The 68,528-nt window shown below is 52.5% G+C and overlaps 3 protein-coding genes across 14 annotated transcripts in view; 1 reads left to right on the top strand and 2 right to left on the bottom strand.

The window, feature by feature from the left end:
* Nucleotides 1–3,844: 3,844 nt before the first annotated feature.
* Nucleotides 3,845–14,858, bottom strand: Rhpn1 (rhophilin Rho GTPase binding protein 1). Of its 4 annotated transcripts, none has more exons than XM_052748037.1 (15): nucleotides 14,577–14,858; nucleotides 10,722–10,837; nucleotides 9,494–9,622; nucleotides 9,300–9,375; nucleotides 8,501–8,578; nucleotides 8,012–8,136; nucleotides 7,758–7,924; nucleotides 7,373–7,566; nucleotides 6,797–6,953; nucleotides 6,608–6,718; nucleotides 5,880–6,074; nucleotides 5,225–5,301; nucleotides 4,926–5,072; nucleotides 4,678–4,839; nucleotides 3,845–4,232 (listed from the first exon to the last, which is right to left on the bottom strand). In XM_052748037.1, the coding sequence occupies exons 1-15, from the start codon at nucleotides 14,628–14,630 to the stop codon at nucleotides 4,059–4,061; spliced, it is 1,962 nt and encodes a 653-aa protein (XP_052603997.1). In that variant the 5' UTR covers nucleotides 14,631–14,858; the 3' UTR covers nucleotides 3,845–4,058. The 4 variants fall into 4 exon arrangements, with proteins under 4 accessions (XP_052603997.1, XP_052603995.1, XP_052603996.1 ...); XM_052748035.1 differs by having other exon boundaries at nucleotides 14,572–14,856; XM_052748036.1 differs by having other exon boundaries at nucleotides 6,608–6,715; nucleotides 14,572–14,855.
* A 24,565-nt stretch (nucleotides 14,859–39,423) lies between these two features.
* On the top strand, nucleotides 39,424–60,550 carry Top1mt (DNA topoisomerase I mitochondrial). 5 transcript variants are annotated; one of them, XM_052748034.1, is made up of 15 exons: nucleotides 39,424–39,467; nucleotides 39,977–40,038; nucleotides 41,876–41,988; nucleotides 43,828–43,949; nucleotides 46,119–46,241; nucleotides 47,204–47,391; nucleotides 48,101–48,245; nucleotides 48,553–48,696; nucleotides 48,995–49,180; nucleotides 50,324–50,392; nucleotides 50,773–50,887; nucleotides 52,346–52,473; nucleotides 53,069–53,163; nucleotides 59,759–59,905; nucleotides 60,369–60,550. In XM_052748034.1, the coding sequence occupies exons 4-15, from the start codon at nucleotides 43,884–43,886 to the stop codon at nucleotides 60,469–60,471; spliced, it is 1,509 nt and encodes a 502-aa protein (XP_052603994.1). In that variant the 5' UTR covers nucleotides 39,424–39,467; nucleotides 39,977–40,038; nucleotides 41,876–41,988; nucleotides 43,828–43,883; the 3' UTR covers nucleotides 60,472–60,550. The 5 variants fall into 5 exon arrangements, with proteins under 5 accessions (XP_052603994.1, XP_052603990.1, XP_052603989.1 ...); XM_052748030.1 differs by lacking the exon at nucleotides 39,424–39,467 and having other exon boundaries at nucleotides 39,490–40,038; nucleotides 47,207–47,391; XM_052748029.1 differs by lacking the exon at nucleotides 39,424–39,467 and having other exon boundaries at nucleotides 39,492–40,038.
* A 6,986-nt stretch (nucleotides 60,551–67,536) lies between these two features.
* The window catches only part of Gli4 (GLI family zinc finger 4), a 5,751-nt gene continuing 4,759 nt past the window's right edge, over nucleotides 67,537–68,528 (bottom strand). For all 5 annotated transcript variants that reach the window (XM_052748022.1, XM_052748024.1, XM_052748023.1 and 2 more), the window contains one exon: nucleotides 67,537–68,528. This exon is cut by the window's right edge and continues 392 nt beyond it. In XM_052748022.1, coding sequence (XP_052603982.1) covers nucleotides 68,016–68,528 — 513 coding nt within the window. In that variant the 3' untranslated portion in view covers nucleotides 67,537–68,015.

The raw sequence follows: 68,528 nt of genomic DNA, 5'->3' as shown, positions 1-68,528 counted from the left end.
GAACATGGATTGGGGATGAGATGCTGGGCTCTGGCCTACCTCCCCCCACCCCTCCTCAGAGCTGAGGAGGAACTTCAGGAAGGTAGTCTGAGTGACCCGTAGGGGTACCGTGGTCCAGAGGACCTTATCCAGAGCCAGAGTAGAGCCCTTGGTGGCCTGGCCAGTATCGTCTACTCTCTGAACAGGGTCCAGGACCTCTCTACCCCTGAGGGAGCCAGGTCCTGGGTCCCCAGTGTCCTCCAGAAGTATTGTTGCCTCACCCCGCAGAGATGTAGGTCTGTGTTCCTGGTGGAAAATCATGGCAGGCCACTGTATAGTGGCTGCTGTTTGACCATGGCTTTCTAGAGGGCTAATGGTGGCTTTCTAACCAGGCTAGTGTGATCTGGAGTGATCCTTTGAGGCTAGTGACAGGTCTTCACTCTCTCTTCCCTGTTCTGAGAAACTGAGGCACACACCACTAAACCTCTCTAACTCTGTCCCTTGTACTGGCTTGGCCATCATGTCCCCTCACCTGGGCTACAGCTCTAAGTGGCCCAAGCTCCGGCCATGCCCCTACATCTGTCCTACACCACTGAGTTGCCCAGACAGACACCTCACTAAGCCCCCTACTATGGGCTTCTGACTCAGATGCCCCCCACCAGGCAGGCCAAATGTCTGGCTTGCATCTTCGCCCCCTTCCTCAGACATCCCACCCACGTAGTCTATGTTTACTCAAGAACGACAGCAGTCCAGGGACCCATTTCTCCTGTCCCTTGCTCTCACGCCTGCAGCTGATCTCACAAATCCTTGGCCGTTGGGAACAATGGACAAAATAAAATACTGATGGGCATGGGGGAGGGCGTGGTAGGGGGAGGTTCTGGGCTGGGCCTCAGACCCAAAGCACACATGCAAAAAAAAAGGAAGGGGCCCGGAAGGCAGTAGCCCCGAAGGTCCTGAGGCTGAGGCGGAGAAAGATAGCAGGGTCCTTCCACCTGACCATCTTCACTTCGACTATCCATCACCAACCCCGCCCCCCCCATTCCACACGCACCCTGCCCTCACTCTACCCCCCCGCCCCCACTGCCTCTTCTGTGCCTCTCCCTCTCCCACATTAATCTCCAGGCCTCTCACTGCTGATTCAAGCAAAACAGAGTTTGCCTTTTCCCCCCTCTCGGCAGTTTTTTGTTGGCAAAGCAGAACGGCATCGCGGCATACACATGTCTCAGCCTCCTGCCCAGGGAGCCGCTCTGAGAATGAAGCGCCCCTCCACGCTGTGTGCTGCCTTGGGTTGTACACATGGTGCGTGAGCACAGACACCCCGTTTCTATCAGCCTTGTGTTCTCCCCACTGGCCGTAGACCCTGGGTCTGCGTAGGTCCGTGAGGGGACAGGGAGGTCCCTGTTCTTCCCTCTTAGGCAGCACATGTGTGTGACATATGTCGTATCTTCTTCAGGTATTCAGGGCCCTCACTGACCAGCTGGCCCGGTCCCTGTTCATGGCCCGAGGGTCCACCCGTGATCCACAGTAGTAAGCATTATGTGGCTGAGGCAGAAGGGGGCCTGCAGTTCAGAGCAGGGGTGTGGCCAAGCAAAAGCTGCCCAAGGAAGGGACATGGATGGACCCTGAAGGCTGGGAAGATGCCAGATAGGTAGGAAGGTTCGGAGAACAGTGTGGGGCAGGGTGGTGGGAAGAAACACGCCAGGGTAAATGGGTCAGAACCAGGCTTGCTCACATTCCTGGTGGGGGTGTCCATCAGCTGGCCCATAGGCCCATTAGCTACCGTGTGCTGTTAAGATTAGGGCCAGTCGCCGGGCGGTGGTGGCGCACGCCTTTAATCCCAGCACTCGGGAGGCAGAGCCAGGCGGATCTCTGTGAGTTCGAGGCCAGCCTGGGCTACCAAGTGAGTCCCAGGAAAGGCGCAAAGCTACACAGAAAAACCCTGTCTCGAAAAACCAAAAAAAAAAAAAAAAAAAAAAAAAAAAAAGATTAGGGCCAGTACCCTCCAGCATGCGTGGCCTCTCTGCCTGGCTCCCACAGTGCTGTTTTGTGTCACACACACCTGTTTTCCTGTGTAAAATAGTTCATGCAGAGGGCTAGGTAGGGCTTCCGTTACCACGCAGTCCTACCCCGCACAGAACTCTAGATCCAGGGAACCATGGTCCCAGGAGCTCTCCCACCATGGCGGCTGGGCCTCAGCCAGGGACTTCTATCCTGCCCAGGGACGGTGTGTCCCAGGCACTCGTCTCACCCTGGCAGAATGCAAGGATGACCCACTCAGATACAGTGACGCAGAGCTGTGCCTGACTCCATCTGAGAGGAGTCGCCATAGCACAGGAACAGCCTTCAGAGAGACCCCTAAAGCGGTGACTTCGGGGCAGGAGACTTATGACTTACGGTAGAGGGCTCAGTTAGCCAGGGCCCAGGAACAAAGGCCTGGGCATGGTGAGGTCAGCAGAAGTGGGAGGCAGGCTGTGGTAGCCTAGAGCCACTGTGTAGGTGGAGGCAGCTCCTTCTCTCCTCATCCTGACGGACCATTCAAGGGGTGTGTGTGTGTGTGTGTGTGTGTGTGTGTGTGTGTGTGTGTGTGTACTTGCATGCATGCTTGAGGTAGGGGGTGGGGCATGGGGGGTCTCACCTTCACTATCCTCCCCAAGGGCTGCCCACCCTGTCATCTCTGATTATCAGGTAATGGCCTCCTTGACACACAGTTTTATTAATAAAATTAACAAGTGCTGAGGAGCCTGAGTGACCTTGGCCATTCTGCTGCGTTGGGGATTGTCCCAAGAGGGCAGGTGAATGAGGAGAGGCACAGCTGGATCCCCCGGGAGCCTCTGCTACTTCAGAAGGAAGTTGTACTTGGGTCTTCCAGACTCACAATGCTTACGCCCTACCTTCGCCTGCGCTGGACCTTGATGCTGATGTCTGCAGGGGGTGATGTGCAGCAGAACCCTGGACTATGTAGCCAGACCTGGAGCATAGGATCGGGTACTCTCACCTGGGAGCCCCACAGGAAAGGTTGGATGATGAAAGGCTGTGGGTTGCTGACTACGGAGCCGGCTGCCTCTCCTTCCTGGGCTTTCCTCAGATTCATGGGGGTTGGAAATGCTGCAGCCTTCTAGGGCGGCATGAGTGGGCAACAGCTGCCCCCTGGTGGTCCCAGGGAACAAGTTCCCCATCTGTTTATTTATTTATTTTTTTGCCTTGTCTTTTCTAGTTCTGGGGATTGAACCCAGGACTTCACGCACGCTGGGCAGTGCTCTACCACTAAGATACAGGCAGCCTTTCTGTTTCCATCCTGAACCTTCCAGGGCCTTTGAGGGAGAGCATCTTCATGGCTTCACCATACATAGTTTAGGACTGCTTCCCACACGGCGTTCCCATCCTGTCCCTTTGGAGTCCAGGTCCTGAGCCCACCCTTCTAAGGGACTTGCCAGGGCCTGCACGAGAGCAGGTGGAATTGGGCAGCAGGGTGGCCAGAAGACGTGTTTCCCGGGCAGAAGGTGGGACTCTGAAAGCTGGGGCACTATAAGGGGGCTGCAGATGAAATGCTTTCGCTGGGACCTTACACAGACAGAGACTGACCAGCAGGGAAGGGGAGGTCAGTGTGAGGTGACCAGAAGGGCCACTACACATCAGGCAGAACCTTGCTATTCAGGGTAGGGCCCTGAGGGTACGTGCCCGGAGCCGCTGGACTTGAGGATAGAGCCATGCAGCAGAAGAGGCCATAGGGCATGGCAGGGGCCAAGAGGCCTGCTTCAGGAGTACAGCGCCATCCCTGCTGCCCTCCACAGAGGGGTAGCTGTATGAGCACTGTGTCTGGAGTGGACTGGGACATATCCCTGGTGTGGATAAAGTGGCCACGGTCTCAGCACTGGGCTCAGACTTATCTCATCTGACTGGCATTTTTAATAGACATCTCTAGCTCTAAGCAAGGTGGGGGCAGCCTGAGGGCGCCCCAGAGCAGAGGACAGAATGCACTAGGTACACCTGGCTAGCTGGAGCTGGTCACAGCTGGAGATGTACATAGGAAGATGGCCTCCACTGCCACCCTGGGTACACAGGGGTACAGAGTGTCCAGCTCAGGGACAGGTGACACAGTTCCTGTTGGTGCAGGGGTCAGGGTGGCTCCCAGTCTTGCTTTGTTTGGTCTTACGGCTCCAGCCAAGGATGGGCCAGGGGCGGGCCCGTGCAGGCATTGGTGTCTCAAAACCACACTCCCTCTGGCTCCACAGCAGGGCTGGTCGTCGCGGTCCCTACAGCCAGGACAGAGAGAGACGTGGTCAGCCATCACTGCCTGCCCTATCTGTGGCCACCCTGGTTAGAGGTTAGAGCCCTTTAGGAGTGATGGGTGCGTTAGGGACATGTTGGGGGCATCTGGAGTGACCGTAGGAGGCTGCTAGCCATCTGAACCTGGAATGGCCTTGCTGAATGGATGTGACCTCTGGAATAGATTGGTTTAGAAGCCTCTAGTCTGGGGACAAAATCCCACTGATGTGGGCTGGGGGCTTCATTTGGAGCAGGACAGTAACCACACTATAGAGGCACCATCACCCGTGGACATTGCCCAGGAAGCCACCTCCACTGAAAGCCACCTGCCCACCTTCTCTCTGAGGCCTCTTGAACACCCAAGAGGAAGACCAGGGCTGGGGGGGGGGCGGGCTGGGGGTTTGGGGATCTTCTCCCAGGCCAAGGGTTCACCGTGCTACGTGGCTCAGGGCTGGGCAGCATGGACACGACCTGCAGGCTCACGCCTTCCTCGCCCACGCCCCTCAGCTGCGCCACCACCTCCACGTGTTTCCACCGCTTGCAAGGCCGCCCGTTCACGGACACGATATAGTCACCCTCCTTCAGGCCAGCGGACTGCGGAGAACGTGGGTCGGTGAGGTGGTGGCAAGTACACTTTGATAGTATAGGATCTCAACATCGGGAGGCTAGAGGACCTTTACCTCGGCCTGACCCCCAGGAGCAACAGCAGCAATGAGGACGGGCGAGTCTCCCCGCAGTGTGAAACCAAAGCCGCCCTCTCCCGGAGTCATGTGCACCGGCCCTACCAACCTCCACCGATTCTTGGTTGAGAACACGGACAGGGGGCCCTGGAAGGAGGCAAGTGGCAGAGGCCTGGCTGAGTGCCAGTCAGTGAGCCCTGACCTGTCTGGCACCTCCGTCTTAGCCCATGTACCCTGGAGCAGAAACAGGTGAGACGCCAAAGGGGAGAGGGACAGGGAGGGGGAACTGGCCTGCTCACCAGCCGATGGAAGAAGTCCGTCACCTTCATCTGGGACAGGCTAGGCACTCTCACCTCTGGGGCTTGGTGGGTCTTGGCTGACAGGGCAGGAGGGAAAAGACAATTGGGACCGAACCCCAGACTCTTGGCCCTCCCAGAACCAGAGCTCCACCAGTGGGGCTTGGCTCAGTTCAGAGAGGAGTGTGTGGCCCTCGACTGCACGTGGGACTCTCCTGGGTCCTCAAAACCTAGCTGTTCCTACCGACAGCCAGGGCTATACTAGTTCCCTGAATATATGATAGATGTAGAGGCTTCTAGGAATCCAGCTGGAAGCCCCAGCTGTCACCGCGCCTCTGTCCCCTCTTGCCTTTCGAGAATCAAGTCGGGGAGGCACTGGCGGGGGATGCTGGCCTGATATCCTCCCAGGGCTCCACTCCTCAGCCCAGCCTGCCTCCCCACCCACCCAAAGAAGGGTTCCCTATGCAACCCAGGCTGTCCTTCAACTCTGTCCTCCTGACTCAGCCTCCCTAGTGCTGGGCTGGGATGACAGGCATGTGCTCCCACACCTGGCTTGCTGACTGCCTCTCAGCGGCAGCTGCAGGGGCTCAGCCTCACCTTTTGACCGACACACTCATCCCAAAGCCCCACCCCCACCTGCCCACCCCCGGCTGCTCACGCAGGATGTCGGGGGCCTCGACAGCCTCGAAGAAGTCATCCTCACGCTCGAGCTCTGAGTACTTGGCCAGCGAGCGCCTCAGTGCCTGAGTCACCACGACCTGCAGCAGGTCCACCGTCCGCAGGACCCGGCACAGAGTGTGAAGTCGCAGCGCCTCCTCCTGGCCCAGGATGGCACGCTTCAGGTGGGCCTTGGCTGTGCACAGGCATAGCACCGTCTCACACACACACACACACACACACACACACACACACACACACACACACACCATATATGCATGCATGCATGCCCTATCAACTGGCCCTTTCAGTCTGGGCACGCATGCATGCACGCACGCACGCGCACACACACACACACACACACACACACACACACACACACGCACACACGCACTCACGCACGCACGCACGCACACCCCACACATGAATGCACGGGTGCCCTGCCAACTGGTCCTTCTAGGCTGGGTCCCAGACCCTCTGTCTCAGTATGTATCAGGAAGGGGAACGGGCCACAGCGTCAGACAGTGTTGACCAGATTAGGAAAGTTCTGCCAAGCCAAACAGTACAGCAAGGGAAGAGCTGTCCCCACCCATGTACCCACCTGCCCAGCACTCCCAAGAGCTCTGCTCTCAGCAGTTTCCACCAACCCAGGGATGTCAGTCGCCGAGCGACTATGGGGGCACCCTGCCACATTTGACCCAGGGCCCTGCCCTGTCTGTGATGCCTCACCAAGCTTCCTGCGCTCTTCGGGGTGCTGTGGCAGCGTGGGACCTTGGGGCTCACAGGTAGTTGAGAGCTGGAAGACATGCTCCGGCCTTGAGAGTTGGTCCTTGTCTGCTGCTGGGGGGTCAGAGAGGCCATGAGCCTGAGCAGGGGGCCTCTGTGGGCGCACACAGGCGTGTGGGGCGGCACACTCACAGGAGCCTTCGCAGAGGGCCATGGCTGCGTGGTAGTGGGCCAGGGCGCAGAAGTGCTCAGCCTTGACGTGTGCCAGGTTGGTCCAGGAGGCGGGCAGGTAGTCTCGGACAGGTGGCTGGGCCATGGCCCGGTGCACAAGCCCATACTCAGCTGCCACCTGCCAACAGGCATGCGGGTGCAAATGGAGCCTCTGCCTTTCTCCAGGCCCACAGAGCTCAAGGGACAAGGCCAGTTAACCCCTAGAAGACAGCCTAAGTTTCCTGCCTATTCACCCAAGGCTCCACCTACTCTGCCCCACATTCTGGCAGCCTCTCCCTAGATTCCAAGCTGAGCCAGACCTGGGCATCCAGGGCTTTGGTTCCTGTTCTCAGGACCTCAAGAACCAGGGCAGTCACTGGCCTTAGCGAATGACATGGAGCCCTAGATTGCGGGTGCCTTGTCTGTGGCTGCCCATTCTTGCCTGACTTGGCTCCAAACCCACTCTGCTCCTGTCCCACGGAGCCCTGCTCTCCACTCTTGAGTGGCCACAGCTCGGCCAGCTTGTCGAGGCTCCTGGGCAGGGCTCCTTGGCCTTACCTGGGCAGCTTCCTGGGCCAGCTGCAGCTGAGCTGGGCAGGTGTCAGGTGTGTCTGAGGCTGTCAGCAAAAGGCCCCTGAAGATGCACTCCTGTGCCTGCGCCACCATGAGCTGCTCCAGCATGGAGAGAGATGCGGCGCTCATGTCTGGGCTCGGTGCGTGGGAGAAGTTCTCCCTCAGGAGTCTGAAGGCCCCTGAGGATGGACAGAGTGCTCACACGGGCAGGGGGAGTCCCCATGCCCACCAGAACTACCTTTTGGAACTTCCCACTGGAGGACTTATGTGCTAAGTCTCTCTTACACAGGGAGGCCATGTCCACCAACCCTATTTCCTGCCCCGGAGAGATGGGCACAATACCCCTCCTACTGCGGTCTACAGCCCTCACCAGCAGCCCTCTGGAAAGCCTCAGTGGCATGGCTGGTGCCCTCGGTGCAGGAGCAGTCCTGCCGCGCTCCGATCTGCGTGTGGAGTGCCCCAATGTTAAACAGTACACTGCCCTTCTCGAAGGCCAGAGCCCGCTGCTGTGCTGGGACCCCCGTGAGCGAGTCGTACCTGTGGCGTGGTGTGTCAGGGTGGGTACGGTTCCCATAACAACCGGCCTCCCAGCCCGGGGCCTCCGCCTCTGTTGCTAGCCCCTACCAGTGGAAGAGAAGCCTTGGGCTCCTGGCAGGGCTGAAGAAACGTGCATCCAGGAAACAGAGCTGACTGTAGTAGGCTGCCAGCAGATCCAGGCCCACCTCATCCCTGCTGGGAGTCCTCGTGGCCTGCAAGGGAGAATCCAGCTGGGCCCAGTCCCAAGATCCACCGCTCACGATGCCACCCTCAAAACTCCCTGGAACACTTAACCCCCCAGGGAATTTGAGGGCAGCCTGGCACAAGAGGCCAAGTAGGGCCCTGAGGAGGGCACAGGCAGTATCACGGCCCAGACCAACAGAGCATAGCCAGAACAGAGTCACCTGTTAGTCCAGGTCCTTTCATGAACACTAGCTATTCCTGTCTCCCAGGTTTCCTCCCAGCATGTGGGGACTCCATGTGAACCTCTATACTGAGATCCATCCTTCTATGACTTGGCTCCCTCTTCGGCCTCTGGAGCAATAAGGGGGGGGGGGGGGGTAGCAGCCCGCCCACCTGCCGTAGGTCCTCTAGTTCCTGGATCTCTGTCTCATAGGAGGCACCGTCCTCTCCAAAGTGCTCCGAGATCAGCTCCTGATGGAAGAACAGGTATGGCCCTTGGGGCACTCCATGCCTGGCGGCCTGCTCTGGGGAATGGATGGACCAGGGGAGAGCAGGCTGACTGTGAACTTGGGGCCAAGGAGAAGGGCTGAGGACCCAGGGGCTGGGACAGTGGTGGATGCTGACGTTCTGGTCCCCAAGCTCTGGGTTCCAAAGACAAGTGGGCCAGGGTTCTCGTGGTGCCACTTTCACATTTTCTTTCATCTGTAACCTTGGAGACTCAGACAGTGAGTCATAAGGTCATGTCATTTTCCCATGGGGCCCTACAGGCCCTGGAAGAAGGGACACGGACTAGCACTAAGGGGCATGGACTAGGTCTGAACCCTCTCCAGGTCACTCGGGAGTCAGTTGTTCTCAAAAACAGGTACCAGATGGGTGACATCCTTGAGCCAGGGGACCCTCTACAGGGGATTCTGGTCCCTGATGGTCATACTAGGGTCCCCAGAAGGATGAGGCCCCTTCATAGCTACTCTGGCGGCAGGACCCCAATCCAAACTTTCATCTAACCCTTAGCCCAGGCTGGGATCAGAAGAATCAGACAGCAGGAGGGCAGTTCCTTGGGTGGCAGCCCTTCCTCCCCCTGTGCCTCTGCTTCCTCATCTGTTCAATGGGATAACTCGATCAGGAAGCATCTAACCCCCCGCTCAGCCCACTTCAGGGCCGTGTCCCTCAAAGTTCACAGGCCAGCACTTACCTTCAGGGGTGTGGCCCAGTCCAACTCCTTGGTTTCCTTCAGGCCCAGGGGGATCATGGGAATGGTAACATGTTCACTGGAACCAGAAACATGAGCTGTAGACCTATTTATTACCCATCGCGGCCTGGAGTCCCATCCTGAGGCTCCCCCCACCCAGGCGCCCCCTCCACACGTATGTGCATGGCGTCTCACACCCCTCCGGCTGGTCCACATCCACGCTGCTGCTCAGCTCTGCCAGTTCCTCTTTCAGCAATTGCAGATTGGAGTTGACATAGCTCAGCTCCAAGGCGACCGTCTCTCGGACCCAGGTGTTGCTGGTGGCTCTGGGAGAGGCCAGGGGAGGTGAGGAGACCCATGCCTGAGGCAGATCCAGTGACCCAGACCCAGAGCGGCTCTCCTGCTTCGCCCTAGCTTCAGAGCCCATCCAAAGGAGTGAGTGCTGCAGGGCTAGTCCCCACTGCTGGAGTCAGGGTGGCAACACGGAGGTGCTCTCTTCTTCTTTTTTAAAGAATTTATTATGGGCTGGAGAGATGGCTCAGTGGTTAAGAGCACTGACTGCTCTTCCAGAGGTCCTGAGTTCAATTCCCAGCAACCACATGGTGGCTCACAACCATCTATAATGAGATCTGGTGCCATCTTCTGGCACTGCAGGGACACATGCAGGCAGAACACTGTACATATAATAAAAAAAATGTGACTCTTAAAAAAATTATTTATTTCTATTTTATGTGCATTGGTGTTTTGCCTGCATTGATGTCTGTGTGAGGATGTCAGGTCCCCTGGAACTGGAGTTACAGATGGTTGTGAGCTGCCTTGTGGCTGCTGGGAATTGAACCCGGGTCCTACTGGAAGAGCAATCAGTGCTCTTAACCACTGAGCCATCCCCCTATCCCCCCTTCCTCTTCTATGATGCCTCCTCTTACAGCTCACCCTCCAAAGCCATTGTGATTCCAACACAAGTTCCCTAGACTATGGGCACAGCCAGCCCTCTTGTGTCTGTATTGGGCCCCAACACAGGGATCAGGGGGTCTCTGAGGACAGGGAAGAGGAGGATATTGAGGGGGTATGAGCCTGGGGCTCTCCTGCAGAGTACACAGAGTGGTTCCTGTGCTTGGAGGAAGCCGAGTCAGAAGATCATTTGCAAGGTCCCCAACCCTGGAGTGCTCGGCCACCTACCACACACAGCTTCTTCTGAGCAGTCTCCGAGGCTCGTTAGATACTGCTGGGCCTCTTAAAGGGGCTTGTGGTCCTCTGGCCAGGCACATAGGGGGAGGCCCAGAGGTGGGAATGGGCCTGGTTTGTCTGTGAGGGTCTAGGCTGAATGGTGAACTATGTAGTCGTGGCCATCTGCCCATCTGTCCCTCTTCTGACTGATGGCAGGATCACTACCTGGTCCAGGGCCAGGCAGGGCCAGGTGCTCACCTGTAGAGGTTTTCCGCACCCGTCCGCATCCGCAGCTCCTTGCTGATCTGCTGGTGGAGCCGAGCCCTGTGGCTCTGCAGCTGGCTGGGCTGGTTCTCATTCAAGGAGTCACAGCCCTGTGGGGAGGATGGTGGTGGTTATGCCCACAGAGTCCCCACCAGCATAGCCGCTGCCAACCTCAGGAGACCTCAGCCTGTCCTTGGGAAAGGAAGTGGTCACTGTGGGCCAGATCCTGAGCTGGTGTCACAGGGAGGGGCTGGGCAGGCCTGCCTGGGAACATGGGTGAGATGCTTCCCCACAATGCTTCACAGATGCCATAGACTCAGCCTCATCCCAGCCATCCAATTGGCCCCATACATCAAGAGGCTTTCCCATACAACCCACACTCCTAATACTGAATACTCCACGGCCCCACAGTTTAAAATATGGTGTGGTGGAGCTCTGGACATAGCTCTAGGAGGAGATGCCTCATTGGCTGAGTGCCCATACTGCTCTTGTAGAGAACCCAAGTTTGGTTCCTAGCACCCACATCAGGTGGCTCACAACTGTCCGTAATTCTACCTCTGGGGGGCAGGATCCAACACCTCTGGCCTCTGAGGATACCTGCATTCATATGCAAATAACCTCACACAGACAGGTACACACATAATTAAAAATAAAATCTCTTAAAAATTAAAATATGTGGGGCTGGAGAGATGGCTCAGAGGTTAAGAGCACTGGCTGTTCTTCCAGAGGTCCTGAGTTCAATTCCCAGCAACCACATGATGGTTTATAACCATCTGTAATGAAATCTGGTGCCCTCTTTTGGCCTGCAGGGATGCAGGCAGAACACTGTATGCATAATAAATAAATTTTTTTAAAAAAAAATTAAAATATGTTGTAAATCTCCATCAGGAAGCCCTTTCTGATCGCCCCTGCTAGAACCAGCTTCATATGCTCTGGGGACTCACCAGCTCATCTATACAAGTGGTACAATCTGTCTTGGAGGTCTGGCTACCTTTCCAAAGAGCTACTACCAAAGCCCAGGACGAGTTCCTTTTAAAAGGGCCTGGCCTGGGCTCTGCCCACAGGGTTTTTGAAGTAGTGTAATCACAGGCACTAAGAACATGGTCACTAGACAGTTATGGGCCACGAGCCTGGGCTGCTCAGGCAGTGGGTGCCTGGTCTGTGATATACACACTAGGCATTGGGTTCCACTGTCCCTCTGCCAGCCCCAGGGGGATGAAAGCTCCTCCTGGGTAATGTGAGAGGAGGCTTGAGTTATCTGTGACATCCTCTCTTTCCAGCCACAGGCTCGGCAGCCATGACCTAGCGGCTTCCTCCCAGGGACTGTCAAGGAGTGGGGATCAGTGGTGCTGTACACAGCCTGAAGTCCTCCAAGTCATGCAGGGTTCTCACCCTGTCTGGGTTAACCCACCAGCCTAAGACTTGGTGGTGCAGATTCTGCAGAAGGCTCCTGCCCTGGGAAACATCCTCACTAGTGGTCACTGGCCCTCTAACAGATGGGGGAGGAGGTCACAGACACTCAAAGGCTCTAGTCCGAATGACACAGAGTGTGTGTGTGTGTGTGTGTGTGTGTGTGTGTGTGTGTGTGTGTGTGTAAACCCTGGCAGTGCCGATACTGGCCATGCATTCAAAGCATGGCTTACTCTCATGCAAGAGCGGTTTTGGCACCCTGTATGGCTTTAAGCAAGGTTTACACGTCGGCATGGATGGAGCTCCTGGAGGCCATCGCCTTGACTGGAGCCCCAGCCTTCCTACAGAGCCAGCTTTGCAAGAGAGGCTCGTGTCGCTGATGAGCGCCCACAGAAGTGGCACTTGGGCTCACTCTGAAAGAAGGAAGCCATTAAGTCATCCTTGAGTGACCACGGATAGGGAACTCACTCTCTGGGAAGCCGGTACAGGACAGCATAGGAGCAGAGCAGGTAACCGGGCTAGACCCATACTGTACCGCCTCCTTCTCAGGGCCCATCCCTATCCGTGCAGGAAGGACACTGAGGCCCCAGTAGTCTCCTCTCTTCAAACCACTAAGAAAACGACAAATGTCTTCTTCCCAAGAGCCTATTACAAGACTCCAGAGTTCTAGGTTCTGGTGAGCAGCTAGGACTGGAAACATGCTGGGTAGAAGGCCTCAGCTCAGTGATGGCCTAGGCTCCACTCCCCTCCCCGACCTCGTGGGGAGTTGCAGCAGGCAGCCTCTCTGGGCTCTCTAGGCACTAAACCCAGGCCCTGGGGCCTGTTCTTGGCCTTCTTAACCTTGGTTCCCGCAAGGAGGCCAAACCAGTCTACTAACCAGTGTTGGCAGAGGGCAAGATAAGCAAGCCAGAGACAAATCTATAGGGCTGGATGGATTCTGGAAGCTGATGGCCCACACCCAGTTTTCCACACTGGGCCGAGGGAAGCGCCCAGCAGGGAGGGCACAGATGCTAAGCGCCATCTCTCTCCTGATGCAGTCTCCCCACCCTCTGGAAACAAAAGCCATCTAACCATAGATGACCTCCATGATAGCAATACCTGCCTAACTCTGGGAGAGCTTACCATCACCTTTGACACCCCAATAGCAGTGACCCCACCAGAACAGGACTTGGCCATGTCCATAGAGGAAACGGATGGGATCAGAGGAACAAGACCTCCCACCCAGTGGCCTGAACTGGGCTGTCCCCCAGGATCAGCAGAAGGGAGGGGACAGTTATCCCCAGACAGGCCTGGGAATAGAAAGAAGGAACAGAGTAGCCCCGAGTCTTCCCAGGCTCCCCCTATTGAGTTAGCTCTTTGGGGGAGTCCCATACTCTTGACAGGGTGGCAGCCCAATGCAACATGTACTTCCTCCAAAGGACACCTGCAAGGCGTGGCCACCCTGTGAAGAAGAGATCGAGGAGTTCATAGTGCAAGCTGCCTCTGTCTCCCTCCCTCCCTCTCTCCCTCCCTCTTCTTCTCCCCTATCCACCCCCTCTCTCTAATGCCAGCTAGTCACTGTGGCAGGAGGCATGCCAGGTAGGAGGGAGCCCTTGAGAGATCGGTCCAAGTCTGGGTGCCCTCCCTCCCCGCCCCCTCCTCTAGGAGACCTGAGCCACACACACACAAAAGCTGGATAGAACGAGCCAGCAGCAGCATGCAGTCTGACACCAGGAAGGAGGGCAAAGTGCCCCCGGCAGACACCTGGGAATAGTGACAGGAGCCTCTGCTTAGCAGCTCACCCCCGAGAGATGAGCAGAGTACCCCAGAACCTGCACAAACACTAAGAAACCCCAACACTGTCCCCTAGGAAATACCCAGACTGAGGCCACAGACTGAGGTCAACCTAATACCCACTAGGCAAAGGATGAACAGGTCTCCATTCTACCTCTATTTACCCCGGGATTCCTGGAAGCCCAGGCACCCTCATCCCCAGAGTCAGGGATTTTGGAGGAGGTGTATGTGCTGGAAAGTGTCCAAAGGACATAAAGTCCAGAAGGTCTGCCGTCTGCTGCTACAAGCTAACATCTAATGGACACCCGCTTCCACAGCCGTGTATGCAGAGGGCACTGCTAGGAAAGGAGGCTACCCAGGTGTCAGAAAAAAACACCTGCTTGGTGGTGGAGGTGAGAGAGTGGGGGCTAGCACCGATCAGAACCAATTTCTTGGTTCTGAGAACCAAGGGGACCTCCTAGCTTCAAAGAAACTATCCAAGCCTTGGCTGCGCCACTGGGATTCCCACCGGGCAGGAATACAGGCTCCGGCCTCTCGTTGGGGGCTCAGTTTCCCCATCTGGCTTTCAAGGAAGCAGGTCCCAGGAAGGAAAGGCCGCAAAGGCCGCGCCACACAGCGCGGGGCAGAAGGCTGGGAACCCACACCCCTTCTCAGCCCCCACCTTACGGATGCTGCTGTCGTCCTGCAGCCGGGCGCTGTCCACACCGGCGCCCGGGTCATCTGGCCTCTCCTCGAGGATCATCGCCGCCCGCCTGGACGCTGACCCTGAGAGGTCGCGAGCAGCAGGTCCCTCACGCTCCTGGGAAGACCAGCCGCGCTGCCCGAACTGTCCGGTCCTGGAGGGTCCGACTGACCGGCGCTGCAGGGCGCGGGCCCCGCCAGCAAAACTTGACTCCGTCCAATCAGAGGTGACAACTGCTCCGATCGACAGCAAGGACTGCTAACCAGAGTGAGAGAGAGGAGGGCTCCTGGGAAGGGATCTGGTAACCCTTAGCAACCAGGGCCGCTCGCCGAACACGGTACGCATGCGCCACGCTGGCTGCTGGGCGTGCGGGAAAGTTAGGCGAAAGACTTGCAGAGCTGGGGGCGGCGACGGGGCGCGGCCGCGGTCCCTGCTGGGACTTCGGGACTTTATCTCGTCACCCCGGCAACGGGACCCTCCAGGACTGTTCCAAAAATGTTTACAATGGGGTTTTTAAACGGTTTGTTAGAGACAAGTGCTTGTGCTGATTCCTGAACAATGCCTGCTTTCTTCCCCGCACTGCGGAGCAGAGCGCTGCTACCGTCCCCTTGCTTCCAGAACCGCCCCCAGAACCCTCGCCTCCCGGACCTGGTTATGCATTTGCTTCCAGAGCATGCATCCTCATCGACCTGCTTGTAGTTACAGAACCTGCTTACCTCCTGGACCTCCTGTTTTGAGAATTGGACTTTTTCCAGAACCCGAGCTCCTTACAGGGCTTGCCCTGAATGAAGCTCTCTCTTCTCAGATTCCGTGTGGGCTGGCTCACAGTGGATGAACTGAGAACACATCCTGGGAGTGAGCGGCCAGCCCTTTGTCAAGCTGCTCCAAAGGTCAGCCTCCTCCACGCTGCCCTCCACCCTGGTCACTGCTTGCCCTTGCTGAGTCGGCTCAATCTCCATGCCCTCCCCCAACCCACCCCCACTCCGTGTCTCACACACCCGACTCTGTCATCCCCAGATCTAAATCCTCTCAGCTAAGCTCTTGGACGTCCCTGAACATTTGCAGTGGGCACCCCCGGAATTATAGCTCTCAAGGGCCCCTGACAGTCACTCCAAACTTCCTGGCCTTCCCCAATGGCCTTTTTGAGTCCAGGGCTTTCTTTTTCTTGCACCTTCCTGGTGAGCTCCGCCTACCTTCACTTCGCCCTCCATTGACATCTTCATGGACAGCTCCCTCCATCACTGGGGCTCTTACCATCCTGCCTGAGTGTGGGTAGCACCACCAGAACCCTGCACGCATAGACCTACACCCAGGAAAACGTGGGACTAAATACTGACCTGTTTTGTTTTTTTAAAGATTTATTTTATTTTAATTTCTGTGTGTGTGTGTGTGTGTGTGTGTGTGTGTGTGTGTGTGTGTGTCTGCATATGAGTACAGCACCTACGGAGTCCAGAAGTGTACTAGATCCCCTGGAACAAGTTACAGGCAGTTGTAAGCTGCCAGATGTAGGGGCTGGAATCCTAACCTTTGGTCCAGCGTTAGAGCAGTACACACTCTTAACCACTGAACCATCTCTCCAACCCTCCCAGACTGGCTCTTAACTATTCCTTTCTCTCTCCGCAGGAATGTTCTTTTCACAAACCTTGGGAAAGTTCACCCCTCCCCAGCTTGCTCAGACAACTGAAGGGATCCACAGTGGCTTCTCCTTAGGTTCCACCCAGGACTCTTAGGGATACCCTGCTTCAGTCCCCAAGTTCCACTTACAGTGGTCCTGCAGGGCATCTCAGTTCAGAGGGCAAGGCTGTTAGGAGATGAGTGTGGCTCTCAGTTGTTGAGAGTCCTAAGAACTCGGGGGATTTTCAAATGAGAACCCTAGACTCAGTCAAAAATCAGGTTGGAGGGGGCAGGGAAGTATAGTTCAGTTGGTAGAATACTTACCTAGTATGTACACAGCCCTAGGATCAATCCCTAGCACTTCATAAAACACCAGGAACCCCTGTATATAGGATCTGGAAGCAGGAGGAGCAGAGGTTCAAAGCTATCCTCCAGTTACATGGGGAGTTGAGGTTAGCCTGAAATCTACAAGTCTGAAAAACAAACAAACAAACACACACTAACCAACCAAACAAGAACAAAACCAACCAGGTTGGAGAGTAGAATAAAGCCATTTTCAGATAGAGAGTGTAGCCTCAACATTCCCCGCCCCCATTTCTTTTTTTTTTTTTTTTTGGTTTTTCAAGATAGCATTTCTCTGTGTAGCTTTGAGCCTGTCCTGGAAGGAAAGCTCAAATCTGTAGCCCGGGCTGGCCTCGAACTCACAGAGATCTGCCTGGCTCTGCCTCCCGAGTGCTGGGACTAAAGGCATGCACCACCACTGCCCGGCTGCCCCTCCCCCCCCGCCCCCATTTCTAAGGAAGGCAATAGAAGATGATGGTCAACATCTGAGGTGTCCAGCCAGCGAAGGTGCTGACGCATTTGACAGCTGGTCCTCAGCGGGGACATTCTGTTCTCAGCATTTGATGTTTGCCTTCAGTGGTTACTCCCACTCTGGGCAGAGACGGTTCTGAGGGCCACGGCAGCACTCAGCTGGATGAAACCTCAGGCCCGGGCCCTACCCAGGGTAGTTCCTGGGAGTAGGGGGCAACCAGGCCTGTGGACCACAGGGCAAAATAGCATTGTTCAGCAAGCTAAAATCAGTAGAGTACTTCGTGTGTCTCCGTTGGCAGAGAGCTTGGGGTTGAACTCATGGAAAGTATATGAGAGGACCAGGTAGTTGTGAATTCCAGGAAAAATAAAAAAAAAAGCTAGGAGGAGATAGAAGCATCCACTGGCACTAGGAGGCCTTGCCCAGAATGTGTGAGGTCCTAGGTCGTCAGATCCTCCCAGTACTGGGTTGTGAAGGGGAGGTGACATATGACAGGAGAGGTAGAGGATGTGGAGCCTTAACCTCCTTGGGGAGAGCCAGTAAGTGATGCTCAAATTAGAAAAGAACTTCCCAGGGCAGGAGTGGGGATGCCAGGCCAGGAGGTGGGGGGTACCAGGTCAGTGGTAGAACTTGTATCACACACAGCACAGCAGGAGGCCCAGGGTTCAGGCTCCAGCATGGTGGCAGAGAACACTGGAAATGGAAATAGAAGGAAGGTGGAAAGTGCCACCGTGCAGTTAAACACCAAACCAGCAGCTCGCAGAGTCTAGGGGTAGCATCTAAGAGAGGGGTGGGCGTGGTGGCGGTTTGGTTTTGCTAAGCTGTCTTGCAGAACTGCTCGGTTCATCAAGCTGTGTGTTTATTCCAGCGTTTACTGACCTGGACTTTTTTATTTATTTTTTTTATTTTTTAAGAGATGTCTAGCCGGGCGGTGGTGGCGCACGCCTTTAATCCCAGCACTCAGGAGGCAGAACCAGGTGGATCTCTGTGAGTTCGAGGCCAGCCTGGGCTACCAAGTGAGTTCCAGGAGAGGCGCAAAGCTACACAGAGAAACCCTGTCTCAAAAAACCAAAAAAAAAAAAAAAAAAAAAAAAAGAGATGTCTAGATGTCTAGAAAAAAAAAGCCCCCAAATAAAATAATAAAATGTAAATCTTTGGAAATGAAGAGCTATAATCTAATAAGACTGGAATTAACAGAAAGGAATAGCATGCTACCTAGAAAGCAAATACCATATATATAAATTGTGGTGTATAACGGAAAGAAATTCTGTAACCTAAGTAAGCGAGCTGAGTTGAAAGGAGATAGGATGCACTGAGCGGGCCCGGGCATCTGTCACATAGTGAAGAGCTCATGGTCGGGGAGAAGGTGGGAGGCCAGACAGAGGGAGGCTGTGTTGGTGAGCACGTGCCTCTGACTGCCAGGGTATCTGAGGCCAGAGGCGAGTCCTATATCCTGTCTCATTCTAAACATCTTTGTCATAGCTGTGAATGAAGAATCCCTCAATTTCCATTTCCTTTTTCAAGCAATTGAACTTTATATGGTGGGTCCACTCAGGCTGCCATGGGAAATAATTACTGATTGGTGGTTTATGCAACAGAAACTCATTTTCTAGGAGGCTCTCAGAGCTCCTGAGAAAGGCTTCTCTGTCTTAGAGAATCCTGTAGAAGATGACCATGTTTTCTGCGCTGGACACTACCATGGCCAGGCCCACCCCAAGAGCTGTGCAGTGTCCTGGGGCATCCTGAGAGTGGTAGGGAGGATGGACCTCTGGGAAGTCCATGCTGGGCCTGCTTCTCCTCCAGTCTTCTAGGGCAGGAAACAGCTCCCCGCAAGTCACCTTGAATGAGATTAGTCAGCTGAGCTTGATAAAGATGGCGTACGGAACACAGGTGATACATGGGAATCTTCACACTAGGGCTCTAGGATAAAGGGTAGGGATGGAGGCCTGCATACTTTGTAGCTCCCGGTAAGGTACTAACACTGGGAGGAAGCCAATTATATTTATTATCGGGTCACTGGGCTGTTTAATCTGAAAATCCTAAGAAGTTCAACCAAAAAACCAATTATAACTAATTGGAGAGCTGGGTAGGGCAGCCAGCTGCAAGCTAACCAGATCATGGACTGAATATCTGTGCCAGCCCAGATTAACTTGCTGAAGCCTATCTCCCCTCCCCCATGGGGTACCATGGAGATGAGGCCTTTGGGGGTAATGAGGGCTAGAGGAGCTGCCACAGTTCTAAGGACTGATAGCTCTCTATACCCTCAGGGGAGGCCACACCCCAAAGGTTGAATATGCAAATGAAGGATCCCTCACCAGGAGCTGGATCGGCTGGTACTTCCCAATGCCCCAGAGTGGTGGGGAAAGAGGTTTCTGTTTAAGCCTGCCCATCAGTGGTGCTTGTTACAGAAGCCTGCTCAGACTGATATGATGCAAAGTACAATTGCTTAAACTTTAAAAAAAAAAGCATGGAAATAGAGGGTGTTTAATCAAAAATATAAAATAACTATAGCTGTCTAGGAAGATACTGAATAAGAAAGGCATCTATGAGTATGTATATTTTTACTGGGCAGCTTAAAAACAGACATTAATGGTTGGATATGCCATGTACCTTGAACATATATAATAATATAAAACTACCAACTCTCCTCAAAGGTGGCTTAAGGGTTCATTTTATTTTTAATTGTATGCGTGTGTGTGTGTTTGTGTGTGTGTGTGTGTGTGTGTGTGTGTGTGTGTGTGTGTGTGTGTGTGCACATGCGCACATGCGAGCCAGAGCACATCAGTTCAGGTGCCTGTGGAGGCCTGAGTGTCCAGTCCTCTGGAACTGGAGTTACAGGTGGTTGTGCATGGCCTGGTTTCGGTGCTGGGAACTGAACTTGGGTCCTCTGCCAGAACTGTACAGACTTTTAAGTGCTGAGCTGTCTATCCAGACTGCGCATGAGCAGTCACAAAGAGAATACAGTCGCCGTACGGACAAACACTCTCCCACATCAGGTGTCAGGGGAGGCAGCCAGACATGGGGATGCCTTCTCTAATCCAGAATGTCACCAAAAACTTGGAAGCCTGAGAACATTCGGAGTTTATGAGGGTGGGGAAAGCAGGGGCCTGAGTCCCTACTGGACAGAGGGGGCGTGAAACTCGGAGATGCTACCAGGATTTCATCTTAGGAACCATGCACACTGTTTTAGTGGCCTGGTTTTTAGCAGTCAAAAACCTCTGGAGTAGACATGTTGGAGTTAAGAGTAGACATAATACTATTTAAAAAAAAAATTCCCCAAACCACACAAATGTGGATGCAATGCTGGTATCCTTAATACAGCTCAGTCAACATACCAGCAGAGGTTTTGAACCTTCTGACCTTCCTTTTTTGTTCTTAAAGACAATATCTCACTATTCAGCACAGGCTGGCCTGGAACTCTCTATGTCAAGATCAGAGAACTGCCTGCCTCTGCCTCCAGAGCACCAGGATTAAAGGCGTGCACCAACCACGGTCCAATTTATCTTTTTATAACTATCAGAATGATTTGCTGGCTGGGCCATGCTTTGGGGTACCACATACAACACAGTCACATCAAAAGGGGGCCTTGGCATGACAACCTGCGTTTGAACTCCAGACCCCACCTAAAGGTAGGAAGTGAGAACACACTCCTGGTGACTAGGTTAGTCTTTGACCTCTACAGGTGAGGTGCAAGTGTGCACACACACACACACACACACACAGTTAGCTGGAGGCAGTGAGCTAGGAGGAAGTACAGGTCATATATTCAAGTGAATAAAACAAACCTAGACAGAGAGGAGCGAGGCCTGTGTTGATATTTATAACAAGGAAAGGTGAAGAAACTCTACCACCCCTGCTGGTGAGGTCACCTCCTCACAGGGGTCATCTCATGGTCCTCAGGGAAGGCAGGAAGGCACTGACTTTGTTTACGTACTTCTGCATCACTGGGATGGTCGCAACAAGATTTTTTTTTTTTTCCGTTTTTCAAGACGGGGTTTCTCCGTGTGGTTTTGGTGCCTGTTCTGGAACTCGCTCTGTAGACCAGGCTGGCCTCGAACTCACAGAGATCCACCTGGCTCTGCCTCCTGAGTGCTGGGATTTAAGGTGTGTGCCACTGCTGCCCGGCTGAATGGCATATTTTTTAAGGAAACAAACAAACAAAAGAAAAAGAAAGAAGAAAAGAAAAATGAGAGGAAGGTGAGAGGTGAGTAGGCAGATGAACTCACTGTGGAAGGCAGAGTGTGGGGCGGTAGCCTCAAAAAGAGTTTTGTGCAGGAGTGTTTTGCAGTCAGGAGGTAGCAAGTGGGCTCTGTGTGTGTGTGTGTGTGTGTGTGTGTGTGTGTGTGTGTGTGTGGTGCTGGGAATGGAACCCATGCCGTGTGTATGCTGGGTAGCAAGTGGGCTGTGTGTGTGTGTGTGTGTGTGTGTGTGTGTGTGTGTGTGTGTGGTGCTGGGAATGGAACCCATGCCGTGTGTATGCTGGGTAGCAAGTGGGCTGTGTGTGTGTGTGTGTGTGTGTGTGTGTGTGTGGTGCTGGGAATGGAACCCATGCCGTGTGTATGCTAGGTAGCAAGTGGGCTCTGTGTGTGTGTGTGTGTGTGTGTGTGTGTGTGTGTGTGTGTGTGTGTGGTGCTGGGAATGGAACCCACGCCGTGTGTATGCTAGGTAAACGCCCTACTATTGAGCTGCATTTTCAGTCTCTGGTAGGCTTTGATGTCATTGGGACTATTGGATTTTCGACTTGGGCAGAAAGTGGCTCTTTTCTGAGCTGCTATGTGAGGCCCTGGAAGTCTAGAGATCGCTGACTTACCGAGTGCTCAGTGGTCAATCCCATGCTAAGAGATTAGAGACCCCTAGTTGCTTCTGGCTCCTTCCACGAATACCAGCCTATCTCCTGGAATGGGTCAGCCTTGGGGATACCACCACTGAACCACACTTACAACCGGAAAGAGATGGGCTAGAGAGCAACGTGAAGAAAGCAGGGGAATCTAAAAAAAGTCATCCTAGCTTGGCCCGGATCATGCCACTTTGGTGATTACCCCTTCCTCAGTAGGTGTTGAGGAATTTGGTTCTGGGTCCCCTGGATCAGTCCTGCTACAGCATGGATATTCAATGTCTGCCAAAGCCTGTGTGTGAAGACTTGGGAGAAGGTGGAAACTTGGGAGGTCAAGGTGGGGTCTAGCCGGGGGAGGTCCCTGGGAGTGTACCCTCAAATGAGACCCGGTCAGTCTCACTTTGCTCCCCAGCTGTCAGGTGAGTAGTTTTATCCACTGGTGTACTTGCCATGCCCTGCCCCCTACAGATCCCTAGAACAACAGGCTAGCTGACCATAGGGTGAAACCTTTGGAATCAAGAGCCAAAATCAACCTTTGTTCCTTCCAATTATTCTCGGTCACAGGGATGGAAGGCCAAAACAGACACTAAACGCTGGGTGACTTGCTTCAGGGGTGACACTTACGTCAGGATTCCTGGCTTCATTGCTTGTCGTGCTGACACTTTATTTACACTTGCATTTTTCCAGAATGAGGAGCAGAGGCGGTAGTCTTTGAAAGCCCAAGATTGGATGAAGCCAAAGGATTTAATTAGTGGTTTGTTTGTCCACTGCTGTAGACATCAAGATGTCAGAGCCGTGGCATGCGCCTTTTTCAGGGGGCACACAGAACAACACAACTGAAGAACAGATATCGCCAAGTGGGGCGGGGTGGGGGGGGGGCACGGTGCACTGTGTGTGTGAGCGCCTGCCTGTGATGAATGGAGGGACGGGTATTGCAAGAAGACAGGAAGCCTTAATCAATGTTGGTAATAGCCACCCATGCATCATGTGAAGGGGTCCCAGGCGTAAGGGGCAGGACCAGCAGCATGTGAAAAATGAACTGTTTGTAAATACAATCAACAGTTCCGTGTTTGTGAGAAAGCCGTTTGTCATTCGGAAGCCACCTTTGGTAAAAGATGTACCTGGCTTCCTGGTGAGACGGGCCATCCATCGCTGCCACATCATGGGGCCACGCAGGGAGACGCATGGGAAATGCAGGAGTGCTTATTCCTAGTTGAAGGCAAGTGGAGTCACTTTAGAAAACAAAATGGCACCCCCTGAGAGAGCCCTGGCTTGCATCCGGCGCCACAGTGAGCTCCCCAAGCCCCTTCCTGCAAGGGAGACTCAGAGAGGGCGTGCTGCGGGCGCACAGCCTCTCCCAAGGGAGGGAGAAGTTCTCAGAGCAGGAAGGTGGTTCGCTTGAGGTCTCCCAGGAACAGAACAGGAAAAGGATAATGGGGCAGGGTGACACACAAATGAGTGTCCCTCAGCCTTGGGCAGAGGGACTCTCATGGGCACTTTTCAGCTTTAGGACTGTGCCTTGTTAAGGCCTGGAACACTGGTATTGTGTTGGGAATTGGCATTTTCTGGACACGGGGCACAGTGGTTAGCCTGAAGCACACTTTACAAGACGAAGCTCCCCCACAACCTTCTGTCACCTAAAGAGTACCCAAAGACCCCACGAGTGTGCCTACGTAACAAGCTAGACCCATACCGAGGCTCTCTGATGGTCTGAAGTGGCTGTGGGGAAGGGATGTGGAGGCCAATCCATGGTTTAATGGTGTGGCCACCAGATGGAGAATCTGGTTTAGGGTGTTTGGAGGAGTGACTGCCAAATGGCTTCCCGTCCAATAACTGTTGAGACAACAGGAAGAGAAGCAAGAGCCAACCACCTACTCCTGTACACACACATCCCACCCACCCACCTACCTCCACATATCCTACACACATACATGTACACATACCCCACATACACACACACACACACACACATACACACATATCCCCCCACGTGCACACACACATCATGTGCACATACATTCACACACACAGGCATCTATACATACACATGCATACCCCCAACACACTCATTCACACACACACACACACACACACACACACACACACACACACACACACAGCTGTGCCTTTTGGAGTCAGTGACACCTGGGAGGAATATTACTGGGGCTGAGCATGTAGTTCTGTGGGAGAACAGAACTTGTCTGCCCTTCTGCAAACAAGGTTCCAGATCCAGTCCCCCAAATCCCAAATCCAAGGGCCCTTTCTCATTTGTGGCCTACTCTGGACTCGACCTGGATGGAGGTGACTCTGATGTCATTATTGTGTATTGTCAGACATTGCTTTTGGACACAAGTTGTAGCGTATTTTTGATCCTTATCTAGCCAGTCAACTGACAATTCGACCACCTAGACATAGCTGCCCTGGAAAATATTTGTCATCAGGAAATATGTATCATTTATTTACTACGCAAAAGAGGGGGCATTATTCAGCGCAACCATCCCTCCTCTTTCTGAAGCCCTGTTTCCATTTTCCACGTCTGACTAATTTTTAATCTCAGTGACTGAGTGGTGAGGCTGTTGTCACTTGCTGGCGACGGGGTTTAAGAAGCGCGTGATATATGCTGCCTTCACCAGATCCTTTTTGGCGATCGTTCCCGTGGCATTGTGAATAAAATGAATTCAGCCTCCATGTGATTTCAGCAAATCCAGGCACGAATGCAGATTAGATGCCATCTTTATGCAAAGGCTCCACAGAGCATGGCAGCCGGCCATCTCCGTGGTGACGTCTGGTCCTCATCATTCACCAGCACAGGAAAACAGCTATTTGCCTAACACCTATTTGTAAAGAAGACAGGAAGATAGCATCGTTAATAACCCTGAACATGGGCTACGATTTATAAGGCAGCCTCACTGAAGAGGCAGGGAGCGTGTTTGCAATAGCCGTTTTCCCCCAGTGTCCATTTTTTCTGAAACCTGTAAACTGGAGTCCAAGTTCTGTTCTTACTTCCTCTCGAGATCAATGTTCAACCCACTCTGACCTCCTGCCAGGCCTATGGTTCAGACCCTTCTGTCTGAGACCCAGCAATGGAGCCGCTGCTGCAAGGACTTCCTGACTAAGGGCCCTGGCTGATGCGAATCCTCCCCTGAGAGAGGTGAGAACGTGTCAGGAGTGGGTCCTGCACTTACCCAGCCTCCACTCACAGTGTGTGGTGCTCTCAGGACCTTGCCAGCCCATCCCTTCTGAAGGCCCCTAGGGCTCCTCTCAAGGTCCAAAGATGCTAGTCAGGGCCCACATCCTACCAGAACCGCCAAGGTTGATGCCCGCATAAACTGCTCCATGCATTTGTGGATGGAGACCAGAGGGAATAGTCACAGTGTGTCCCAGGGCTGCCAGAGGTTTCAGGTCAGGGGAAGTGACCTCACTTTCAGCTCCTCTGTGCTTCCTGGATCCACCTCTGAAATTCAATACATGCACAAGGCCCTGCTTCTGAGCTGACAGCACTCCATTCAGGACTTACCCTGATCTGTGTGTTCCCTCGCTTGGGATCTCTGTCCACTCTATCCTCTGGCCGTATCCACTGACGGTCCAGAGTGAGCTCCACGTGGTCTCTCCGATGCCTTCTTCCGGTCAGTGCGATGGAACAGCAGATGGTGCCTGGCTTGCTGTGAATGCTTCAGACTGCATCAGTGATTCCCTGCAGGCGAGCCCACCACAGTAGGCAGCAAACATCTTGTTCACACCTCTTGGACTCTCTCTTCTGCCATGTATGCTTCAAGCATGTGCTGTATGCAGCATTTGTGGGGTTGAGATAGGAGGTATAGTACTAGGTCTCTGCATGGGTATGGTGTATGCTTGTGTGTGTGTGTGTGTGTGTGTGTGTGTGTGTGTGTGTGTAGGAGGTATAGTATTAGGTCTCTGCATGGGTATGGTGTATGCTTGTGTGTGTGTGTGTGTGTGTGTGTGTGTGTGTGTGTGTGCACAGTAGGGTTTGTTGACCCTTCAACATCTGTCTGGGTGGCTTATAATTCATGTGTTGGTGCCATGTCCTGCCTTACCACAGAGGCTCTGGGCTTGCAGTGGAGGAGATGGGACCTAGCCACTGTACTGGGGACAAGGCACAGAGAACAGTACGGTTATCAGCTGTCCCTGGTACTACTCTTTCCCTGGGACCAGTCTACTCGTGGTGATGACCTTCTCCTTGATGTCACTCTGTCCTCGGTGTCCCCTTTCCTTGGTGTCCCCCACTGTCCCCTCTCCTTTTGGTACACTGCACTTCTGAATGTCTTTTTATGCAGGAACTTGGGCCCAGCCCCTGGGAGTTGCCTTGCTGTGACTGTCCCTTTTAGACAAGGCCTGGGAACAAGACACATGAGAATCTGGCTCTGTTCCAGCCTAGGGGCCTCTTTGGAGGTGCCCAGTGGCTCTTCTTCCTGTGCTGCAGGGCTTCTGCCTGGATCCCACACCCTGCTCCCACTCACCTTAGAGATAGAGGCTCCTGCCCTTTCTGTGTCTTCATGGCCCATGCACTGCTCTTTTCTGTTCCCCCTTCATTTCCCCATACTCAGACCCGGCCACTCCTCTTCCATCACCTTGTACCCCTCTAGTTACAGCTGTTTTGTTTTTCTCCCCCTTTGGTCTGAAAGCCTTAGCATTCAGACAAACCTGGTGAACGGGATATTTTCAGTAGACTGTAGGTGGAATTTTTTGTTGGGGCCACTGGCTCCCAAATAAGCACACAGAGGCTTATTATAAATTGTAAATGTTCGGCCAATAGCTTAGGCTTGTTACTAATTAGCTCTTACATTTTTTTTTTCCGAGACAGGGTTTCTCTGTGTAGCTTTGGTGCCTGTCCTGGATCTTGCTCTGTAGACCAGGCTGGCCTCGAACTCACAGAGATCCACCTGGCTCTGCCTCCCAAGTGCTGGGATTAAAGGTGTGCACCACCACTGCCCGGCTAGCTCTTACATCTTTTTTTTTTTTTTTTTTTTTTTTCGAGACAGGGTTTCTCTGTGTAGCTTTGCGCCTTTCCTGGAACTCACTTGGTAGTCCAGGCTGGCCTCGAACTCACAGAGATCCGCCTGGCTCTGCCTCCCGAGTGCTGGGATTAAAGGCGTGCGCCACCACCGCCCGGCAGCTCTTACATCTTAAATTAATACATATTTCTTATCTACCCTCTACCATGTGGTGGTATCTTTTTTCAGTATGGCATGTTCATCTTGTTTCTCATAATTAATATGAAAATATGAACATGACATATCAGACCCAAGCAATACTCAGGACCAGTTAACTGGCACACTCTCCTAAGAGACCAGTTATATTGTAATGGGATCAACAGGAAATAATACCTACTGACAGTCAGAATCAAATGACTTCTCTGTTCTCTGGGTGGTGGGTTGATGGGAGAAAGCCATCCCTGGGTGCTCCATGTGGACTCAGCTAGTTGGAACATCAGCTGCAAGAAAGGCAGGCCATAGGGCTGTACTTGCTGTGGAGTCTAAGCTCTGGTCCCTCAGAACTCTCCCGTGGCTGCCCCCAAGGGCCCCTTCAGCACCTCTTAGCCCACATACTTTCTTAGCTACAGAGATGGGTGACAGGGAACAGCCAGGACCTGGTGTGGAGCAGTTCTCAGCGAGGAACAAGGATGCTCCTGTGCTTTGACCTTTGCTGGCCTGTGAGTTGTGAGTTTCATTCATGCAGGTTCCGTGCTTTGCTGACTCAGCTTTTGAGTCACCACATCACGCCTTGATCTCATTCATCCCTAAATGGTGGGGACATCTAAGAGAGGGAGAGGTATGGGGCAGGCGGTCGGGGGCCTGGTGTGACAGACCACCAGAGTGGGCCTGGACTGAGGAGGAAGGACGTGGCTTGGCTTCTGTTTTGTTTTTTTTTTTTCCTCATCAGAGGTATCGTTGTGATACCAGCTTTGTGGGGTTTCCCTTTGGAGACACATTGAAATTTTCTTCTCTTCTCTTCTCTTTTCTTCTTTTTCAAGGAAGAAAACAGGTGAAACTGGAAACCATAAAGAAACGGAAAATGCAGGAGGAACCAAACAAGAAACATTAAGGATGGCCTAGAACTCAGGTCCTCTCACAGCTCGGGGCGTACCATACCACTGAGTTATGTCCCCAGTCCCTGGATTTGAATCTTTTATTTACTTCAGTGTTCCGTTCCAAACTCACAAGATTCAGTAGGTTCATAATTTTTACTCATGAGCTTTTAAATCTGTATTTTTGAATGTGAAAGGCATTTAAAAAAAAAACCTTTTGGTTTCAGCTATCTGTTGAAAATTTCTTTTCCTTTTTTTTTGAGGATCTATTTATTTATGTATTTTATGCATATATACCTGCAGGCTAGAAGAGGGCACTAGATCTCATTGTAGATGGTTGTGAGCCACCATGTAATTGCTGGGAATTGAACTCAGGACCTCTGGAAGAGCAGTCAGTGCTCTTAACCTCTGAGCCATCTCTCCAGCCTATGGAAAGCCTTTTTGGTCATGTATTGATGAACTGGAAAACGCAGGGGGCCAGTAAGATGGTTGGGCTGGTAGAGACACTTGCCACCAAGCCTGATAAACTGGGTTTGGGTCCTGTTGGAGGAAGGAGTCAGCCGGCGCTTACAAGCTGTCTTCAGATCTCCTCATGTGTGCTGTAGCCCGCGTGTGAGAATGGATGAGCACAGTAAATACATGCAATTTTAAAAACACACATTTTGTGTGTTGGCAAAGTGCATTTATTTCACAGTTCAGAAGGTCTGCAATGGCCTGCTTTGTGGAGGTGTTCACAGCTCCTGTGTGTAGGAGCTGAGACTGGACTCTGGGTGGGCCGCCTGTCCCGTCCATGGGGGGTTTGGCAGGACTCTCACCCTAGGAGTCACTTTGGCCTCCGGTGGACACACAGCAGTCGCCTTTCCTGTGTTGTCAAGGCATTCCCACTTCGGGTCACGACATACACATGCCCCTGGTGCGACTCCTTTGTCTTTGTGACTCGAAGTTATGATCCAAAGAAGAAGAGAAACCCAGGCCAGGGTGACCCGGTCACTAAATGAAGATTGTCTTCTTGCCCCTTCCCAGTGTGGATAGTAAGAACGCCAGGGCAGGGTGGGTAGAAGAGACCTCACTTTTGTTTGGAGAGCCTGGCCGTGCCACAGAATTCCGGCTGCGGTCTTTGTTTTGGTTGCATAGGAATCCAGAGATGGTCGAACAGGTTGGTAATGTGAGCTGCATTCAGACACGTGAGGAAACCCAGTCCTTGAAGATTTGTGTGATGAGAGCCCTCAGGGGACTGTCCTCCCTCATGTCCTGTGGGCAACCTCCCTGTGTGTGTGTGTGTGTGTGTGTGTGTGTGTGCGTGTGTGTGTGTGTGTGTGTGTGCGTGTGTGTGTGTGTGTGTGTGTGCGTGTGTGTGTGTGTGTGTGTGTGTGTGTGTGTTTGGTTGTGTTTTACACAGATGATCCTGTTGGGAAAGCTGTAACTTGGTGACAGTTCCCGTGACCACAGGCTCCTCTGAGAGCCCAGTGGCAGGAGCTGGAGAGGCGAATGAGTTTCTTCACCTCCTGGCTAGTTTCCTATTTTTTCAGCTGCTTTCTCGTGAGCTGAGGAGAGCAGGACAGGCACAGGTCTGGAGGGGGAAAGCACGGGGTTTTGTTTTTGCAAGGTTGGATGCCTGCCATAGTGGAACTCGCGGCCTGCCGGCAGCGCTGACATTTCAGCTCCTAGTGGATGGAGCTGGATTTAAATGGTCTGAGTTGATGTCTTAGGAGTCTCACTTAAGAGCCATGCACCTGGCCTTGGGACTCGGAGCGGTTTCGGTTGCTGTCTCATCTGCAGCAGTCAAACTGAGCTGCTAATTTCCTGCTGAGGAGATGGGCCATTCCCTCTCACGTCGGCCGCAGCTGCGGTCCTGGTGGTGAGTCATATGCTCACGTCTAGGGATGCGTGCTGGCCCACACGCCCACGCTTCTCAGGCTACTCGTTTAGGTAGAGACCGAGACTGGAATTTTTGTAGTGCTGTTACAGTTCTGCAGAAATGTAAACATCGTGTTGGCAGATGTGGCTCTGATTGAGTCCTCAGCTTCCGGGCCAGGGGCCAGAAGAAAAGGGAGTTCTGTGACCCACGCTGCTCCCCAGCTCGTCTTGTTACCTCCCAGAAAATGCCAGGACAGTGTAGGGACTTTGCTTTCATGTTCTTTTTTAAATTTTGATAAAACTAACATGTCATGAACCCCTCGTCTTTGCCACTTCGAGGCATCTGAGCACAGCAGCACTGGGTTGTATTCACTGGGCTGTATTCACAGCCGCATGCAGCCTCCACCCCTCTCTGTTTCGAAGCTTCCCTATCACCCCAAGACGAGACCAAGGGTCCCACAGAAGTTTCTCCCCAGCTCTTCCATCTGCAGCCACTGCTCTGTTTCCGGTCTGTGGGCATACTTTGTTGGGACATTTCAGACGAACAGAATCCTACAGCACTTGTCCTCCCGTGCCCACAATTGTCCACTTAGTACACTTTCAGGTTCTGTCCCCGTGGCCGCTGCAAGGACATCGTTCCTTCTCAAGGCTGGAAGCAGGGTGCGTAAACAGACGCCTTGGTGTGTCGCTTCATTCTGTCGGACACTCAGGCTGTTTTCTCCTTTCGACTGCTGTGAACTTTGGTACAACTGTGTTTCCTTCAATACCTGCTTTCATCTCACACTGCCGGAAGTCCAGTTGGTATTCTCTCAGGGAACAGAGCGGAGAGAGAGTATGTGCATATTACAAAGAAGACTTATTAGATTGGCTTGCACAGTATGGTCTGGGTAAGCCATAATGGCTGTCTTACACTAGAGATACAGAGCACCGGTAGTTCTGCAACGTACAAGGCTGAATGATGGTGCCATCCCAACCTAGTGCTGGCCTGAAGATTCTTGGAGAGCTGCTGATCTTCAGTCCACACGGATGGTTTTGATATCGGGGAAGAATGTCAGGGCAGGTTAACTCCAGATGTGTGAAGGCAAGTGTGGTGGTTTGAATGAAGAATGTCCCCCACAGTCCCAAGAACTTGAACGTTTGGTCCCCAGCTGACGGCACTTTTGGGGGAGGTTTTAGGTGGTACAGCCTTGCTGGAGGAAGGCCGTCACTGGGGGAGGCCTTTGAGATTAAAAGCCTCACAGCACTTCCAATTTGCTCTTTCTGATTCATGATGGGGGTAGAGATGTGAGCTCTCAGCTTCCTGTTCTCGCCGCCATGCTTCCCTGGTATGATGAACATTTGTCTCTCTGAAATCGTAAGCCCAAGCACACCCTTCTTTCTGTGAGTTGCTTTTGGTCATGGTGTTTCATCACAGCAACAAAAAAATAACCAGTACCGTAAGAAGGCAGAAGCAAAGCCTTCCCCTGAACTTGCCTGTATCTGGGCAGACACCAGGAGGTACTGTGCACATTTAGGGCGGGTTTCTCCCTATGAGGACTTTCTTTGGACTGCCAGCTCCCGAATAATGACACAGAGACTTTTTATTAATTATAAAAGCTTGGCCTTAGCTTAGGCTTGTTCCCGACTAGCTCTTAGAACTTAAATTAACCTGTTTTTTTTTAATAATTTTTATTTTTTTAATTTAATACAGTGTTCTGCTTGCATGTATTCCTGTACACCAGAAGAGGGCACCAGACCTCATTACAGATGGTTGTGAGCCACCATGTGGTTGCTGGGAATTGAACTCAGGACCTCTGGAAGAGCAGCCAGTGCTCTTAACCTCTGAACCATCTCTCCAGCCCCGAATTAACCTGTTTATATTAATCTATATTCTGCCACATTGTTTGTTACCTCTCCTCAGTACGTGCATCCAACTTCCTCTGCATCTGGCTGACAAATCATCCCACCCTAGATTCTCTCCCAGAGTTCCCATCTCTGCCCGGAAGTCCCATCTATCCTCTTCCTCCTTAGCTCTTGACCGTTCAGCTCTTTATTAAACCAATCAGAAGGTGCCTTGGGCAGATGAGGAAGGACATAGGTACATCTTCACACAGTGTACAAAAAGATTATCCCAACATTTCCCATTTCAAATGAATATATTCAAGAAAAATGGCAGGAAGGCTTGAGAAAAGTTTAGCTGTCCTTCAGTGTGATGACTGGTCTTGTTTGTCACTTTGACTGGATCTGGAATTAACTAAGACCTAATCCTCTGGGCATGCCTGTGAGGGATTTTTCTAAAGTTGAACTTTTTCAAAAGTTTAAAAGATATTTAAAGCTGGGCGGTGGTGGCGCACGCCTTTAATCCCAGCACTCGGGAGGCAGAGCCAGGCAGATCTCTGTGAGTTCGAGGCCAGCCTGGGCTACAGAGTGAGTTCTAGGAAAGGCGCAAAGCTACACAGAGAAACTCTGTCTTGAAACAAACAAACAAACAAACAAAGATATTTAATTAAAAATGAAAAGGAAGGGGGCTGGAGGGATGGCCCAGTGGTTAGGAGTGCTTCCTGCTCTTACAGTTTGCCTCCCAGCACTCACATTAGATGGCTACAACCGCTCCAGCACCAGGGTTCTGACAGCCTCTTCTGACTTCAAGTCTCTGCATGCATCTGTATACACACACACACACACACACACACATACACACACAAATAAATAAATAAATAAATAAATAAAGTCTTTTCATTTTCATTTTATTTTATATGCATTGGTATTTTGGTGCACGTACGTCTGTGTACCACACGCATGCCTGGTGTCTGTGGAATCTGACACAAAAGAAGGTGTTACAGATGGTTGTGAACTGACATGTGGGAGCTGGGAATTTGTCCTAGTTAGGGTTACTATTGCTGTGATGAAACACCGTGACCAAACGCAATGTGGGGAGGAAAGGGTTTGTTCAGTTTACACTTCCACATCACAGTTCATCTTCAAGGGAATTCAGGGCAGGAGCTCAAACAGGGCAGGAACCTGGAGGCAGGAGCTGAGGTAGAGGCCATGGAGGGGTGCTGCTTACTGGCTTGCTCATTGTGGCCTGCTCAGCCTGCTTTCTTACAGAACCCAGGCCCATAAGACCAGGGATAGCACCACCCACAATGGGCTGGGCCCTCCCCCATCAATCACTAATCAAGAAAATGCCTTCCAGGGTGCCTACAACCTGACCTGATGGAGGCATTTTCTTGACTGAGGTTCCCTCCTCTCAGATGACTCTGGCTTGTGTCAAGTTGACATAAACTAGCCAGCACAGGACTGAAACCAGGTTCTCTGGAAGAACAGCCAGTGCTTTAAGAAATGAATTAATTAAAGGGAGTCAGAAAGTATGACCAAATGTGTTGGCGTTGTTTTGTAGTGCGAATCCTAATTGGTCTTAATAATAAAAACTCGGAGTCAGATATTGGGGTAAACGCTGGAAGATCAGAGAGACAAAAGAGCAAGCCACAGCCACCTCTTACCTCACCGACTCCTTAGCCTGAAGGCGGGGTGAGCTTCTGTCTCCTCCTGCCTTCTATTCCTCTCTCTGCCCAGCCATATCACTTCCTGTCTCCACTTCCCTAGTGCTGGGATTAAAGGTGTGTGCCTCCAGTGCCTGGTCTCTGTGGCTAACTAGTGGCTGGCTTTGCCCTCTGATCTTCAGGCAAGCTTTATTTATTTATTTATTTATTTATTAAGAGCACAAACAAAATATCACCACAAGTTTTGATTCTGGTTTATACCAAGGTTCAGAGGTGATGAGTCCAGCGGTTGCCTAGCATGTTCAGGACCTCGGGTTCAGCCCCCAGTCCTGTAAGAGTCAAAACTAGGAAACCCAGGGGCAGCTGAGGCATGAGTGCTCTCTGGGAATCTGATGCTCTTAAGGGATTTTGTCTCTTTTTAGAACGTGATAATGGCATCGTGGCTGTTGTTTAACAGATCAGCCCTGACATGTGAGGTGATGCTGAGGTGTCTGCGGGTGAGGTGCTGTGCAGGGTGGAGTTGCTTGGCGGGACTCCTGGGGATAGTGAGGAAGTGCTCTGAGCAACCACACTGTCAGGATCATCTTTATGGTAGAGCAGCGGGTTGACAAGGGTTGAGAGGCAGGGGAATCCATCATGCTAGTACCTCTGCTTTGTCAGATGAGTTCCCTAGTCAAAAGTTGGGAGCTCAGCTGTCTCCCCAGCAGGTGAGAGGTGCGGCGGCTGGACTCCTCTATTGTTAGCATCATAGCTGTGATAACGCCTGGCCAGATCTTCTCTATTCCTTCTATGAGACTCCTTGTCCTCAAATGTGGGAGAAGGGAGAGGAGGCATGGGGGGCTTGAGTGAGTGAGTGCGAGCGTGCATGCGTGCGAGCGTGCGCGTGCGTGTGCGTGTGTGTGTGTGTGTGTGTGTGTGTGTGTGTGTGTGTGTGTGTGTGTCCCACTCTGAGTCCCTGGGTCAATCCCTGAAGGCAAGTGCTTTTCAAGGGATGCTGTGAGAGGCCTCCCTCTGTCATCCACGGCATGACTGACAGCTGACTGAGCGAAGGTCCTGTCAGCTCAGGACCCTCGTGGCACACCTTGTCCTGCCCAGTCTTCATTGGTGGCACACCCCACATCTGGGCCTGACGGAGGACTGGGGAATGGGTCTGCCCAGTGAGAGAGGCTGTGAGGCTCACAAGGGCCACAAGGGACCCTGGGCTGAGCCTGTGGCAGAGGGCAACAAAGCAGGGCTGGAAGTGTGAACCTGAGGGTGCCATCTCTTGTCCTCTATAGATTTTTCACGGCACATTTGCTGGTCACTGTGCTGGCGATAGGGACTCGGAGGTGGGAAGCTTGTGCGGAGCTGCTGGTGGCTGGGCCTTCCCTGAAAGGGAGGGCTGATGGAGCCTCTGGGATAGGGAGAAAGGCTTTCCCACCCCAGGAGCCCACCCCCGGAATCAGGGGGCTCCTGGTCACCAGACAGGAATGGTGTCCTCAGTCTCTTTAATGAGTCTGAGGTCTGAGTCGGACGGTCTACCCTTACCCTCTGGTCCTGAGCACCCAGCCGGACCAGTGGTGGCACCTCACAGCCTTGACTCAGGGTGTTCTGTTTCAAAAACTGCCTGGAAGGTTCACCCCTGGAATCCCAGGGTTTGGGAGGTGGAAGCAGGAAGATCAGGAGTTCAAGGTCATCCCCAGCTACATAATAAGTATGAGGCCTGCCTGTGCTATGTGAGACCCTGTTTAAACCTCCCTCCCCGCAAAAGACCTCTTGGGATGTGACCTCACTTCTGGTTGGAGCCCTTTAGCTCTCTACTGCTCCAGCCTTAATTTTTTTTTGCACGGTCTCCTGGGATCTTGGAAAGCAGATGTGAAGGCAAGGCCTGATCAAAACCCTGGTTCCCAGTGTCTTCCGGCCTAGTTCTCACTCTACTCTGGAGGTGACTTAGCAAGGTCTTCCGCCTCAGATTTCTTGCAGGGAGTCCCAGCAGCTGTCTTTGGAGCAATGCCTTCCTCTCCGCCCTCCCCCAAAGCCTTCAAGTTGGCTGCAGGACCTCTGAGCTCCAGGGACCCTGAGCAGAGCCTCAGTCACACAGGAGTTGAGAAATGAGCTTCACATAAGTTTTCACGCACCATGACAAATGGCAATGTCTTTCTGAAAATCTGCCTCAAAGCAAGGTATGCCCCACGCCCATGTCTCCGGCCAGGACAGCGTGACAGGGTGGGTTAGTGTGCCTACCGAGGAAAAGCAGGCTTCTCTCAGAGTGACCTCAGCCCCTAGGGCAAGGCTTTATACGCATAGCTACTACTGATTCAGATTCTTCTAGAAGCAGGACCAGCCATTGGAGTTAATGTGGAAAAGAGGCATATGAGTGGGGCTTTGCCGTCTTTCTGGTGATCAATTTTAATCAGCACGCTTCAAGTGTGAACTCCCCCTTCGCTCATGTTCTGGAACTGTGTAATGTGCTCTTTGTATATTTTATGAAAGCCCTGAGTGGGTGCTAAACTTTACTACTCAAATGAATGCAAGACGTATCTGTGTTTTAATTTAAAACAGAGAAAAACTCTCTGCTGAAGTGCCAGCCAGTGGTGTTGGGAGCGCAGCCTGGGGCTGCCAGAGTCTCTGCTCTACGTGGGTGTGAGCGACACCTCTCAGTGACAACGTGTGTATGTGTGCATGTGTTCGGAGAGATCTGGCAGGGCCAGCCAGTTCTCCACGGTTTGGGCTTGCTTCTGCTGCAGACTCAGGCTGGTGCCCTTGGATTCCTGCATCCAGCATCCATACCAGCTCATCCTGAGTGCTTGGCTCTCCTAGGCCCTGGGAGGACTGTCCTGCCTCTGATTCTTCTGAGCTTGTAGCTCTGCATGTAAAGGTGGGTCTCAAGGATGGCCTGGCCGGTGACTAGAGTGTGGCCATGTGTGTGCTGTGCTCAGTAGCTGCGGCTTGCCTGCAGGACTCCACAGGCACCATGCATCCTGGGCCCTGCACAGTCCCAAGCCGAGACAAAGCTGCTCCACAAAAGGGCAGGGTAGAGAATTTGTTTCTCGTTAGTGCTATGTTCCAGAACAACCTGGCTCGGTGTACGAAAATGGGAGTGACTGATGTGTGAGAAAGAGGCAGGTCCATCACTGTACAGGGAAGCAGTTCATTGGGGACTCAGTGGCAAAAGCATGGTCCCAAGTGGCAGCAAGACCAACGGGTTCTAGGATTGTAACCATTGCTTATGATTTTATTTACCAGTGTTGTGTGCAGAGTAGATAAGCTCTACATGAACGATCCAGCCCTAGATATTTAGAAGTGACTGATATATTGACTGTCTGAGGTCAAGTGTAGAAATGCTTGGTATATTTTACAGTAGAAATAGTGGAATCACACTGTGCAAACGGCTTTTTGAAAATTACTTATCACCGCCGGGCGGTGGTGGCACATGCCTTTGATCCCAGCACTTGGGAGGCAGAGCCAGGTGGATATCTCTGAGTTCAAGGCCAGCCTGGTCTACAGAGCGAGATCCAGGACAGATACTAAAACTACACAGAGAAGCCCTGTCTCTAAAAGCCATAAACAAACAAACAAATAAAATTACTTATGTGTGTGTGTACATGTGCCATGGTCCGCTTATGGAGGTCAGAGGACAGCTTTGTGGAATTGGTTCTCGTCACCCTTTACATGGGTTCTGGGATGCAATTCAAGTTACCCTCGTACAGCAAGTACCTTCCTCCCCGGAGCCATCTTGTCAACCTCTGTGTAAATGACTTTCAGAAACATGGGAAAGTGCTTGCCTTGACATGCATGTGCGCTGGGCAAATGTGTCCTGATTTTATATCTCGCCTCTACATACTAAATCAGTTGCCAATGTAATCGAACAAACAGTGAGGGCGTGGTGAAGCTATCTTCCCTCTGATGGCCTCAATCATCCTCAATGCCTGAGGATGTGGTTCACTCACTGTATATTTTCCCTTATGTAAGTCCCCAGGCTCTTAGGAAATCCCACAGACAAGAGGAGGGTGGTCTTCAATGGACATGAGGGGGTCTCTGTTGGGCTGTACCTCAAGACGCAAGAGCAGAGCATGAAAGAGACAATAGTTGTGTGCACTCTCGGAGAGGACAGCCAGGGTACGGACTGTGTGAAAATCCAAAAGGACAGGAAGAAAGAGACAGAGAAGAAACCTGAAGAGGGAGAGAAGAAAGGGCTTCAGACGATACTGTGTCGGGAGACAGCCAGTGGCTGGCTTCAAGGACAGCAGTGCCCATGGCACGTTTGGCCAGACCAGCTGCTGCAGGAGCCAGGAAGGCTGGTGCTGGAGAGGAGCAGGCACCATTGGGAGGGAGGGGCTTGATGTGTGAGCTGAAGGGACCCAGAGAGAAGAACATGGCAGCTTAGGTGGGAACACAGAGTTAGGAGATGAGTCCCAGGGTTTGGTAAGTCCAAACTGGAGACTTTGGCTTCCAGGAGAGAGAAGAGAGGGAAGGCAGGGGAGACCACAGGATGAGGAACTGGAAGAGAAAATCCTGGAGTAGGACACACAGCCCGCCCGGAGACATATGTCCTGTGAGAGTGAGCTCCTGGGGGACTGTGTGGGCTAGGGCAGCATATAGTGTGTGTGTGTGTGTGTGTGTGTGTGTGTGTGTGTGTGAGTGTGTGTGTGTGTGTGTGTGAGTGTGTGTGTGTGTGTGTGTGAGTGTGTGTGAGTGTGTGTGTGTGTGTGTGTGTGTGTGTGTGTGTGTGTGTGTGTGTAAGAGTCTCAAAGAGATTGGAGGAGTACAATACACCAGGTGATGCTGGGGAGCTTTGAGAAGAGAAAAATGGCCAAGAGGCAGCAAAGGGAGAGCAGGATGAGGAGGAGGCAGCAAGGGCGGATGGTAAACTGCAGGACCATGGAAGGGGTGGTTTTCTGTGCCGTCGCTGGTTGAGGAGGCGTGAGCTGCAATTCAGAAGAGGCTCACTTGAAATGGAGCTATGCATGCGTGTTTACGTGCACACAAAGTGTGTGTGTGTGTGTGTGTGTGCGCGCGCACACGCGCGTGTGCCACGTTCACATGTCTATGAGAGCACGTCTGTGTGCAGACCAAGACCAGAAGACAACCTCAGATGTCAGTCCAACTTACTGGAACTCACTAGATGGCTAGGCTGGCTGGCCATCAAGCCCCAGGGTCTGCCTATCTCTGCCTCCCCAGTATTCGAGTTACAAGTGTGAGCCACCACGCCCGGCTTTTCGGCATGGGTGCTGGGGCTCAAACTCAGGCCCTGGTGCCGGTGCAGCAAGCACGTCCTGACTGAGCCGTCTCCCCAGCTGCTGCAGTGGAGTTCTGAGCTGTGGGTTTCAGGGGCACCAGGGAGAGAGGTGGTTGAAGTCTCTCACTACGTCTGTCTTGCTCCGATCACACTTTATGAGGGAGGTGCCGGAGGAGGTTGAGATTCAGGGAAATTAAACTTGTCTAGTAGAAGAGCAGATGATGGCCTCAGAGACACCTCCTGAACTGTGTCCCATAGGCAGGCACAAGCCACAGTAGCCCATCAAGTTGAAGAAAGCCACGTGAACTGTCCTGTGTGTTCGTCATAGTGAGATTGTTGTATTGAGTGTGTGTTGAAGTCAAATGCCCCTGCTTATCCTGAACTGTAGGTCCTCCACGATGTAGGACCACCCCCCCCCCCCAGCTCTCTGCTAGGGGCTACGGCCTGTGAGTAGACACTACTGTCACAGAACAGCTTTATGGTGGGCTTTGGGGTCAGGAGGTCTGACTGTCAGCTCAAGCATTCATCACGGTCCCCCTGAAATGCTTTCTCAAGTCTGGGTCTCATGTGCAAAGCAGGGCTGCTCTTACCTGCTGTGAGAACCTGAAAGCTGTGAAGCCGTGCTCCCCAGCTGGTCTTCAAGAAGACAAGGGTCCGGGGAAGACAGCTACAGGTCTGGAATGCCCAGTGCACTTCCCAGAACCTCTTGCAGGTCTTCAAGAAGACAAGGGTCCCGGGAAGGCAGCTACAGACCTGGAATGCCCAGTGCACTTCCCAGAACCTCTTGGGGTTTGTTGATCATACCTAGCCAACTTTCTGTAGTGCTGCATGTGTCCAGCAGGGGGCCCTCTAGCCCTTCCTCGCCTCTGTTCCTGCCTCTGACCGCTAGATGTCAGTAAGAATCCAGTAAGTTGGTGGCTGTGGGTGGGACCAACAGAGCCAGCTTGCTCTTCCCTGCAGGTTTCCGCCTCATTCCCACCTTTCCTGTTAGTTCACCAGCTTCTTGCAGGCCTGTAAGCTGCTTTAGGGGAAATAGGGCTGCCTGCGGCTAGCTGGGGCCCAGCCGGCTGCTGGTTGGGAGGTTTTTGCTGCTTGGTACAGATGCCTTGAGATCTGAGTCTCTGGTCTCTTGGTAGCGGGCCTGGGCAACAGCGATCTTGGCAGAACTTTCAGTGCTGTTGGTCAGTTGCCCAGGGAAGGTTGCTTTGGTACCTGCAACCGCGTCCTTCTGCAAGTGCAAGCATTTGGTGTTTTACCACTTTGGTAGGGGCCTTTGACCATGTCGGTCTAGTCACGACTTCTCCAGGCTGCCATGGCAGGTAGAGGCGCTAGGAGAGAGTAGTGGCACTACTTGGCCCAGGCTAGGGCAGCTGTCGCAAAGGGGGAAGGAGCTGGGCGGGACTCCGGGAAGAGTGTGGGCGGGGCCCTGCCTGAAGGGCGTGGCCTCCAGAGAGCCGGATGAGCCCATGCACGCACACGCATGCTGCTGTTATTTCTCCGGGCCCTGCGCCGGCGTTTCCAGCATGTCTTCCGCCGCGTACCCTGCCGCCAGGCGTCTCAGGGCGCGAAGACCAACCGAGCAGGGTAAGGCGAGTGGAACGGAGCTCAGGATAGATAGACAGGGTGCAGCATTTGTTAGTGACTTGCCGAATCCTGCTCTTGTGCCGGGTCACACCAGACACGTTGGGAAATTCGGTCACCCATGTGGTTGGGCTGGGACTCCGCGTTTGGTTGGAGGAGGTCCTCTCCCAATGTGGTTCCCAGGCTCCCTGGTTGGTCTCCGGCCCACTTCAGGATTCCTACGCTCTGTGTCACGTGGCCTTAGCTTTCCATCCCTAGGCCAGGTCACTAGCTTGTCCTGCTGGACTTCCTGGAGACTGAGGAAGAGGCCCTGTACTTGCGTTCTGGGGTTGGGATGGGTGTCCAGGTTGGGCATCTCTGTGAGGTTCAGGCTTTTTAGCCTTGCTGCTTCTGCACGGAGGTTCCTAGAAGCATCCAGCCAGAGCTCTCTGTTGAGGAATTGTTGCTAACTTAGTGCTTAAGGAAGGGGTGTCCTGGTATGATCGCAGGAGTGGGGGGGGGGGGGGGGAGAGGCGAGGGGGCGTGGTTCACAGTGAAGACAGCTCTTCCAGGATCAGCCTGTACAGCAGGCCAGCTGACCTGCCTTTGGTAGCTCAGCCTCTGCTGGCGGAGCTAAGTTCTTGGGCCTCAGGGATTCCAGGGCAAGACAGGATGGGGCAGAATTGTGTCCTTTTGGAGAAGCTGCTAGATTGTAGGGGCACAGCAGGACGCCCAGGTAACTTGTTTGGTACTCGGTCTCTGACTGGACAAGGGAATATCACTTATGCCACAATGAGTTTATGAGTTCTGTGTCCTTGACTGTGAACTGGAGATGCTGGTAGAATCCACCTAGCGGTTGTGGTGAGGAGCTTGACGCTCCGTGCTGTCCACGTTTTATGACGTTGGACGGGGAGAACGCTGGAGGAAGGTGTTGTCTGAACCCATGTCATGAAACACTTCTGCATCTTGCGGTCTTCAGAGCGGGCTGCCAGCAGCCTGGAGCAGGGACTGTTCCCCACCCAGACCCATGAGAGAGGTGGGATGGGATTTGGCCACCCTTTCTCCCTTCCCCTCCTGCATTGTTCATGGGACACCCGCCTCGGGCATCCAAATCTGCCAGAGCTCTCAGTGCTTATGAAGCCTGCTCTGGCTCCTTACGTTCTCAGGGCATACCTGGAGTTGCTTTATGGTTTAGGACCTGGTCCCTTGTCCCCTGACCTCCCCACCTACACTCACTTTCAGTCACTGGGTAGCTCCACTCCACCTGATCCCTTCACTGTGGGGACATCAAGAAAGACTCTTCAGAAAGTATCTGTCAGCTGGATGGTGGTGGGGCATGCCTTTAATCCCAGCACTCAGGAAGCAGAGGCAGGAGGATCTCTGTGTAACAGATTTCTGTGTAACAGAGATTTTTCCGTGTAACAGCCCTGGCTGTCCTGGATCTTGCTCTGTAGACCAGACTGGCCTCGAACTCACAGAGATCCACTTGCCCTCTGCCTCTAGAGCGCTGGGATTAAAGGCGTGCACCACCACCACCCGGCCATAGCAGCCACGCTCTTTTAATTGCCAGGTGTGATGGCTATACTGAGGGGTTCTCTGTGGGACTCCGTGGAGAGGTTCCAGAGGGGCCAAGCTGGGGATCCCTTGAGGCTCAGAAAGGGGCATCACCCCCCTTTCTACTCAGCTAGGCCCCTTGAGTTTGGACCCTGGCGGGGACACACTGGAGTGTGACGGCCTGTCGGTTTGCCCCACCTCCTTAGACGGTGTCTTCCTCCCAGGTAAATAGGCCAAGGGGGGCATCCACGAATGGCCTGGTGTGGTGCGAGCCGGGCTCCACTCGGGCACTCTCCTGTCTTTTCAGGTGGGAAGAAAAGAGCAGGAGCAGAGTGAAGTGGAGGCAGCTGGAACACAGGGGCCCATACTTCACCCCTGCCTACGAACCCCTTCCGGATGGAGTGCGCTTCTTCTACGATGGTGAGGCCGAGGGTGTGTGTGCTCTTGGGTTTGGGCCGACTTTCTCTCTCTGAGTGGTCGGCATGCGGAGAAGACGTGCTGACCTTCCCAGCATCGGGTGCAGAGTCCTCCTCTTCCCTGCTTCTCGATGGACTGGCTGACAGCAAAGAGGAGGACAGGGGCCAACCCTGGAGTCCTCCAGAAACTCTGTGTGTGTGTGTGTGTGTGTGTGTGTGTGTGTGTGTGTGTGTACACACTCACAGATGTAGATGGCCACCGGCAGGCTGCTACAAGGAAGGAGAGACACTGAGTTTGTGTTTCAGGGACACACGTTGTACCCAGACTTGCTGCTTTGGTCTCCCAACCTCTCCTGAGTACACAATGACAGTGCACGTCTGCATCTAGGCTGGCCGCCTGGCGAGAGGTGGTGGTGGAGATACACAGTGTGTGCTGTGTGTGTCCCTGTGTGGTGTGGGACACTGAACCTGTTCCTATCTGTCTGTTGTTTTTGGTATTTTGAAACCCAGTCTCACTAGCTGGCCTGAAACTCTCTATGCAGAACACGCTGACCTTGAGCTCACAGAGATCCGCCTGTTTCTGCCTCCTGAGTGCTGGCATTCAAGGTGTGGGCTGTCACACCTAGCACAGATTGTATCTTCTCCTCCTCCTCCTCCTTCTCATTCTCCTTTTTAATTTTTTTTAATTTTAATTTTTTTTTTTTTTCTGAGACAGGGTCTTTCTACACAGCCCTGGCTGTCCTAGAACTTACTATGTAGACCAGGCTGGCCTCAAACTCACAGAGATTTTCTTGCCTTTGCCTTATGATGGTGTGCACACCCGCTGGGCCCATGTGTACCTATGATGTGGCCTCAGGCACATGGGCCAGAGTGTACTGTGGAGGTCAAAGGACAACTCTGTAGAGCCAATTTTCTTCTTCCGTGGTATTTTACGTGGGACCCGGGATCAAACTCAGGGCGCCATGCTTGCTTGGCGAGTGCCTTTACCTGCACACATTGTTTCTGAAATTCTTGTTCTGAAACTCTTCCGACATTCGATTGAGAGATTTCCGTCAGGAATAGCCTGGGCGCCCACCTGGTGTTCTGTCTGGGCTTCTGTGCGCTCCTCTGTCGTGCTGACCTTTTCATGAAGTACAGGAAGTCCCTGAGCACGGAGGGGTTACACCTGCAGGGGTCACATTTTCCCACTGTGACGCATTCACTTTTATTTTGTTCCTGTAATTTCCTATGTGGAAATCTGTATTTTAAAATTGTACTTGTGAGGGCCAAGGGTATATAGCGCCTATGGCGTGCTTTCCTGGCGTGCATGAGGTCCTGGGTTCATCCCCAGAATTGCAATAAAATGAAAAAAAAATTTTTTTAAATGCATTTTTTTTGGACCATCAAGATGGCTCGGTGAGTAAAGGCGTTTGCCACCTAAGCCTGGTGACTGGAGTTTGATCCTTGGGACCCACATAGAGATGGAAGAAGAGAACCCACTCCACGAAGTTGTCCTCTGACCTCCACAGGCTCTCCATGGCATGTGTGGGGCCCCTACCCCCCATGTGAGATGTGTGCGCACGCACACACAATAATAATGAAATGCATGTGTTGCTCTTCCATATACTACAAACTGAGTAGCAGGAAGCGGCATAATAAAGAAAGGAGTGGGTGGCTGGGCTTTTGCAGACCCCACCGTGATGTTCCTGGTGCCACTCCAGGAGTGTGTGGCTGTCACCTTCCTCAGGTGCTGGTCATTTTGACTTAGGGTGTTCTCAGAGTGTACTGTGTGCTAAAGTAGGAGGTTGTGTCACCTGGACGGGGCCTGTGGCGGTCCCTCAGTCAGCACGTGTGCTATCTGCAGGAAAGCCGGTGAAGTTGAGCTTGGCAGCGGAGGAGGTCGCCACTTTGTATGGGAAAATGCTGCATCTTGAGTGTACAACCAAGGAAGTCTTCCAGAGGAACTTCTTCAGGGACTGGCGGAAGGTGTGTGTCCCAGTGGCTCCAGCAGCCGCCCTGGACCTGTCTGGTGGGGATACTCGGGGGTGGCTGCCCAGCCAGCTGCCATCTCTATAGCCCAGCCAGCTTTCAATGGCCAGTTTGCCCAGCATGTGGCAGACTGTGGTGACCTTGTCCTGGGGGCTCTGATGACAGTATCCAGATCTGTGGATGGTGTGGGAGGCTGGAGCAGTCCAGAGGGCGTTTTCTGCCCCATGAAATAAGCACACAGTGTGGAGATGAAAGTATTGTGTGAGGTTTCTCTCTTTCTTTGTTTTTTTAAGACATGTGTTACATGTAAGCCTGATCTTTGCATCTTGTTACCTAGCAACCACAAGCCTGCACCCCCAGCATTTCCCTAGTGATTGACAGCATCGAGCATCTTTTCCTGCTAATTTTTTGAGACAAGGTTTCTCTGTGTAGCCTGGAACTCTCTATGTAGACCAGGCTGGCCTTGAACTCAGAGATCCGCCTCTGCCTCCAGAGTACTGGGATTAAAGGTGTGTGCCACCACACCCAGCTTGTTTCTTTCTTTAATGTGATTGCATTGATGTCACATGAGTAGCTTTGACCAAGATTTTGAATTCTCCACTTCTCTCCCTGTGTCTTCTGCCTGTCTGTGCTTTGTGGTATGTGGTCTGTCTGTCGTGCCTGTGTCTGTCCCTAACAGAGGGCTTTGTTCCGAATTTATTGAACAGTTACAGAAAACACACACATTATTATAAGCCAGAGGAATGGAAGAGTCCATAGTTTAAGATTGCAGGCTATACATTAGCTTGGGTTGTAAACGCTGACTGCGTAGAAAATCCAAGGCATAGTAAGGTTGGTTACAAGCAGGCTGAGCACACAGTAGGTCGGCAGGTTAAGTATATACTCTTTTCTATTTTGTTTTATGTGTATGGGTATCTTGCCTGCATGCACAGATGTGTGCACCACACATGTGCCTGGTGCGATGGAGCCCCTGGAACTGGAGTTACAGACAGCTGTGAGCTGCCATGTGGTGCTGGGAATTGAACCCGGGTCCTCTAGAGGAGCAGCCAGTGCTCTTAACTGCTGAGCTATCTCTCCAGCCCCAAGTACATGGCCTTAAGTGGTCTTAAGGCATATTATTAACTGAGCTGCACAGTCTGGCAGAAGTTCCAACCTTCAAAGGCAAGAGGGATTTTTAATATTCCATTGAGTGAATTTGCCACAGTTTATCCAGTGCTTAATAGCTTTCTTCTTTAATTGTCTCGGAAGCACAATTGTCATCCACCAACATGGATAGTTTGCATAGGATGGGGATCTCCAAAGCAGAGCTAGGGGGTCAGGGGTTTTACCACTTTCATTACTGAAACGTTAAATTACATTTGGAAATGGGTATCCTTGGCTAGTCCCCACCTGGGTTCATACTAGTAGAGTCCATTCCTGCTGGCTAGTGTCTGGGGGTGGTGCGGTTCTGTCACTGGGAGCCTGGGGTGAGCTGCTCTGTCAGCAGAATCTTTGGCCCCTGATGGTGTGAGGCATGGGGGGCCTTGCCCTGGGGAAGGATGTAGATTTAGGGGCTCACTTGGGGATTTCATTTGGTTGTTTTCTGAAGGAGCAAGGCTTGGGATGTGAGTCAGGGCCACAAGTCTGAAGCTGAGACCACACACACTGCCCTCTAAGCTGTCCCTGTTCCTCCTGGGTTTACCTCGTCATGCATCTGTGCTTTACCATGTGCCCAGGCGGCAGCTGTTTCCAGATGTGACTTATCTACAGGCTTCTACTGTGCACCTGGATCTCTGGTATAATAGTTGTTGGAGGCTGAGGGTCTGGTGCAGTGGTTCTCAACCTTCCTAATGCTGCAACCCTTTAATACAGTTCTTCATGTTGTGGTGACCATAAGATACTTTGTTGCTACTTCATAACTGTCATTTCACTATTGTGAACTATAATGTAAAGATCTGATATGTGACCCCTGTGAAAAAGTTGTCCAACCCCTTATAGGGGTCATGACCCACAGGTTGAGAACCACTGGTCTAGTGGCCCCAGCCTTAGCACTCTGCCCGGACTCCAGCCCTGTGTTTGGGGTTTATCACAGTGATCCTGTACGGTGGGCCCCAAGTGTGGACTCCCTGCACCATGGGTTGGCGCCTGTAATGGAGTGCTGAGCACATGTTGCTGGTTTTGGTCCAGGAGATGACAGCTGAGGAGAGAAAGCTTATCACACACCTTGACAAATGCGACTTCATGGAGATCCACAGGCACTTCATGGAAAGGACTGAGGCCCGCAGGACCCTGCCCAGGGAGCAGAAGCAGGTCAGCAGTGGGTTCTGGGAAACCCGGAGGTAGCTGGTGGGTGCAAGCTGCAGGAAGTCCCCCACAGAGCCTTCCTCCCACAAAAGCCTTAGGAGGTGGACTAGGTTCTGGGTGCTGTCACAGCAGGTACTGAGTACTTTCAAGTTATGCCCCTTTTTAAAGTGTGTCCAGGATATAACTCCATTTTCCTGGGGCACATTTGAAAGTACAGTACCACTGAGTCGGGGCGGTCCAGACCTTTAATCCCAGCACTCAGAAAGCAGAGGCAGGTGAGTCTCTGAATTCGAGGCCAACTTGGTTTACAGAGAAAATTCCAGGACAGCCAAGGCTACATCTGTCTTGAAAAACCAAAGGGGTGGGGGTCGGGGGGAGAGAGAGAAAGCACACTTCCATTTGAAACATCGTGAGTAGCACAGGGCCCAAGGGCAGGAATATGGGGTGAGTTGACTCTACTATGCTTCTTTCCACATCTCCCCCTCTCTTTATTTTATTTATTTATTTAGTGGCAGGGTTTCTCTGTGTAGCCTTGGCTGTTCTGGAACTCCCTCAGTGGACCAGGCTGGCCTTGAACTCACAGAGATCCGCCTGCCTCTGCCTCCCGAGTGCTGGGATTAAAGGCCGCACATCTCCCCTCTATTTAACGGAGCCCTCCCGCCATGTAGTTCTCTCTCAATTGTTTACTTCTTGGCCAGCCATTGCAGGGAGTTTGGGGTGATCCCAAAACCTGCCTCATTTCCTCCTGCCTTGAAGGCTACCTACCCTGTTGCTGCTGAGCTGCAGCTTGAGGAGCCTCATGCCATGTGCTCCCCACACCTGCTGGAGAGCCAGGGCTTTGAGGCCTCCAGCAGCGGCAGCGGCAGCGGCAGCGGCAGCGGCAGCGGCAGGAGGGACCTGGGTCAGCGCAGGAGCTGGGTTGGTTTTAGCTTCTTCTCTCCTGATGCCCACGTACTGTGTTAACTCAGAAGCTAAAAGAAGAGGCAGAAGGGCTTCAGCAGGAGTTCGGCTACTGTATTCTAGACGGCCACAGAGAAAAAATAGGCAATTTCAAGACGGAGCCACCTGGCTTGTTCTGCGGCCGAGGGGACCATCCCAAGATGGGGATGTTGAAGAGGAGAGTCATGCCGGAGGATGTGGTCATCAACTGCAGCAGGTGTGTGGGACCCAGCCAGCCAGGCTCTCAGGGGTGGGCATTGGACCCTGGCTGGGTCTAGCCCAGGCTGCCTGGTGAGGTGGCTTTTGTCCTTAGCTCTTTAGGGTAGGACCCCTCACTGGATGTGTGACAGAAAGACACCAGACACTGTTCCCATGTATCCTGGGTCTTGGCAGGGCTCTGGGTCGGCAGGTGAAGCTGTGGACAGCATCTCCCTGCACCAGCAGAATCTCTCATCTTGCTCAGCGGGGCTGAGGTTCTCTTACTGGGAGGCGTGCTGTGCGTTTTCAGCGTTTGGCTTACCAAATACCTAAAAGCATGTTGGGCATGGGGCTTGCTGCGCTCTGCTGGTGCTGTGCTGCTGTTAGTCCTGTGTGACCTCTCAAACTGCAGTGACCCTGGGTGACAGCTGGTGTACGGCATCCACCTGTGTGTGAGTTGGGGCTTCAGTGTTCTCTGCATAGAGCTCTCTGTTCTGGTATGATCTTGGGGTGTGTGTGTGTGTGTGTGTGTGTGTGTGTGTGTGTGTGTGTGTGTGTGTGTAAGTTGGCAGCTGTTTGGGTCTGGAGAGCTTGGAGCCAGCTCTGAAGCCATACCTGCATAGGCGTGTGGCCGCAGGACACACATAGGGAAGTTAGGGGCCTTGAGTTGCTTGTATTCGAGGACCAAGGGCTTGAGACTATGACTCCCCCTGTTTTTTTTACTGCAGGGATTCCAAGATCCCCGAGCCCCCGGCCGGTCACCAGTGGAAAGAGGTGCGCTCAGATAACACAGTCACGTGGCTGGCTGCGTGGACGGAGAACGTCCAGAACTCCTTCAAGTACATCATACTGAACCCCAGCTCCAAGCTGAAGGTGGGTCCCAGAGCACGAGTGTCAGGTCTTCCCCTCTGTGCTATCCCAGGGTGGCACGTGCGAGAGACTCTTCAGCCCTTAGTGCAGCCTCCAGAGATGACCCAGGATCAGGCAGCCAGTGTTGAGAGCAGCTGGGCCCAGTGGCCACAGTCGAACAGGCGTCAGAGTGGGGCTCATAGTTTTCTGAGGCCGGACTCTGCCGCCCCACCCCTCACCCAATCAAACCTGCTTGAGGTGGGAAGGAGTCCGGTCACCTGCTCTCCCACCTCCCCAGGAACGTGGAGTGACGTTTGTTGTCTTCATTTAGGGGGAGATGGATTGGCAGAAGTATGAGGTGGCACGGCGCTTGAAGGGGGTCGTCGACGAGATCCGTGCTCAGTACCAGGCCGACTGGAAGTCCCCGGAAAGGAAGAAAAGACAGCTGGCTGTGGCCCTTTATTTTATCGATAAGGTATAGCATGGTGTGGGGACCTTGAGAGCTGGGCAGCAAGGACAGTGGTGGCTTCTCCCCGGAGCTGGAGCCTCCATCATAGGTATGTGTACGTGTGTGTGTGAGTGTGTGTGCGTGTGCGTGCGCGTGTGAGTGCGTGTGTGTGTGCATGTGTGAGTGTGTGTGTGTGTGTGTGTGTGAGAGAGAGAGAGAGAGTTTGACTTCATGCCCGTGTATGTGCCACTGTGTATGCGTGAGTGCTGTGAGCGTGCTCCTTTGCCACAGACCTCAGCCTTGACCAGTGTCCACCCCGATCTAGCTGGCACTGCGGACAGGAAATGAGAAGGAAGAGGGTGAGACGGCCGACACCGTGGGCTGCTGCTCGCTCAGAGTGGAGCATGTCCGGCTGCACGAAAAGGCGGACGGCCGAGCGCACGTTGTGGAGCTGGACTTCTTGGGGAAGGATTCCATCCGCTATAACAACCGCGTGTCGGTGGAGAAGCTTGTGAGTGCCTTCACTGACCCTGCTCGCAATGGGATCTCTGTCAGAGCGTGGCAGAGCCACGGGGGATGTTCAGTGGCCTGCAGCACCTCCCCAGTGTCTCCTGTGGCTGTGTGATGAGGCATCACAGCCAGGGCTTATGCACGCACGCATGCACTCACACACGCATGCACGCACGCACGCACGTGCGCACACACACACCTATTACAAGCGTTTTGGTCTGGGAGATCTGCCGTCCAGGGTTTGAGTACTGGTTTCTTAGGGGCCTGGGGAGAATCTGTTTCCTGCCTCTGCCGGCTACCATTGGTGCCATGAATGCCTTGGCTTTGCCTCACCCTGTGGGACCTCTTTCCTGCTCTCCTGGCTTCTGCCCCACGAGACTGGATGCAGCTGCTGGTTATGCTGGGCCTCTGTTGAACACACAGCTGCTTTCTTCCATCGTCTTCTCTCACACAATGCTATCCTGTCGGGGTCAGGGCCACTGTGCTCTATGAAACCCCCACCCTGACAGCCGCACCTGTGGCCACCCTGTTTCTACAGAAGGCCACGTTATAAGGTTCCAAGGATGATTTGGTGCCACCTTGGCACCTCTGGATGGGCAAGCTAAAACTAAGGAGAGGCCAGCGCAGCCTGGGCACTCTCCTCTGGAAGTTGGCCTGGCCGGGAGGATCATCATGCCATCTCCTGAAAGTGAGCAGAGGAGGGAGATTGTTCTCCTGAGGCTCTGTGATGCTAAGTGTGGCTGATTTGGCCACCAGTACAGGGCCCTGGGTCACCAGGGTGGAAGTCAGTGTTGCTGGCGGAAGAGGGGGTGGGAGTGAGCTGCCTGCTGAAGTCACTGAGTGGGTCTGTGGAGGCACAAAAGACCCGCTCCAGCTCTAACCACATGGCCGTGGGTGAGTTAGCAGTGAGTGACCACTGACCACGGGCAGGCTTGGGTTGGGAGGGCAGACACAGGTTCCAGTGGGTAGGCCTGGCACTGTGCTGATACCACCTCTTTCCAGGACTTGGTGTATGCACCCCTCTGTACTCCGCGGGTGTGTGTGATCTGATCTTTCCTGTCCTCGTGAGACCTCCTTCCTGCTCAGCTGGCTTGTGCTCCAGGGGTCTCAGTGTGCCAGTAAGTTAAGCTCTTCTCTGTTTCAGGTGTTCCAGAACCTTCAGCACTTCCTGGAGGACAAAGACCCTAAGGACGACCTCTTTGATGCACTGACTGTAAGCCTGCATGATGGGCGCATGGGGTCCAGGAAGGGAGTGGAGATTCGAGCTGGGGGGTGGGGGTGCACGCCTTTAATCCCAGCATTCAGGAGGCAGAGCCAGGTGGATCTCTGTGAGTTCGAGGCCAGCCTGGTCTACAGAGCGAGATCCAAGACAGGCACCAAAACTACACAGAGAAACCCTGTCTCAAAAAAAAAACCAAAAACAAAGAAGAGTGGGGATTCACATCTAGCTTGTCTTTGCCCCCAGTGTGTTCTCTGTTCCGACCCAGCAGCTGACGCCCCCTTCCCTGTCCTCTCCCAGTGGCTGAGAATAGCCCATGACACTCATGTCTCCACGGAAACCATCCATGACTCCTTTCTCCTCTCTGTACCCAGACTGCCGGCCTGAACAAACACTTGCAGGACTTGATGGAGGGGCTGACCGCCAAGGTGTTCCGCACCTACAATGCCTCCATCACTCTGCAGGAGCAGCTGCGGGTGCTGACCAGGGGTGAGTAGGTTCGTACACCTGACCCTGAGGGCTACCCAGACTGTCCCCCGTGGGAGCTGCGCCTTGGCCTGCCCTAGGCGTGAGCTGATGTCAGGCCGGGCACAGCTGTCGCTTGGTGGGAGAATGCTCCAGGTCAGTCCCAGAGCAGGGATGGCCTCGCTGGCCCCCAGCAAGGAGATGTCACACTTGCTGCTCCATCGCTTCTAGCTGCTACCCTGGTCTGCTGTCTGTCCTAACCTTCCTCCTCTAGGTGGGGCCTTGCCTCTCTTCCTTAGACAGATCTTGCAGGTTCCTAACAGGCTGTGTACCCCACACTCCTGGCCTCTTCTGTAACCCCAGACCTTCCCAGCTTTTTGTCTGATCTCTCTGCTCTCAACCTGGGATCTCTGTCTCCCTCTCCTGTCTTCAGATGCTCAGTGGAGACAAAGCCTGCCCAATATTTGCTTCTTCTGTTCCTCCCAGCACAGAAGGGCATGAAGGTCAATGCCTACCACCCATGCCCACTCCACTCCATAGGCAGCGTTTCCTCAAGGAGACAACAGACCCATGGGCCTGGGAACTCTCTGGTCAGGGCAGGGTGAAGACTCAATCTCATTAAATGTTGAATCCAGGCTCTGCCCTCTTTCCTCACTACACCCCAGGCTGCCACAATGACTAACCTGGAGCCAGTGAGCTGTGTGGCCCTGAAGACATCTCTCGTGCGTCAGGGCAGGCATGTAGTTAGGGAGCCAGAAACCTGGGCAGAAGAACATCCTCCCAGGCCCAATCTTGAAGAAAAAAACCTCAGGGTCCTGTTTCTCAGTATGGTTTTGTAAGTCTTGTAAGAATGGCCACCTGCTCTGGGGATACCCGGCCTTAGAATTCTCAAGAGTGTGAGAGCAAGTGGCCATGCAGATGGGTGACTCAGGAGTGACTTAGCATCCTGCACCTCAGTTTCTCAATGACGTAGCTGGTGAGAATATTGCTCAGCAAAGCTGGGGTATACCGTCTGTGCATAGAGCCTCAGTGTTGGGGGTTCCTGTGGTGAGGATTCCGGACTGCACACGCTCAGACAATACTGACTCACCTTTCCTCGGGCCTCACGGCTTCCAGGTTACCCTGTTCCAGAAGGAAATGGCGGAGCCTGGGATGGCTTTGGGCTCCTGCTTCTGACCCCATAGGACATGGTCCAAAGGACTCCTGGTGCCTCCGTTGCTATGGCTAAACCTACTTGGCTCTGGCTTGTGGGGACACCTTAGGTCATTTCCTCCTTGGGACTTGGTGTCAGAGACGGGACCCACGTTTACAACATATCCAGAAAGAGCCCTTTGAGGGCCAAGGGCGTAGCTTAGTGTAGAACACTTGAGCCGGCGTGCCAAGGCCCTGGCCTCCCGCGCCAGCACCACCAAAGACTAGGAGAGAGGAAGGAGGCTCAGAGCAGACTGCAGCCGAGTGACGGTTCTCATTGTCTTTGCTCAGCTGAAGACAGCCTAACCTCCAAAGTCTTAGCTTACAAACGGGCGAACCGGGCTGTGGCTGTCCTCTGTAACCATCAGAGAGCAATCCCCAAGACCTTCGAGAAGTCGATGCGGACGCTCCAGCAAAAGGTGGGAAGGCGCCTGTAGTGCGGCTGTCCCCGCGCTGACTGCTTCACTTTGCTCTCTTTCCTGGGGCCAGGCAACCATGAAGGGCAGGAGTGTGTAGTGGGTACAGCTGCTCCGGGAGACTGGGACCAGGGGCGCGGGGCCATGACCTGGTCAGCCGTGGGAGGAACCAGCATCTGGGTTCAGAGCTGGCTAGGCTGCCTCTCATCTCCCTGCTAGGACACACGGTCTGTGTTCTAGTTTAGGAAAGAGGTCCAGGCGGCGGGCATGTTGGATCCATTCGTGGCTGGTGCAGGTGGCGGGCGCTATTGGGCCCTAGAGGCCTCCTGACCTCACTCCGGGCGACAGAGCAGGCTAGGGTCAGCCCCAGGTGGCTTCATGGAGCCTTCTCCCAGGCTCTTCTGTCATCTGAGTTGTTTCAGAATGTAAAGCCAGGACAGAGGTGGTATCTGGAGTAGTTTACCCAGCAGCTGTGAGGCTCTGGGTTCTCTCTGCTCTAACTCCCCAAAGAATGTAGGGCCAACAGCTGTGGACGGAATCCTGAGGACAAGTCTGGGCGGGGACAGAAACAGCCACTTCGGGGTTGATTTCTTCACAGATTGAGACAAAGAAGGCCCAGGTGGCTGAGGCCCAGGTGGAGCTGGAGCAGGCGAAGGCTGACCTGAGAATTGGAGGGGAGAGCAAGCCCAAAAGGTATGTGTGGGGCTGCCGCCTTGAGAACCGGGACCCCGGGGCCCACCCCCCAGCAGCCTGGGTGGAATCAGCCTTGGACTTAAGATTTTCTGTAGCTAATTTTGTGATTTTTGAAAGCTTTATTACTCACAGACAGAAGGAATATAATTACAGAGCTGTATAAGGAACAGCCCTGGCCTTTGATGTGGGCTGCAGGCCTGCCATGGCTCTTTCTGGTTTTTATTTTGAGCAGTTGGTTGAGCTAATTTCCTCTTTTGCTTTTTTGAGACTTTCTCTGTGTAGATTTGGAGGCTGTCCTGGATCTCGCTTTGTAGACCAGGCTGGCCTTGAACTCACAGAGATCCGCCTGCCTCTGTCTCCTGAGTGCTGGGATTAAAGGCGTGTGCCACCACCGCCCGGCTTGGTTGAGCTAATTTTCCCGGCACATATTTCACCCTTTCAAAGTGCACAGTTCCGCTGGGCACGGTAACATTGGCGGAGGCAGAGACAGGCAGATCTCTATGAGTTCAAGTCCAGTCTGGTCTACATAGTAGGTTCCAGGCCAGCCAAGGCTACATAGAAAGACCCTGTCTTAAAAAGGACCAAAACCAAACAAAAAGCAAAACTAAGCACACAGTTTTGAGAGATGTGTGGCCAGTTTCAGAAAGAGAACCTGTGTCCATCAGCAGCCCCTCCCAGCCTCCAGCAGCCCCGGCAGGCTTCTCTGGGGTGGTAGGTGTGGCTGCCTCGCTTGGTAGGAGTCCTTGTGTGGCTGCCTCGCTTGGAGAGCCCACTGGTTCTTGTTTTTCTTGTATTATTTCTGTCAGTGTTGTGCCTAAGGCTTTGTCTGGCTCCATAATGCAGGTGGATTCCCACGTTTTCTCCTGAGAGGTCTGTTGCCCTAGCTATCACAGTCCCTGGTTCATCCTAAATTCGCTTTTGTCTGGGGTCTGAGGGTCCAGCCTCACTCCTGTAAACACCAGACTTCCAGGCATTGTGTGCTAAGACAGTCTCTGCCCTTGACCGGATGCACCCGGCACCTGTGTTGGATACCGGTTGATAGCAGATGTGGGGTTCGTTTCTGGACTTTGGTTTTGTTCTGTTCATCTGTGTCCTGGGTCAGCCCCAGTCTATCCTGCTGGCTGAGTGTGGATCAGGAAGAATGAAACCTCCAACTGGTCTGTTTGTTTGAGACACAGTCTCATGTGTACCCCAGGCTGGTCTCAAATAACAGTCCTGCCCTAGGCTCCCGAGGGCTGGGGTCGTCAGCATGCACCACGGCTTAATTCCTAACTTTGTTTTTCTCTTTAAAGATTGTTTTTGGCTACATGGGGACACTTGAAGTTTTCCCCCGTGAATGTAGGGGTGGTGTTAGGTTTGCCGATGGATTTGGGAGTACCACACCATGCAGTACCCAGTCTGAACACAATCTGTAGACACCTGTAATCCCAGCACTTGGGAGGTAGAGAATCAGGAATATCAGAAGTCAGTATGTGTATATGTGTGTGTGTGTGTGTGTGTGTGTGTGTGTGTGTGTATTTTATATAATCTAAACTAAGTCTTAATCACTTTCAGCAAACATTTGTAGTTTGTCGAGGAAAAGCTAAGTATTGTGCTTTTATGCAGCTGCAATGGAATTTTCAGCTCATATTTGGATTGTTCATGGCTAGTTTTGTTAGGGGTTCCCCCAGGCCACCTCGAGTCCAGTGATAACAGGTCAGAGGCTCAATACATACACACTGTGCTCGTGGCTGAGATGTGCCACAGTGGGGCAGGCAGAGTATCCGGTCCGAGTCCAGGCCTCCGTGCAAGCCTCTCTCTGTGGCTGTGGTGGCACTTTGTGGTTTCAGAACCTCACTGCAGCCCCTCCACACCTACATTTCACAGCTGTTCTCACTGCAGCCCCTCCACACCTGCATTTCACAGCTGTTCTCAGTGCTGCCCCTCCACACCTGCATTTCACAGCTGTTCTCAGTACTGCCCCCTTCCACACCTTGATACAAGGTCCACATTCACTGAATATGAATTCAGTAAGTGTGGCCCTGCAAACACTTACTTTCCCATCCAGAGGCCACATCTGGACAAGAGCGTTTTCACAGATGTGACTAAAAAGCAGGATGTGTCTTGAGTGAAGCCAAGTGTACTGTCAAATCTCCCAGGTGTAAGGGGGCTCATGTGCCCTGCCCAGGCCTTGCTCCAGATCACTTCTACAGTGACCAGTCCCATTTGGAGCAAACTGTGTCTGGCAGCCATACTGCCTCCCCAGGGAAGGCAGGATGTACTCAGGCCCTTTGTGAAAGGCTGCAGACTGCTCATGCAGCGGGCTGACGTCAGCACAGAGTCCTCAGGGCTGAGTCCCATCTGGTGTGCCTTGTGCTGTAGTGGCAGTTATAGGAGCCATGTGCCACCAATGATCACAGGCTGCCACTCCTGATTTCTCAAGATGGCCAGTGCTAGGCTCCCAGCCAGCATGCAGCTTAGGACTCCAGAGGAGTGCCCAAAGTTGGTAGGGCTGCCATGGTGGGCAATGTCCAGCAGGAAGACCTGTGAATTCATGACTCCAGAGAGGTGGCCTGGAGCTGAGTCCAGTCCTGAGCCTTTGCACCTCAACATGGAGAGTTAGAATGGACCTGCTCAGAAAAGGCATAGCAACCCAGAATCCCCAGCCTTTGGGGGCCAGGGGGCACTAGCTCCAGAGCTCACAAGCAACCCAACTCTGCTACTTCAGAACTCAGGGTGCTCCCCACACACACCCCAATCTCCTCCCAAAGCTCCTTTTATGGTGGCCGAGCCCTCTGTATTCATGAGATTGTGAAGATTATGAGTGTTAAGCAGTGTAAGAGTCTCATCCGTGCACCTGGATGCAGAAGCCATTCACCCCTCCTTGTATTTGTTTGTTTTGTTTTGGGAGGGAGGTTGAGACAAGGTCTCATCCATAGCTCTGGCTGGCCTGGAACTTGCTCTGTAGACCAGGCCGGCCTTGGACTCACAGAGATCCGTCTGCCTCCTGAGTGCTGGGATTAAAGATGTGCACCACACCCAGTCCTCCACAGGCGATCTTGACATCTTACCCTACCATTGTTTTTTAAAACTAATTATGTATTTATTTTTATGTGTATGGATGTTTTGCCTTCATGTATGTCTATGCACGGAATGCCCAAGGGGACCAGAAGGGGGCGTCAAATCCCCTGGGACTGGAGTTACAGATGGTGGAGAGCTAGCTGCCTTGTGAGTCCTGGGAATCAAATCTGAGTCTCTGGAAGAGAGCAGCCAGCGCTCTTAATCTCCCCAGTCCGCTCGCTGTGGTTTTAATGCACGGAGCCCAGGCTCCGGGGGCACAGGAGTGTTGTCCACTGTACTCTGTCTTTTCTCTTGCTACAGCCCTTCACCGTGTTTCAGAGGATCTAGGGTCTAGTGCATGTCACCTTTGATGCTCAGTGCTGTCATGTCCTCAGGCCACATCTGAGTTGATGCCCAAGGGTGCCGCGTGTGCTGGGAGCTGAGCAGGCAGCAAAGGAGACAGGATCGGCAAAGGGAAAGTTCTTTTCAAGGGCAGAAAATGTTAGAGGCCCCAGGCTCCTCGATTATTTGTTCCTTTTGTTACTGGCACCACAAATGGGGTGACACGTGAGGGGCTGTATATGTGAGACTCTGCCCGTCGGGAAAACGTCTGAGACTTGCCCCAGTCCTCTGCCACAAGCAAAGACCCAGATGTTAAGAAGGAAAGCCAGGCCCAGCATGAACCACGTTATATTGGTGAAATTATTAAGGCCACTCCACGTAGTTAAAAGGAAAGTTTATTAGTGGTGCAACTTACAAATGAAGGGATAGGTAGGTCGCAGGGTCTGGGGAAGGTGTATTGCAGTCCAGCGGTGTTCTCTGGAGAACTCTGCTCGGTCTACCTCCACCGTCCAGGGTCCAGGAACAGAGAGAGCTGGCCCATCCGGATCTCGGGTCTTCCGGGTCCTCCCTTGGCCCCGCCTTGTAGGCGTGACAGTTACCGAAGCCTCATTGGGGGTTAGAACTTCCAGATCAAAGCTGGAATGGCTACCCACTACAACGTTATCTGTCTGTGAAATGTGTTGAGCCTAGTGAGCCTAGTGACTAGCGGGAATAGCAGGAATCCTCCTGAGATACTAATTCCAGGCACCCCTTGGGACCTAGCCTCGCAGTGGGCTGTCTTGTGGGTGGCTAGCCAAGCCCAGTTGTGGTGACTTGTCCCACCCTAACTTCCAGAAACGCAGCTGCTGGTGGTCTGTTTGCTTCCTTCCTTGCGCTTGTAAACGGTGGCTTACGATTGAGTGTGTACAGGTGGATAGCCACCATCCATGGCATGGAGGCCTTACGTTTCCTTTGCTTGACTTGGCTGGACCCTCCAGAACACGGTTAACAGTCAGTGGGGGTCCCCTTGTCTTGTGTCTGGCTTGAGAGGCAAAGCTTTCACTAACCAGCACCATAGAGTATGATGTTCACTGTGGGTTTTCATAGACGCTTCTCTGGGAATTTGCAGGGTTGTGTGTACACATGTGTGATCGTGATGGGCGCTGGGTTTTGTCAGATGGTCTTCTGCTGCGATGATTGTGGTCTTTGTCCTTTTAGACTCATGCGGTGCACAACGCTGATTTGTCTTCAGATGTAACGCCCTCCCTGAGTTCCCATGGTTGGGCGCTATGTCCTTTCTCTCCTGAGGGATCTGCCTTCTGTTTTCGTTGGAGCTTTTGTTCTGTATCCAGAGGGATGCCTTTGTCTGGTTTGATCAGAGTAATTCTGGTTTGAGAACATGGGCTGGGACACGTTTCCCTCTTCTATTTGAGACCTGGTCGGTGGTTTGGTGGAATGCTCTGGCTATGCCCTTAAGGGGGCTTTGCTTTGGGAGACACTTTTAGTGGCCGCTCTGGTCTCTGCTTGAGATGTCGCTGTCCAGGTTTCTTATTTCTTCTTGCGTCCATGGGTTCTGTTGTTCCGGGGCTTATAGTCAGCGGTAAGACTTTGTGTCCAGCTATCCATGGCATCCCTACTGTCCTTTTTGCTTCTGTAACATCCTTGAGCATTCCTGATCACAGGACGGTGGTTCTTAAGGGTTGAAGCTTTTTCTTTCTTGCGACAAGCTTCCCGAGGTGCAGAGTGGCGTCTTTTTACAGTGGCACGCTGCAGATGTCAGTCAGACTAGAGGGCGTTCAGTGAGGCGTGCAGCTGTCACAAAACAGTTGCTGGGAAATGTCCCATGTGCCACCAGAAGCGCTCTGCAGGGCATGAGGCTCCGTGCCTCCTTTCCTGCGCACAGTGACCCACAGGACACACTTGGCCTCCTGGCCTTTCTGCGTGTGCACTTGACGGTGGCTTTGCCATTGCTGGAGCGTGCCCGTCACTGAGCGGGCTGCTATGGCAAGGCCCCTGCTGTGAGTGCACAGTGTTGTAAGTGCCTTTTGTAGCGCCTTTCCACGTGTGTCCATTTCTCCCGCATTTGTATGTGGAGCACTGAGTCCTAGGGTTGGGATCAGAGTATCACAGTGTCGTGATTGTTAGCAGGTTGCCATGGGCAGGTAAGGAGAAGGGTAAAAGGAACGCCTCTTTTTAAATTTTATTTTGTTTATTTAGTTCTTTTTTTTCTCGAGACAGAGTCTCTCTGTGTAGCCTTGGCTGTAATAAATAAGTAAATAAATAAATACACATTTGTTGTAAGGACTTTTTCCCAAGGGGGTGTCAGACAGTACCTGCAGCCTCTACCCAGTATGTTTAACAGCTTTCCCACTGCTGCAGAGGTGGCCCCATCCTTGTTAGTTTGTAGCCTGTGTAATCTAGCTTTCCCAGAAAACCTTGAGGCTTCATGAAGCCTAAGTGCATAAATTAGGAGGGAGTGGCGCCTGGATGCTCAGGTGAAGGCCCAATGACCTGGTCTATCTCGTCCTTTTTGAAGGAATAGTAACTTTTTTAAATTTGAGACAGGGTTTCTTTGTGTGGCCACTGGCTGTCCTGGAACTTGCTCTGTAAACCAGGTTGGCCTTGAACTCACAGAGATCCGCCTGCCTCTGCCTCCTGAGTGCTGGAATTAAAGGCATGCACCACCACCGCTTACCTAAAATTTATTTTCTTTAATTTTAAGATTTATTTATTATTTTATGTCTGAGTGTTTCGTCTGCTTGTATGTCTGTGCACCATGTATGTGCCTGGTACCCATGGAGGTCAAAGAGGGCATCGGATCCCCTGGGACTGGAGTTACAGATAGTTTTGAATCACCGTGTGAGTGCTGGGAATTGAACCCAGGTTCTCTGGAAGAGCAGCCAGTGCTCTTAACTGCTGAGCCAACTCTCCAGCCCCATTTATTTTCTTCAAAAGGCAGGGATAAGGGCTGAACACCTCTAGTCACAAAGGTATTTGTTCATGTTACTTGTCCTCGCCTGCCTGCTTGTTGACATCCCAAGACTCCCTCCACCAGTGGAGCCAGCGGCCTCTCTGGGCTTGTTTTGACCTTTGACCCCCCCTCTGGACTTCTCACTTTGTGCCTGGAGAAGGCTAACAAGGCCATTTGCAGGAGGGACGTCAAGGCCGGGGCAAAGGAGGCCGTGACATGGGGTCTGCTCTCAGCAGCAGGCATGGACACCTCCTTTTCCAACAGTTTGCTGCAGAAACAGCGGCGGTTGCTGAGGCTGGAGGAACAGCTGGTACGATTGCACACGCAGGCCACAGACAAGGAGGAGAACAAGCAGGTGGCCCTGGGCACCGCTAAGCTCAACTATCTGGACCCCAGGATCAGCATTGCCTGGTGGGTAGGCCTGAGGCCACTGTGCCTGTGTGTGACCTGGGGTTCTAGGAGGCCCCAGTACAGTCCCATCGGTGCCCCATCCTGTACCTAGGCACAACTTCCTGTGACAGGGACCACCTGACTGGATGTCCCTGATACTCAGTCCTCTTGTCTTTAGGCCTCTTCCTTCTGAGCTTTGGGGTGGCTGGAGCTGGCAGTGCCCTGGGGACACTAAATCATGTGGGTGCTTGTCCTTCCCACTGGGAATGGAAGGCGGGGAGGGGTGGGCTTTGCCCAGTGGCTACCTGGGCCATACCAGGTATGTCTTGCTACCTAGGGAGGAAATGTAATTTTGGTTGTAGTGCCCAGGACAGCAGATCTGGATGGCACAAGGTGTCTTGGTCACCCTGATGTACTGAGGCCACCACCCTCCTTCCACACCTTGGCCTCCAGGGCAGGACTCAACTGATGTTGTTGCCTACAGGTGCAAGAGGTTTGGAGTACCTATAGAGAAGATCTACAGCAAGACCCAGAGAGAGAGGTTCGCCTGGGCCTTCAGCCAGGCAGGTGAAGACTTTGAATTCTGAGCAACCCATTGCCATTGAACTTTCTTTCTCACCGTGAAGCAATACTGTAGTTTTCTATAATAAATGTTTGGGGGACGGAGTCTGTTGCTGTGACCTAGAACAGAGGCCCCAACAACACTGTCCTCGGAAGCACCCTCAGCGTGTCCTGACTCCCCCACCAGCGGCTTGCAGCCCCCCAGGCTGAAGCTTCTGCTTGAGGAGGGAGCAGAAGAGAGAGAGGGTCCCTGGGGGCTGGGGCCCCTGGGACCGGTTACCACACACCTTAGTTCTCCACGAGGTTACAGTTGTACCTTTATCACAGTTCCTACCTCAGCCAGGCTCGAGATGGAACCCAGGACTCAAACATGTGGCCAAGCACACACTTTACCACTGGGCTGTACCCCTCCCCTTCTGTAGCTCTCAGTTGATGTCTTTCTGCCTCAGTTTCCCAACCTTGTACTCTTCCATTCTTGTCCTGCTCCTTGGGTTTCTGGGCCTCCTGGGGCCACTTGTTGCCTGGGTATCCCAGCAGCTGTCTGCTCCTTTGCTCCAGTGTCCTCCCTGGAGTCCTCCCCCCTACTCCATGAATGAAAGTGAAGTCCCAGCTTCCCATGCAAGTCCCTGGCAAACCCAGGGGACTCTAGAATGGTGTGGTGGTTGTTGATGACCCTCCAGGCCTAGGATGGCTCTATGTGCCAGTAGCAGCCACAATCACAGGACTCAGCGAGCAGGGTCCAGCTCTTCCACAGCTGCTCTGTGCCCTGCCCTCACCCTTCCCCACCCTCAAATCCAGGGCTTGCCCATTGCTTGTCAGAAGTGCTGTGGCCCTGCCCAGCACCCCCTTGCTCAGTTCCACCCTCTGTCCCTCAGTGGCTGCAGTCTTCCCCGTGGTCCGTGGCCTGCTATCAAGGGGTGATTATGCTGGTGAGCCCACCACGGCATGTGGACGCTACCCAGGGCCCCTCTGCTTAGCCAGAAGGCTTCATCACTGGGCAGCGGTAGCCAGGGCCGGTCTAGTCAACTAGATGAAGGGAAAAGGCACACCTGTGTGGAAATTATGCACGGCTGCTTGACTGGTGAGAAAAAACTTTGAAGTCTGGTTGGCGTGTTGCAAATAGAACCAGATTATGTGCAGCCTCTTCATTGGGGGTCAAGGGGATGAAACGGCAAACACATAAGGGCCGAGCAGGGGGGAACATGCTATGTTTAGAAAGCACCAGAACCAGTTTTGTGAGGGAACACAATGGCAGGTTCCTACACCAAGGTGGAGGACAGTCTACCTGGCCTTCAAGCAGAGCTTGGAGAATGGGCACCTCTGGGCAAGCTGACCCTCATCTGCTCCAGGCACTCGCCCACTCCCCAGGTCTCCATTCCATAGTATTCTGGCTGTGGGCAGACCTGGCCACTCCTTAGTTTCAGGGTCCAGCCCCAAGGACTCTCAGGCCAGGACCTTGTGTTATGGGGCTCGAGACCTCCAGGAAAAGACCACAGACTCAATCTGGATTACAATTAAATTTATTGAAACTGCTAGCAGGACAATGATCTCTGAGCCAAACTAGAGATTGTCATTTGAAGCGGGTGAGGGAAGGATTTTTTTGTTTTGTTTTGGTTTGGTTTTTCGAGACAGAGATTCTCTGTGTAGTTTTGGTGCCTGTCCTAGCTCTTGCTCTGTAGACCAGGCTGGCCTCGAACTCACAGAGATCCACCTGACTCTGCCTCCCAAGTGCTGAGATTAAAGGCGAGCACCACCACCACCTGACTGAGTACCCTTTTTGTAACTCTGACTTTAACAGGTATTTGTAATACTGGAGGATCCTGGAGGCTGGCGTGAGCTTTGGTGTGCTAATAGGCATCATAGACAGTTAGCTATTTGTCCCTTTTGCCAGAGAAGGGAAGTGACTCCTTTCGGTAGAGGGGAACTGATTCCTTTTGGACCTAACATTCCAGCCTTCTGTTGATGAGGGATGATATACTCTCTTTTGTAGCTGCTTTTCAGCTAAAATAGGGAAGGCTAGAAAGCTGGTCAAAGGCTGGGAGGGGTCAGGGTACGTCTGGTTTGTTGCCCAGGTTCTGCTGGACCATGTGGAGATATCAAAGTGCAGGTAGTTTTGGAGCAGTCTGGAATGCTGGCCCAAAGTGGGGCTCAAGCTGGTAGGAAATTTTGTTAGAAACATCTGGTTTACCTCAGATTTCAGTAGGTATGGGGCTCTTGGTAGTTTTGGAGCAGATTGTAGTGTGTAGTTGATTGGAAATCTGCTGGGACAGATACAGACTTTAGGAATGGAAGCTTAGGCTGGTGACAGGAATACTTACCTGGAGTCTGTTTGACAGGTGGATCTGAGTTGAGACTCTGAAGCTCACATGAATTGTTTAAGTTTTAGATATATAAGCATCACCACTGGTTGTAATCTGAATTGAAATACCTGTTGCAGAAAAAGCAGTTAACAATGTCTGTAAACAGCTGGAGTAGACTCCCGCCTTTGAGCCGTAGCACCTGGGGACCCAGAAGGCTGGTTCTGGGTTAACAGCATGAACACTTTCCTCTGTCCACAGGGCTGGGTGTGTATAGACTGGTCAGCAATGTTTGCAGCACAGCGAGAAATGCTAAGTCTACACTGAGAAAACAACAAAAGAACATTTAAGAAATGGAGCTTGTGACTCTGATAATAGTGGTCAGTGCTTTTCCAGAGCTAGATTGATAGCTTATTAGAACTCCATTGATTAATGTTAAAACTCCGAACTTCCGAACTCTTCGCATAACAAGAGCACAGCAAGCAAGAAATCTGAAACTTTAAAATTTTTTATGTACTCTAAATTACTTTTTAGACCTTTACAACTTGCATTTATATACCCTAAATCATTTCTCTAGACTCTTAAAACTTTTATAGACTCCAAATGCTTTTTTAATCCAGTTATTTACCATGAAACATAGGTAGCTAATTACTGAGAGCAGTCATTGAAAAGCAAGCTTTGCTGGGTGGTAGTGGCATACACCTGCAGAGGCAGGCAGATCTCTGAGTTTGAGGCTAGCCTGGTCTACAGAGTGAGCCAGGGCTCAGGACACTCTGGACTAAATGAAGGGAAAAGGCACACCTATGCGGAAATTATACATGGCTGCTTGACTGGTTGGAACTTTGAAGTTTGGCAGGGGTGTTGAAAGTCTAGAACCAGGACAGCCAGGCCTACACAGAGAAAGAACCCTGTCTTGAAAAAATAAATAAATAAAATAAATAGTAAAAGTTACACTGAAATCTGTTTTGAGAGTTTATCTCTTTTAGTGTGAAGTTTGCCTTTTTTAGGAGATTTAGTGGCCCTAGAAAAAGCAAGGGCCTGATTTTTACATATTAAATGGACTAAGTAGGCAGTTGCAGCTGTGTGTGGGGGAGGGGACTGGGTCCTTGCTGTTGTCAACTGACAAAGCTCAGTTAGCCCTCAGCATCATCAGAGATCTGATAAGGCTAAATCTGAGCAAGAAGTATCATCCAGATGGCCTCTCTATCAATTAAAACGACAGACTTACCCACTACCTGGATGGTTACCTGAAGCTCCTCCATGATGATCTCAATGGTTTCATTAGAAGCAGAGGTCAGGTGGTTTCAGTCTTTGGTCATCACACAGGACAGCCCTAACTTTGGCTGCCACCCTGGATAGTGTTGCGTAATATTTTAACTAGGCAGAGATATGTTACATTTGTTTATGCTGCAGAATATTACTTTAATTGTGTAAAGGGGTGTTACATTTGTTTATGCTACATTTGTTTAATGATGTAAGGATGTGTGTTTAATTATGTAAAGATGTATTGCATTTGTTTCACCTTGCCTGCCTAAGACTCCTGATTGGTCTAATATAAAGCTGAACCACCAATAGCTAGGCAGAGAGAGGACAGGTGGGGCTGGTGGGCAGAGAGAATAAATAGAAGGAGAAAGCTAGGCTCGGGTGAGAAGATCTGCAGGAGAGGAAGAGAGGAGATGCTCGGGGCTAGTCAGGGCTAGTCAGCCAGACAGAGAGAGGACAAGAAAGTAAGAAAAAGTAAAAAGCCCTAAGGCAAAAGGTAGATCAAGAGAAACAGTTAAAAGAACTAGCCAGAAACGTGCCTAAACTAGGCCAAGCATTCAAAACTAATAAGTCTCTGTCAAGATTTGGGAGCTGGTTGGTGGACCCAAAAGAAAAGGTCTGTACAGGGTAGCATCAGCCTTAAGGTGCCAGGCTCAAAAGTTCTGAGAGACATTCCTGTGAATGAGGAACTTGAGATGTTGGCCTACCTTGGCCAGGCAAAGAGCGGCAGTCAATTCTCCAGTTTGTCCACAGTTCAGAAAGGGTCCTGGGGGTGGGCACAGCATGGAGCAATTATTTGCTCAGTGGTTAGTGTCACCATAATCCAGATGGAGTTCTCGGTGCCCCATCATATTCCTTGGAGAAGACCTTAGGGCTGTCTCTAGGAGCTGGCATTTTTGTCTATTATGGGAAGTTTTTTCTTTCTTTCTTTCTTTCTTTCTTTCTTTCTTTCTTTCTTTCTTTCTTTCTTTCTTTTTTTCTTTCTTTCTTTCTTTCTCTCTCTCTCTCTCTCTCTCTCTCTCTCTCTCTCTCTCCCTCTCCCTCCCTCCCTCCCTCCCTCCCTCCCTTCCTCCCTCCTTCCTTTCTTTCTTTTTCTTTTTCTTTTCTGGAGCTGAGGACCGAACCCAGGGCCTTGTGCTTGCTAGGCAAGCATCCTACCACTGAGCTAAATCCCCAACCCAGTTTTTCTTGTTAAACATTTTAAATGCTCTATTTAGCAGCTCTCTGAGGAGTTTGAGGCCATCTTCTAGTCTATTCAGTATACCTGGTAAGAACCAAGAAAAGCAGAAGTCAGAACTAGACATCTATAATTACATTTAGCCATTTTAATTTTTATTATGTCTTTTTTGATTAAAAATTTAAATAAGCAGCAAATAAATACACATTTGTTGTAAGGACTTTTTCCTAAGGGGGTGTCAGACAGTACCTGCAGCCTCTACCCAGTATGTTTAACAGCTTTCCCACTGCTGCAGAGGTGACCCCATCCTTGTTAGTTTGTAGCCTGTAAGCCCTAGCTTTCCCAGAAAACCTTGAGGCTTCATGCAGTTTGGGCCTAAGTGCATAAATTAGGAGGGAGGAGTACCTGGATGCTCAGGTGAAGGCCCAGTGACCTGGTCTATCTCGTCCTTTTTGAAGGAATAGTAACTTTTTTAAATTTGAGACAGGGTGTCTTTGTGTGGCCCCTGGCTGTCCTGGAACTTGCTCTGTAAACCAGGTTGGCCTTGAACTCACAGAGATCTGCCTGCCTCTGCCTCCTGAGTGCTGGGATTAAAAGCATGCGCCATCACACCTTTAATACTAACTTTCAACAAGCTCAACTCATATCTGGAGTTACTAATGAGGGATTTTAGACAGAGGGTTTAATTTTCCTTTATAACCAGTTTGTGTGTGTCTGCAGATGGAGGCAGACGACCTGAAAAGCTTCAGAAGTATCTGTTCATAAAGCCTTCAGGTTGCAGAATAACTTAAGTACCTGTAACCTAGAGGCCATTAGGCAGAAAACTATAAAAACAAGACAACTATGGGAACTCAGGAAATGTTGGCATCAGGTTGCTTTTTTTTTTTTTTTTTTTTTTTTTTTGGTTTTTTCGAGACAGGGTTTCTCTGTGTAGCTTTGTGCCTTTTCCTGGAACTCACTTGGTAGCCCAGGCTGGCCTCGAACTCACAGAGATCTGCCTGGCTCTGCCTCCCGAGTGCTGGGATGAAAGGCGTGCGCCACCACCGCCCGGCTGTTTTCTTTACAGATGTTTAACGATATCCAATACACTTACAAACCTCAAGGCACAGAAAGTTGATATAATAGTCTTACAAATCTTGAGATGAATTTATATTTTAGCAAAAGTTGGAGAGAGTTAAGTAAAACCAAGAAAAGGAGTAGCAGCAATTCCTATTGGAATAGTCACTCCAGCTGTTTTGAAGCACTGAGTGTCTTCTCCTGGGCTGTTTTTCCTTTCCCTGTCAGAGGCAGGAGACCTGTCTGACCCAAGACAGATTTTAGAGGAAACTTTTAAACAGGCATGCTTGGGTCAGGAGAGGAGGGCCATAACCCAACTCCAGAGCCAGCTTTTTAATAAAGTGGAACAGCATAAAACAATATTATCCATACCCCCCCAAAGACACCTGAATTCCTGCAAAATCGAATCCAGTGACCAAGGCAAGCAGAGATCAAAGTCAGCTCAGAGATAAGACATTCTGGGTGTGGGCTACTGGAAAGAGACCCTTCAGAAGCAGAGCTAGGGGAAAGGATGGCCAACAGGAGGGCACAGAGAAGTGTCTGATGTGCCTGTGCAATTTAAACAGTGGGCTCCAGCGAGCCAGCCAGTGAGAGGGACAGACAGCAGGCAGCTCCTGGGGCGAGATGAGGAAAGGCGTGGTCAGCCATGGTTAGAGGCAGAGGAAGCTGAGCAAGAGACAGCAAGCTGGGAAGGGAGCTGGGAAACGAAGCTCCAGAAGTGAGAACCTGTGGGGAGGGAGAGCATCGGTGAGGTTTGGTTTCCCATGTCTGCAGCAAAACTCATAAGCACACCAGAAAACACAGAACGTCCAAGCAGTCAGTGGAGACCAGACAAACAGACATGTAGTGGCCATCTTCACTTATATACTAAAACCAGGGGACAGGAGGACGCCTCCTACTCTGTACCTGGAGACTGGGTCTGTGATCATGTCTGATCTCTCCTCTATCTCCCCAGATGTCGGGACTTCTAGAACAGAACAACTCACTAATTGGTCTGGGTTCCAAACGTGCATTGGCCAGCCATTCTTACTTGTTTTGTTTACAAATTTACAGTGGTCACAGTCTGGGTTTAGCCTAGGCCTCCAAGTCCACAATGAGCTTGCCCCGGTCTAGGGCCTGTTCCTCACTAGTGGCTCTTTAATTTGTGGCAGCCATGGTCTCAGGCTCTCCCAGGCCTCGCCCTGCTTAGAGCCTATCCTGAAACCCCTGGCCCTGAGTCTGGGGTCTTCCAGGGACCCTGGACGAGCCCCCAAATGTTATGGAGTTCGAGACCCCCAGGAAAAAGACCACAGACTCAATCCGGATTATAATTAGTTGAATTTATTGAAACCGCTAGCAGGACAAAAATCTCTGAGCCAAACTAGAGGCTGCTGTGTGAAGGGGGTGAGGGAAGGATTCTAAAAGGCAAAACCCACAAGAAGACCTCAAGTATCTGCACAAGCAAGCCAGGAGCTGTTCTGCTCTGCCAAGATTAGGCAGCCAAGGAGAACTCAAAATAGTCCTTGAATGTCTGCACAAGCAGGTTACAGAAGCCATCTGCATAACAAGTAGATGGATGGTCAGGGCTGTGCACTTGCGGGTGGAGGTCACCGAGTCAGGGTTATGGGGAACTTATCTCCCAGGGCCTGGAGTCAGAGACAGATGGCTAGTGGGTATCAAGACGGCTGCCTAGCAGAAAACGGTGTCTTTAGCTATCATAACTTGGACACAGGACACGTCCTGCCACCTCACCCGAGAGGAGCAGGCTCGCCCACAGGCTCTCCTGGGGTGTGCGCTGCTACTCGCGGTAGTGCGTCCTCTGGTGCTGGAGGAGCTGCGAGCTCTGGCCAAAGGCCTTGCCACAGGCGCCGCAGGCGAAGGGCTTCTCGCCGCTGTGAGTCCGCAGGTGCCGGAGGAAGTGGGACCGGCCCCGGAAGGCCTTGCCGCACTCCCCGCACTCGTAGGGCTTCTCGCCGGTGTGGATGCGCTGGTGCTCGATGAGCACGGAGCTCCAGATGAAGGCCTTGCCGCACTGGCTGCAGACGTAGGGCCTCTCGCCCGTGTGCAGCCGCCGGTGGCGCACCAGGTTGGAGCTCTGGCTGAAGGCGTGCCCGCACTCGCCGCACTCGTAGGGCTTCTCGCCGTTGTGGACGCGCCGGTGCTGCGTGAAGTGCGAGCTGTGGCTGAAGGCCTGGCCGCACTGGCCGCACTCGTAGGGCTTCTCGCCCGTGTGGATGCGGTGGTGCTGCATGAAGCCCCACCAGCTCCCGAAGCGCTTGCCGCACTCCTCACAGGCGTAGGGCTTCTCCCC

This window comes from Peromyscus californicus, unplaced genomic scaffold (genome assembly GCF_007827085.1).
Source record: "Peromyscus californicus insignis strain IS unplaced genomic scaffold, ASM782708v3 Scaffold_20__1_contigs__length_68692818, whole genome shotgun sequence".
Taxonomy (NCBI): Eukaryota; Metazoa; Chordata; class Mammalia; order Rodentia; family Cricetidae; genus Peromyscus; species Peromyscus californicus.
Note: the sequence above shows the minus strand (reverse complement) of the source record. Positions and strands in the feature narration are given on the sequence as shown.

Bases quoted from the DNA above. Each gene is read 5' to 3' on its own strand.
- Rhpn1 (XM_052748035.1), bottom strand. From the start codon at position 14,652: ATGATCCTCGAGGAGAGGCCAGATGACCCGGGCGCCGGTGTGGACAGC. The intron at 9,623-10,721 runs GTGAGCACCTGG...GGCCTCTCCCAG, and splicing joins GGTGCGGAAAACCTCTACAG to AGCCACCAGCAACACCTGGG. The intron at 7,567-7,757 runs GTGAGGGCTGTA...GTCCATCCTCAG, and splicing joins GGCTTTCCAGAGGGCTGCTG to GGGCCTTCAGACTCCTGAGG.
- Top1mt (XM_052748029.1), top strand. From the start codon at position 39,935: ATGCTGCTGTTATTTCTCCGGGCCCTGCGCCGGCGTTTCCAGCATGTC. The intron at 41,989-43,827 runs GTGAGGCCGAGG...TGCTATCTGCAG, and splicing joins AGTGCGCTTCTTCTACGATG to GAAAGCCGGTGAAGTTGAGC. The intron at 47,392-48,100 runs GTGTGTGGGACC...TTTTTACTGCAG, and splicing joins GTGGTCATCAACTGCAGCAG to GGATTCCAAGATCCCCGAGC.